The sequence below is a fragment of the Trichechus manatus genome, unplaced genomic scaffold (genome assembly GCF_000243295.1).
Source record: "Trichechus manatus latirostris isolate Lorelei unplaced genomic scaffold, TriManLat1.0 scaffold00113, whole genome shotgun sequence".
NCBI lineage: Eukaryota > Metazoa > Chordata > Mammalia > Sirenia > Trichechidae > Trichechus > Trichechus manatus.
In genome coordinates this window covers 4,612,532-4,681,401 of record NW_004444049.1, presented here as the reverse complement: position 1 = coordinate 4,681,401, position 68,870 = coordinate 4,612,532, and the positions used below count along the sequence as shown (strand labels likewise).

The 68,870-nt window shown below is 47.3% G+C and overlaps 4 protein-coding genes across 16 annotated transcripts in view; 2 read left to right on the top strand and 2 right to left on the bottom strand.

The window, feature by feature from the left end:
- The first annotated feature begins 8,288 nt into the window (after positions 1-8,288).
- Positions 8,289-19,155, top strand: RBM14 (RNA binding motif protein 14). Of its 4 annotated transcripts, none has more exons than XM_004383680.2 (3): positions 8,289-8,752; positions 14,196-15,660; positions 16,436-17,307. In XM_004383680.2, the coding sequence occupies exons 1-3, from the start codon at positions 8,416-8,418 to the stop codon at positions 16,641-16,643; spliced, it is 2,010 nt and encodes a 669-aa protein (XP_004383737.1). In that variant the 5' UTR covers positions 8,289-8,415; the 3' UTR covers positions 16,644-17,307. The 4 variants fall into 4 exon arrangements, with proteins under 4 accessions (XP_004383737.1, XP_023593938.1, XP_023593937.1 ...); XM_023738170.1 differs by lacking the exon at positions 8,289-8,752 and adding an exon at positions 8,759-9,228 and having other exon boundaries at positions 16,436-19,155; XM_023738169.1 differs by lacking the exon at positions 8,289-8,752 and adding an exon at positions 8,759-10,041 and having other exon boundaries at positions 16,436-19,155.
- A 5,140-nt stretch (positions 19,156-24,295) lies between these two features.
- Positions 24,296-46,153, top strand: LOC101349220 (RNA-binding protein 4). 8 transcript variants are annotated; one of them, XM_004383681.1, is made up of 4 exons: positions 24,296-24,432; positions 25,362-25,785; positions 28,928-29,621; positions 31,458-31,896. In XM_004383681.1, the coding sequence occupies exons 2-3, from the start codon at positions 25,374-25,376 to the stop codon at positions 29,611-29,613; spliced, it is 1,098 nt and encodes a 365-aa protein (XP_004383738.1). In that variant the 5' UTR covers positions 24,296-24,432; positions 25,362-25,373; the 3' UTR covers positions 29,614-29,621; positions 31,458-31,896. The 8 variants fall into 8 exon arrangements, 7 of the variants coding, with proteins under 7 accessions (XP_004383738.1, XP_023593941.1, XP_023593942.1 ...); XR_002825212.1 differs by lacking the exons at positions 28,928-29,621; positions 31,458-31,896 and adding exons at positions 35,933-36,022; positions 45,315-46,153 and having other exon boundaries at positions 24,356-24,432; XM_023738173.1 differs by lacking the exon at positions 31,458-31,896 and adding an exon at positions 26,610-26,660 and having other exon boundaries at positions 24,356-24,432; positions 28,928-29,034.
- Positions 45,410-55,821, bottom strand: LOC101348786 (RNA-binding protein 4B). Of its 3 annotated transcripts, none has more exons than XM_004383679.2 (4): positions 55,661-55,821; positions 54,577-55,000; positions 48,534-49,210; positions 45,410-46,020 (listed from the first exon to the last, which is right to left on the bottom strand). In XM_004383679.2, exons 2-3 carry the CDS (start codon positions 54,986-54,988, stop codon positions 48,543-48,545), a joined length of 1,080 nt encoding a protein of 359 aa, XP_004383736.1. In that variant the 5' UTR covers positions 54,989-55,000; positions 55,661-55,821; the 3' UTR covers positions 45,410-46,020; positions 48,534-48,542. The 3 variants fall into 3 exon arrangements, with proteins under 3 accessions (XP_004383736.1, XP_023593945.1, XP_023593946.1); XM_023738177.1 differs by lacking the exon at positions 45,410-46,020 and adding an exon at positions 46,473-46,947 and having other exon boundaries at positions 55,661-55,745; XM_023738178.1 differs by lacking the exons at positions 45,410-46,020; positions 55,661-55,821 and adding exons at positions 46,473-46,947; positions 55,593-55,615.
- Positions 55,822-64,834: 9,013 nt separating this feature from the next.
- Positions 64,835-68,870, bottom strand: part of SPTBN2 (spectrin beta, non-erythrocytic 2) — a 41,396-nt gene continuing 37,360 nt past the window's right edge. Inside the window, exons 26-36 of the mRNA XM_004383677.1 lie at positions 68,658-68,870; positions 68,439-68,577; positions 67,964-68,048; positions 67,490-67,686; positions 67,021-67,163; positions 66,855-66,930; positions 66,728-66,778; positions 66,334-66,554; positions 65,961-66,134; positions 65,385-65,427; positions 64,835-65,068 (exon numbers count right to left, since the gene is read on the bottom strand). The exon at positions 68,658-68,870 is cut by the window's right edge and continues 32 nt beyond it. Coding sequence (XP_004383734.1) covers positions 64,835-65,068; positions 65,385-65,427; positions 65,961-66,134; positions 66,334-66,554; positions 66,728-66,778; positions 66,855-66,930; positions 67,021-67,163; positions 67,490-67,686; positions 67,964-68,048; positions 68,439-68,577; positions 68,658-68,870 — 1,576 coding nt within the window. The remainder of the gene's footprint in view (positions 65,069-65,384; positions 65,428-65,960; positions 66,135-66,333; positions 66,555-66,727; positions 66,779-66,854; positions 66,931-67,020; positions 67,164-67,489; positions 67,687-67,963; positions 68,049-68,438; positions 68,578-68,657) is intronic.

Sequence of the window (68,870 nt, the reverse complement as noted above, 5' to 3'; positions counted from 1 at the left end):
AAAGTTTGGGGGAGCTGGGGGGTGGTCTCAAAGTCTATTCCTACACCAGGAGTGGGAGCAGCAGTGGACCCCCCACTTCTGAGAGGTTGCCAGGCTTTGAGCTAACCACCTTTTGAGACCAGTAGTTCTCAAACTTTAGCATGCTTCAAAATCACTGGGAAAGCCATTTTAAAACAGATTTCTGGGATTCATCTCCAGGATTTCTGATTCTGTAGATCTGGAGTAAAGCCCCAGAATTTGCATTTCAAACAAGCTTCCAGGTGATGCCAGTTAAGGCATTGGTGCTAGCCATGGTAAGCTAGCTATGTCACTGTAACAAACCAGTTGCCACAGAGTCAACTTCAACTCATAGCGACCCCGTGTGAGTAAGAGTAGAACTGTACTCCATAAGGTTTTCAATGACTGAGTTTTCGGAAGTTGATCACCAGGCCTTTCTTCCCAGATGCCTCTGGGTGGACTCAAACCTCCGACTTTTCAGTTAGCAGCTGAGCGTGTTAACTATTTGCACTCCCAGGGACTCCAACCCTACATGATTGCAGATTGGCGAGAGCTCTACCCATTGAAATCATTCTGGGACCCAGGCTGACAGAGACTTTATCTCAGCGGGTGCTTCCATGATTCACACAGCAGAAGGAAGGGATCGTGGCAAACTGTGATGGCGCTTAGAACTTGTGCTTGAAGTGACACACGGTGCTTCTGCTAACTTTTCATTGGCCAAAGCAAGTCATGGCCACTCCAAGCTTCAAAGTGAAATCCTACTGTGTGCTTCAAGAGCAGAGGATCCAGGATATTTGGGAATAGCACTAATGACTAGCATGGCATTATATTTATTTATTTATTTTTGTTTATTGTTGTAATTTAAATGAAGTTTACATTTCCAGTTAGTCTCCCATATGAAAATTTATACATACATTGTTACGTGACCCTAATTGCTCTGCCCATACTGTGACAGCACACTCTTCCTTTCCACCCCGGATTCCCCAAGTCCATTCAACCAGCTCCTAACCCTCTCCGCCTTTCCATCTTATCTCTGGACAGAAGCTGCCCATTTGGTCTCTTGTATCTACTCGAGCTAAGAGGCACACTCCTCATGAGTATCACTTTATGTCCCACAGTCCAGTCTAATCCCTGTATGAAGAGTTGGCCTTGGAAATTGTTTTAGTTCTGGGCTGATAGAGAATCCAGGGGCCGTGCTTTCCAGGGTTCCTCCAGTCTCCTTCAGACCATTAAGTCTGGTCTTCTTACTAGAATTTGAGTTCCGCACTCTACCTTTCTCCTGCTCCATCAGGGACTCTCTGTAGCGTTCCCTGTCGAGGTGGTCATTGGTGGTAGCCGGGTACCATCTAGTTCTTCTGGTCTCAGGCTGATGAAGTCTCTGGTTTATGTGGCCCTCTCTGTCTCTAGGGCTAATACTTTCCTTGTGTCTTTGATGTTCTTCATTCTCCTTTACTCAAGGTGGTTGGGACCAATTGATGCATCTTAGATGGCCGCTTGCAAACTTTTAAGACCCCAGGCACCACTCACCAAAGTAGGATGCAGAACATTTTCTTAATAAGCTTTGGTATGCCAGTTGACCTAGATGTCTCCTGAAAACATGGTCCCCAGATTCCTACCCCTGCTACTCTGTCCCTCAAAGTGTTTGATTGCATTATGTCGATTTTTTAAAAAATGGATGAAGATAGATTACATGATTATTACAGCATATCAAAAGGACATTGTAAAAATATGTGTTACAAAAAGGGGATATTGGGTCCTATAGGGTTGAGAACCATTGTTTAAAATATTTGTGGAGAATCATTAAACATAGTGTAGGAAATACTCCAGTCTAAGAAATCGTGTGTGTGTGTGTGTGTGTGCGCGCGTGTGTGTATGTGAATCTCTTCAGGTGCAACTTACGTTAAAATGGAATTCTGAATTTTATTTTCTATCTAGAGCTAAGCCCAGTGTGATTCTAGTATTTGAAACAACAGCTTGATCCATTGTATCTCCCATGCTGCAGTTTACAATGAACTTGGATTAAACAAATGTTCTGTTTACAGTTTCAAAACCTAAACACAACTCAGAACTTCCCTTTAAGTTTTTGTCTGTCTTAATGTTGGATGATGAGGATGGTATAAACTTGAGTATTTCTCTTTTTGATGAGGCTGCAGGGAAGCTCCAAGATAAATTTAACTTTCAATCACAATAGCTCATTTGTTCTCATTGGGGGTGATATTTCTCCCAACAGGGTGAAAATTGATTCTTGGGAGGCAAAAATAAAATAAAATAACCTTAGATATGTGTTATGGACTTAATTGTGTCCCCAAAAAACTTATGTTGAAGTCCTAACCCCTGTACCTGTAAATATGACCCTGTTTGGGAATAGGGGTTTTCTTTTGTTACATTTATGAGGTCATACCAGAGTAGGGCAGGTCCTAATCCTCATCCCATCTGAGTAGCGTCTAATAAAAAGAGCAGAATAGACAGACGTACACAGGGGGAAGACAGACTCACTTGAAATGCGGCTAGTCCAAATTGAGAGGTGCTGTGAGTGTAAAACACATAGTGGATTTCAAAGACTTAGTACAAGTAAAAGAATGACAAATATCTCATTAACAATTTTTATACTGATTTATGATGAAATAAAAGAAATTTCACATTTTTTTTTTTTTTTAAATGTGACTACTAGAAAAGTTAAAATCACATGCGGGTCTCACTGTATAGTTCCACTGCACAGTGCTGTGGCTCTAAATCCCACCAGCATTTTGAACAACACGGAACTGCCCTCCGTGCTGCCCTGAAAATGGCCTGCTGAGGAGTCCCTGCGTGGCACAAACAGTTAAGTGCTCGGCTACTAACCAAAAAGGTTGGGGGTTCAAATCCACTCAGAGGTGCTTCAGAAGAAAGGCCTGGTGGTCTACTCAAAGATCACAGCCATTGAAAACCCTATTGTGATCATTAAGATTGTGTGTCAACTTGGCTGAGCCATGATTCTCAGTGTTTATATGTGATCACTCCCATGATGGAATCTGCTGTGAGTAGCCAATCAGTTGAAAGGGAGTTTCCTTGGAAGTGTGGCCTGTATCTGAATATAAGCAGACGTTCTGGCTTTTTGCTTGCTCTGGATCCTGCAGCTGCCTTCTGTTCGTCTGACCTCCAGTTGTTGGGACTTGAGCTATCAGCTTATCTGCTGATCTTGGGATTCGTCAATCTTCACAGTCTGGGAGCGGGAGCCCTGCTCTCCGACCTGCCGATCTTGGGTTTGCCAGCCCCTGCAGCTACATGAATCGAAAGAAGCCTCTATCCTGATCCATGGATTTGGGACATTCCAGCCTCTTCAATCGCATGAGCCGTTTCCTTGATATAAATCTCTCTCTATATATATTTATATGCTTTACTGGTTTTGCTTCTCTAGAGAACCCAGCCTAAGACACCCTGTGGAGCACAGTTCTACTCTGAAACACATGGGCTCACAACTGCTTTGTTTTTTTAAGGGCCTACTGATTCCCCGATCGGGAAACACTGCTAGCAATTTGGATTTGGGGAGATTAACTAAAGTGGTGCCCCTCTTTTCTTCCTTAGAAACTGCGTTTAAAAAATTATAATGACATGCTCCTGGTTAAAAGTTAAATGATACAGAAAAGTATAAAAAATATCACCCCCATCTCATCCTGGGGTACAGTGAATTACTTAATATGGCCCTTATAGCCATAGTCTTTTTGACTCCTACACTGTGACTGGGTGGGACGATGCAAATAAGGTGTATGGAACCCTAATGAGGTGTGGTGGTTGATGTTGTATGTCGGCTTGGCTAGGCCATGATTCCCAGTATTATGTGACGGTCTTCCATTTTGTGATCTGATGTAATTATCCTAATTATCCATTTTGTGTTGTAAATCCTAATCTGTATATGTTAATGAGGCAAGATTAGTGTGCGGTGTATCTTGAGTCACAGCCTTGCAGGAGGGCATGACTCAAGTCCTACCCTTACTCAAATCATGCTCTTTCCTGGGGTGTGGGCTGCATCCAGTGTATATATGGTACTCTGGCAAGGTTCTCTCGCTCTCTGCATCTGGATCCTGCGTCCATCTTGTTATTGTCCGACCTCTGGTTCTTGGGACTTGACCCAGCAGCCTGGTGTCTATCCTGCCGATTCCGAGATTTGCCAGCTTCCCAGCCCCATGGGCTGGCAGCCTGTTGTCTGACCTGATTTGCCAGCTTCTGCAGCCTTGTGCGCCAGCAGCCTGTCATCTGGCCTGATGATTTGGGTTCATTGGCCTCTTTGGCCATGTGAGTCAGGAGAAGCCTACGCCTGGCCCACGGATTTGGGACTTGCCAGCCTCCACAACCACGTGAGCCATTTCCTTGATACAGTTCGTGAGTTCTGAGAGATGTTGCAGCGCATTACGGAACCCAAAGATGGGAGGGAGAGTTCTGAGGGGAGGAGGAGTAGTTGATGTTAGAGATGATGGAGTGGTGCAGCAATTTGGAAAAGTTGGTCATTTGGGACATCTTTAACCTCCACCTCATGGGAACCAGCTTTGTGCTGATCCTTATAAATTATTCACTTAAATCTCTATGAGGCAACTGATGTTATTTCTCTATACTGAAAAAATATATGACGTATACAGAGGTATTTTTTTCCCTATAGTTTAGAAAGATGTAATATTATATGCATTACATTGTTTATCCCCCCTCTTAAATTATGGCCATCCTTCCATATCAACAAGTTCTGAACTATGTTTAACAGCAGCATAATATTCCATCAATACCTAATTCCCTTACTTAGGGACATGCAGGTAGCTTCCCTTGTTTCCCGCTACAAGCAATGCTACAATGAATCTCTTGACACCTATATCCTTATTGCTAAGTTTTTTGTAGGCTAGATTTCCAAAGTAGGATTACTATGTTTAAGACTGGGTACATTTAAAGTTTTGACATTGCCAAATACTTTCAAAAAGGATGTAGCAATTTAAACCATCACCAGCAATATGCGAGTGTACCAACAATAGATGATACACATCTTTTAATTTTTGCCAGTCTTAGGGGTGAAAAATGTTCTCTTGTCATTGCATTTTCCCTCCTGTCAGGGAGATTTCATGTTCGTTGGTCATTTGCACTACCTTTCCTATAAATTTTCCTGTTGGCATCTGTTGTGGATTGAATTGTGTCCCCTCCAAAAATGTGTCAACTTGACTAGGCCATTATTCCCAGTATTGTGTGATTGTCCACCATTTTGTCACCTATGTGACTTTCCTATGTGGTGTAAATCCTACCTCTCTGATGTTAATGAGGCAGGACTCAATCTACAAGATTAGGTTGTGTTTTAAGTCAATCTCTTTTGAGATATAAAAGCGAGAAGCAAGCAGACAGACAGGGGGACCTCATACCAGAAGAAAGCAGTGCTGGGAGCAGAGCGCGCCCTTTGGACTCGGGGTTTCTGCGTGGAGAAGCTTCTAGACCAAGGTAAGATTGATGCCAAGGACCTTCCTCCAGAGCCTGGAGACAGCGCCCTGAATTCAGATTTCTAGCCTGCTAGACTAAGAGAATAAACTTCTGTTTGTTAAAGCCATCCACTTGTGGTATTTCTGTTATAGCAGCGCTAGATAAGTAAGACAACATCCTTGGCTAATTTTTCTCATTTTTTTTTCTTATCAATTTGTAGTTCTTTGTACAGTACAGATATTAACTCTTTGTTGTTGTTGTTAGGTGCGGTCAAGTCAATTTTCGACTCATAGCAACCCCACGTGACAGAGTAGAACTTCTCCATAGGGTTTCCTAGGCTATAATTTTTATGGAAGCGTATTGCCAGGTCTTTCTTCTGCGGAGCCACTCAGTGAGTTCAAACCACCATCTTAACTGTTGCACCACGAGGACTCCTTAAGTCTTTAGACTCCCAACTTTATATCTTCAGCCCATTTCTCTCCCTTGAACTCTAGACAGTGGTGTCAGTAGGGGGGTTTACGGGGTGTGGACCACAGTGGGTGACACTATCAGAGGGGGTGACACCAAAATGACTGTCTTTAAAATTTTTGTGCAGTGTTTCAGCAGAAATGTATTATTTTTTATAAAAATATATCTGTAGTTAGTTATAACAATAAAAACATTTTTTGTAAGCCCAGCTTACATGTACCAATATACCTACAAGGCTAAAACTCTATGCTAATTTACTTTTTGAACCTTCTGATGGGCTCCGGTCAGAGCTGTCGTTATTACCCAATTACAACGATGCTTTGAATAACATGGTATCGTCTGCATGTGCTACAAGCTCCGGCTGCTGTTTTCATTGCTGCCAGTGTTTTTATATTCACTGATTTTGTCAAATTTTCTGGTGTTTTGGCTCCAATAAGGAGCCCTGGTGGCGTAGTGGCGAAGCGCTGGGCTGCTAACCGAAATATTGGTGGTTTGAACCCACCAGCTGCTCAGCGGAAGAAGGATGTGGTAGTCTGCTTCCATAAAAATTACAGCCTTGGAAACCCTATGGGGCAGTTCTACTCTGTCCTATAGGGTTGCTATGTGTTGGAACTGACTCGACGGCTACGAGTGGGTCTGGTTTTGGCTACAATATTGTTATAATTAGCGTGGGGGTGTGACACCACGAGTTAGGGCACTAGATGCCACCACCCCTGGTGATGCCACTGACTCTAGATACAAATCTAATTGCCTATTGAGGCATCTCAAACTTATGTCCAGAACTGAATTTCTCATCTTCCACAGAAAATCTGCTTCTCCTGTGATGTTCCCCATCTCAGTCAACAGCAACTCCATCCTTCCAGTTGCTCAGGCTAAAAACTTGGTCGTCATCCTGGACTCTTCTCTTTCTCCCATGACCCACATCTAATTGCAAGCTGTGTTAGCTTTACTGTCAAACTACAGTACATCAAACTATATCCAAATCTGACCACTTCTCACAAAGTCTACTTCGACCACTGTGATCCATGTCACAGTTATCTCCCTCCTGGAATTTTGTAGTAGCAGTAACTGTTATGGGCAGACCATTGTTCTCCCTGCTTCTGAAAAGCAGCCAGAATACTCTTAAAACAATGACACATAAGTCAGGTCAGATCAATCCCTCTGCTCATGCCTGCCTCAGACTTCAGCCTCACTTAAAGGGAAAGCCAAAGTCATTTCAGTGTTTCACAACGTACTACACGCCTCCCTCCTTGGACGCTTCAGATTTTGACCTTCTGCTTTCCTTGTTATTTACTCTGTTCCAGGCTCCAGCCATGCTCTTTTTTAGTCCTTGAACTACCCAGACATGCTTCTGCCCGGGACTTTTTGACTGGAATGCTCTTCTCCTAGACTTCTATCTGCCTGATTTGCTCCCTCCATTACTATATGTTTTACTTATTTGTCTGTTTCTCCCTACTAGAATATAAGCTCCAAGAAGTCAGGAATTTCTGTCATTTTTTTGTTCACTGCTATATTCTCATTGCAGCCCACATGGTAGGTGCTCACTTTGAATTTGTTGAATGAAATATAGGCAAGGATTTCCTGTAGTTAAGCAGCTTTGTTTTTGATGTCTTCTGCCATGCACAAATGTTTATCTACATACTCAAACCTATACTTTTTTAAATTTGCCTTGTTTCATGGTTTTTTAAGGCTCAATTTTGGCCCCCTCGAGGGCTGTTGTTTTCATCTCATTTTCTATTTTATTAAACTTCTTATTTTGGAAAATCTTAAACATACACAAAGGAGAATCATCTCATTATTTCTCGGTTTGAAATTCCGTAAGGGCAGAAACAGGCTCTGATTTTACACTGTCTCTAGCGTCTGCTAGGGCCTAAGCAACCTCAGGAATATGTTTGCAAAGAATGAATTCATGGCATGAGGGCTTCTCTGGGGCATATGCCGCCCAACGCAGTCCCGGGGGCGGCACTTCCGGGAGCCGTTTGCCGACTGAAGGCGTTCGTCCTGCACTCTCCCGCCAGGCCTGGCCTTTCCGGGGACACTCCCGCTGCCACCTTCCGGCGCGGGTATGACCACAGCTGCCAGAATGGGAGGAGCCCTGACTTAAACTGAACAGTTTTTCCTCGCGGCCCACTGGTCGGCCCCACCCGAGCGAGAGGCCGCCTCTCAAACTAGGCCTCTGACCGCCGGCGCAGCCCGCGCGAACTCCCCGTCCCCGTCCCCCACACTTCCCCCCTCCCTCCTCGACAGTGGCGGTTGGTCGCGCACCGTCGTCTCTCTCCCACCCCCTCCGCTAACGAGCGGGCTCCAGGCCCTCTGGGATTGGCTGCGCCAGAGGGCATCTCCCTCTAGCTTCTCTGATTGGCTGACAGCCCAGCGGGATGCGGGTCCCGATTGGCTGGATCAGCGCGCCTGCGCGGCGGGGTTCTCGGTCGCCAGCCATTCCTGGGGAGGACTGCCGGTCGGCCGGACGTCTCGCTTCTCTCTGGAGGAGAGGTCTTGGCTTTCCGGGAAGGCGGCGGTAAAATGAAGATATTCGTGGGCAATGTCGACGGGGCCGATACGACACCGGAGGAGCTGGCAGCCCTGTTCGCGCCCTACGGCACGGTCATGAGCTGCGCCGTCATGAAACAGTTCGCGTTCGTGCACATGCGCGAGAACGCGGGCGCGTTGCGCGCCATCGAGGCCTTGCACGGCCACGAGCTGCGGCCGGGGCGCGCGCTCGTGGTGGAGATGTCGCGCCCACGGCCGCTTAACACTTGGAAGATTTTCGTGGGCAATGTGTCGGCTGCGTGCACGAGCCAGGAACTGCGCAGCCTCTTCGAGCGCCGCGGACGCGTCATCGAGTGTGACGTGGTGAAAGGTAACGCGGGGGCGCGCTCGGGGCGGGCGCGCGCGGGCACTGCTTGTTAGCCACGCCCCTGTCCCGGGGGTCCGCCACTGCGCTGTGGGGGGGGCCCGCGGGAGCGAGGCCGGAGGTGTTGGGGCGCGTTGGGCAGAGCCCCCCTCCTTCCTGCGGCCCAGGCACCATTTACCCCGCGGGAGGAAGCGGCTCTGGGGGGGCGCGGCGGCCGCTGCGAGCCGAGCTGCGGGGCCGGGGACGCGCCTGCGAGACTTGCGAGGGTTCCGGGGCGCGCCTTCCCGTCGTCTCCCGGGCCGGGCACCGAGCGGAAATTGGGAAGTGACGGGCACGAGCCGGATCATGGAGCGGGGAAGATTTCTCCACTTCCCCACTTCCTCTGCAGACGTCGGTCAGAGCAAGGGAAGAGGGAAAAGGTGGGGGCTCACGCCCCAAGGCCGCCCTCGCGTTCCCTCCCGATGAATGCTCCCGAGCCGAAGGTAACGGGGCCCTTGGACGTTTCTCGGGCTGGGATCTGTTAGTATTGTGTGGTCTGGGTCTACCAGAACAGTTACTCGCGGGTATAGGAGGGGCCCCTTCCGAACCACCTTGGCCTTTGACTGTTGTTAGGTGAGTTAGACGTGGCAGGTACGCGCTTTCCAAACCCTCAACCGTGGGTTTTTTCTCTTTGGGCTCGATTCTACAAGTTGGAAACCCCGATCATTCACATGTGGAAGGAGGTTTGTTTTAGGAGGGCCCTTTCTCTGTGCCAAGCCCGTGCCCCAGGGCGGTGCCCCCGGTCTAGTCTTCCGTTTATAAGCTTGGTAACTTTGCAAAGGGCACAGTCTGTGTCTGGGGGGAACCTCGGGGGGGGCGTGCGATAGGGCTTCGTTAAACATTGGCTAAACATGATTTACTTACTAGTGGTCATTGCTTGAGTAACCTAATCCTCCGGTTTAGGTCCCTAGTTTGCCTTTTTTCCTAAAAAAATGTGTCGCCATAATTTAGGCCTGGCTTCTTTTTTGGGACCCAGTTGTCTTTTTTCATAGTCTGGGTTCTTTTACCCTGAGGGCGCCTTTTTTTTTTTTTTTGAATTGCTGGCAAGATTTGGTGGCACAGCCCTTGTGTACGTGGTCAGCCTCCATTCCACTGGGAACAGATCAGAGTTAACTTTGCCCTGCCAGCTTCAAGGACGCAACCTGGGAGTATCTGCTGCCCTGTTCCTGGTGTTGGAGTCGTACCTGCTGACACACTGTGTGAGAAGTTTCGAGGATAGGAGATAAATGTGGGTGCAGGTGCCTCTTCCTACCGAGGTACTTCATTTGCTGTCCTGGAAAGGCACATCTTTTGGGCCATTCCTTGTCCTTTCTGTCAGTGGGGGAAGTGTAAAAAGTTCTTGTCTCTGCTAGGATGGGTTCCTTGTTCTGCATTAATGCTGCATTCTATTTCCCTCAACTCAGGTTATGTGAGTCCATGGCTATCCGGAGTCGGGCTTTCCTGCTGGCTGCTCTGAGGCAGACTGTAGAGTGCTTGGATTTTTGCTTTTGTTAATTTTTTTTTCTTTTGAGTAAGAGTGGGAAGGGCTTCATTTAGATTGGGCACTTGGCTAGGAAATGAATGGTGTCTGTGACTCTTAATTAGTGTTCTCTCTTTAATCGGCCTGCTAAGTTTCTTTTGTGGTTTTCAGGCAGGGTGATTAGTAGATTGGGAGACTAGAATCCAGCATTTGAGGGCAGTCTCCATGGAGTTCATGTGGTGAAGAAGCTTGTTTTCAGGTGGTAGAGAAAGCTGGGCATTTGCCTGAGTTTGCTTAGGGCCGACACCAAGTGATGGGGTGAAGTGCATGCTTGTGCGTGGTTTCTAGGCCTCCTGGCTGACTCCCTGTGGGAACTAGAGGGAAGTTTTGTGCATCTTGCCTCTGAGCGCTTGAGTGTGCAAAATGCACTGACTTCCTCAGGGTGGAGTGATGTTGAACTGTTGTTTGTAGCCATGCTGGAGTGTATTACAGCTCCTGATATACTTTGACGATGGGAAAGATTGGGGCATCCCGTTCTTCACTGACGCCTTTCTGTCTCTTCAGGGTGAAGGAAAGTGAGGTTTTTAAGTTGAGAATGCAGTGAAAAAGGCTGACCATCACTCTTATCAGTTCTTGGGCTGAGAATGGGCATTTGATTTAGTGTTGACTGTTAGGTCTTTGAAAAGCACAGAAGTTTGGCACTGAACAGGACAACCAGTTCTGTTTTATTTCCTAGGAAAAAAACATTGTTGCTTGGTTACCCCAGCAACTTAGATATGATTTGATTTGTAGAGAAAAATCTCCATAGCAACAGCAGGTTGTAACCACTCTCCACAGCTACATTCTGTTGGGTATTCGAAAATGAAGTACGAGAGTCACTGGCAGCTTCAGGAACCATTTCAGATTTCATGGGAGGTCTGAAAAGCAGAGGAGGAAAATGTCTCCTCTGCCTTTTTTTGTGGGTGGCCATTCTTCCCTCCTATACAGAGCTTTGTAGTTTCAAGTTAGAACTTTTTATTCTTTTTGGGATAGGAAAGCTCATTTTACTGGACTCTCTTAACTTTGGTGCTGGGGGAATTGTGATGCCATCAGACCATTAGATCTTTGCAAAATATTGCTTGCTAGTCCCTTTAAATGCATCGGGTTTCTTTCAGAGATTACTTTCTTGAACCTGATCTGTAGGCATGTGGGTCACGGGAGTTCTCTGGATCCCTGGTTTTTCTTCATTCTTCTAGGAGTAGTAAGGTTCCTGAGCATCGTTGATTGCACCTTAAGGGATAGTTGATCATCTACGGCTGAGTTTGGCTATTCCCCATCATGGCACTTAGCCCTGATATCATGGAGTCAGTTGGACAACCTATTCACATTTCCCTCCAAAGTCAGGCTTAGGAACTTCCTGATAGAATTGTATCAGATTACTTTGGTGGGGGGGTGTTATACATACAGTTCATCTGGGTGGTCAGTTGAGTTGTACATGTGAAATCTTAATTTTCAAACTATTTCATCACTTGGTCTCTTAATAAAACTCCGCTCAGTAGGGAATAGATGGCGAGATGTCCTGTTGCTCTTGTAAACTCACTGAAATTTTTTTGGATGTTTTTTCCTAGCTCATTGTAGTCTCAGGAATATAGTATGGTTCCTTAATATTGTTTGAGTGCCTGGAGCTTCCTTGTCCCCTTTTCTTAATCTGCCTACAAGTTTCTGCAAATCTTTCTGTTTTCTGTTTACTTTGAATGGGCCTGCCGCCTTGCCATTGCTGTCCAGGTGGTATTGCTGGTTCCCTGAGTGTCAGCTCAGCCTCTGCTGTTCAGGAGATCTCAGACCACCAGCACTTGTTTTAAGCTCACTCCACCCAAGGTAGAGATGAGAGCTTAGAGGACAGGTCTAGTGCCCTGTGGCTTGGCTGAAGGAACACTTAAGCTTGGCATAGTTGATAGATAAGGAATCAGGTTTTGGCTGTGGGGTGTGAGGACAGAGTTGTGATAGTTCATTTTGTTAGTCTGGCAAGTTCCAGGTTTGCATGTACAGATGGCATTATGTCTCTAGTGTTTTATTAGAGGCAAGAAATAATATTCTGTAGGGAATAAGCCTCTGGTTATTCCTGGAGTTCTGTAGTGTCCCTTACTGTTATATAGCTATTTATATTTTCCAAGGTACTTTTGTCTTTTTATTTGAATCTCCTAACACTGAGGTAGGTAGGACAGATTTTTCAGATAGGGAAATAAATTTTAAGTTCCTCAAAATCTTACAGCAAGTCAGTGATACAAACCTGGACCTAGAACTGAAGCCTGTTAACTCCTAGCCCAGGATCCCTTCTATGTCACACTTCTGACTTAGCCTCGCTGACTGTTTCTGTTCCTGTTAGTGTGAGGGTGTGAGCTGGTGGCATAGCTCTCAGGTCCAGAGAAATGACTTGCTGTGTAGGAGTGGCTAGCGAGTACATCCCAGTATGAAAGTTTCTAGAAAAGAGGACACTTGTTTGGAGGCTATTAAAAGGATTTCTGCTCTTCAAGAATGCAACCTGAATAATTTTATCCAGGTAGTTGTTCATTTTGTAAAGCCGATCTTTAATGAGAGAGACGGGATCCTGGTACTTGGTCTCCATCTTCAGGTAGTCATGGGTCCAGAATGGGGTCAGGTGCATGACCTTATGTCCCATGAGCATGAACCTCCCATTGTTCCTCAGATCTTCTTTGCACCATTGTGGTGTGTGAGTATGGAAGTAAACAATTTCTTCCAGCTCCTCCCTGTCCTAAAGTTTTCTCAGTCTACATGGTAGATGAGTAGGACTTTGAGATCAACACCCTGTCTGAGAGCCTCTCCTTTGGAGCTGGGTTGCTGGAAAAACAAGCATGAGCATCCACAGCTCCTTCAGATCTTGGCTGAGGGCCTGAGGGATAACCTGCTTAGCAGAGCCTGCTAGCTGCAGTAATTGCAGCTTCTCCCCTGTAGCTGTGAAACCAAAGCTTTCCTGTAAACAGTCTGCTCTGTGGACAGAAGCCCAAGGGATAAGGTATACTTCTGTCCCTTGAAGAAGAAATGGTGGAGGATATAATGTGGCCTCAGGGTGGAGGGGGCTTGGGCCTGAACTTTGTCAGGAGGCTTAGTTTCCATTCCTAAACCTCATTGGCTTACATGGGGTCCACCTTCACCCCTTTTAACTTCAAATTTATAGTCTTACTACAGAGTCCTGCCTTATACAGTAATTTCTTAGGAATAGGTTAATATAATGAAGTAGCACTGAAGAGCTGAGATTCTGGTCCTGGCTCTAACTGTTACTAGCGTTATGGTTTGGGGCAAACCATATAAATTCCCCGAGCCTGTTTGCCCATCTATAAAATGGGCATAATGATGCTTATGCTCTGCCTACTTCATAGGATTGTTGTGAGAACTGTGAAGTGCTGTGTACAAAGAGGATGATGATCCTGGAATTCTGTGAGCTGCTCATTGAAGTCTAGCTTTCTTGTCTTAATTGGACACTGGGCTGAGAGATGGGCCATGCCAAGCCATGAGTGGTCATTTCCAGTGTTTGAGAGCTAAGCCTTGGGTGAGCAGTAGGGTTTACGAGTTTGGGTTAGAGAGCACTCAATGATCGAGTGGTCCAGGACCCCTTCCTGCGTATTGTCTGCTGGTTTACACTTATAGGAGGTGTGAGGATTTTTATTCTGTGTTGCAGTTCATCTTTGCTCTTTTTTTTATCACCAGGAGGTTGAGTGAGGTGACGGGGAAAGGAGAGAACTGGGGGAAGGGCATAGGCAAAGGTGACTGCGTGGGGCAGTCAGAAGCTTTGTTATGTGGGAGCTACATTGATGGCATACTCCTCAGGAGAAGGGGTTGGAGGCCTGGTGATAGCTGGCAACAGCTTGGTGCTGTCGTGTGTCCAGTTTGGGAGCCATCAGGTAGCATGCCCTGCCCCCCTAATTGCTAACCCTCTGTCTGCTGCTTTATCAGACTACGCGTTTGTTCACATGGAGAAGGAAGCAGATGCCAAAGCCGCCATCGCGCAGCTCAACGGCAAAGAAGTGAAGGGCAAGCGCATCAACGTGGAACTCTCAACCAAGGGTCAGAAGAAGGGGCCTGTCCTGGCTATCCAGTCTGGGGACAAGACCAAGAAACCAGGGGCTGGGGATACGGCATTCCCTGGAACTGGTGGCTTCTCTGCCACCTTCGACTACCAGCAGGCTTTTGGCAACAGCACTGGTGGCTTTGATGGGCAAGCCCGTCAGCCCACGCCACCCTTCTTTGGTCGCGACCGCAGCCCCCTGCGCCGTTCACCTCCCCGAGCCTCTTACGTGGCTCCTCTGACGGCCCAGCCAGCCACTTACCGGGCCCAGCCCTCAGTGTCGTTGGGAGCTGCCTACAGGGCCCAGCCTTCTGCCTCTTTGGGTGTCGGCTATCGGACTCAGCCCATGACAGCCCAGGCAGCCTCTTACCGTGCTCAGCCCTCTGTCTCCCTCGGGGCCCCATATAGGGGCCAGCTGGCCAGCCCTAGCTCCCAGTCTGCTGCAGCTTCCTCACTTGGCCCTTATGGTGGAGCCCAGGCCTCAGCCTCGGCCCTCTCTTCCTATGGGGGTCAGGCAGCTGCAGCGTCTTCGCTTAACTCCTATGGGGCTCAGGGCTCCTCCCTTGCCTCCTACGGTAACCAGCCATCCTCTTACGGCGCCCAGGCTGCCTCTTCCTATGGGGTTCGTGCGGCTGCCTCTTCCTACAATGCCCAGGGAGCAGCTTCCTCCCTAGGTTCCTATGGGGCCCAGGCAGCCTCCTATGGGGCCCAGTCTGCAGCTTCCTCACTAGCTTATGGGGCCCAGGCGGCATCTTACAGTGCCCAGCCCTCGGCCTCCTACAATGCCCAGTCTGCCCCCTATGCTGCACAACAGGCTGCTTCCTACTCTTCCCAGCCTGCTGCCTATGTGGCACAGCCAGCCACAGCAGCTGCCTATGCCAGCCAGCCCGCCGCCTACGCTGCACAAGCCACTAACCCAATGGCTGGCTCCTATGGGGCCCAGCCAGTTGTCCAGACCCAGCTGAATAGTTATGGGGCTCAAGCGTCATTGGGCCTGTCAGGCTCCTACGGGGCTCAGTCGGCTGCTGCGGCCACTGGCTCCTATGGGGCTGCAGCTGCCTATGGGGCCCAGCCTTCTGCCACCCTGGCAGCTCCGTACCGCACTCAGTCGTCAGCCTCCTTGGCTGCTTCGTATGCTGCCCAGCAGCATCCCCAGGCTGCTGCCTCCTACCGTGGCCAGCCGGGCAATGCCTACGATGGGGCAGGTCAGCCGTCTGCAGCCTACCTGTCCATGTCCCAGGGGGCCGTTGCCAACGCCAACAGCACCCCGCCGCCCTATGAGCGTACCCGCCTCTCCCCACCCCGGGCCAGCTACGACGATCCGTACAAAAAGGCTGTCGCCATGTCGAAAAGGTACTGTATGCCCCCCCGCCTCTGCCCCCAGCTGGGGCTTAGGGCAAGGGGCTGAGGTTGGCAGGGGAGGGAAACTGGAGCCATTGGCCTCTCCTCGGTCTTGTCTTCTCTACTCCTGTGGGATGTCCAGAGGCTGAGGGGGTGGTTTCTGTGAACTGTTTTGGTCACCAGGGTTCAGGTGGAGCATAGCGCTCAGCCTGGGGCGGTGCCAACTAGTTGGCCTGGGAAGAGTCACCTGTCTAGGCTAGCCCAAGTGCCATTGGAGGTACTGCCTGCAGGATGTGACTTTATAGCCTTTCCCACCGTCTCAAGGATTCTTAAGCCTGTCACGTGGTTGTCCCGGCTTTGGCGGGGGTGGGTGTGAAAGAGTAATCCCTTTAGCACTCACTGGCTGAAGGCAGAGTGTATGAGGTGCGTCCACTCGGGGGGAAGCTGGGGACCTTGCTTTCGTCCGCCGTTCTGCTGATAAACAACCAGGGTCTTTCTGCGCAGGGCCCAGGGGTGGGCTAGTTTGCTTGTGGTTTGGGAATGGAGACCAAATCCACCTTGGCCAGTTCAGAAGGGTGGGCTTCTGTGGAGGGCTTGGTTTCCCACTGAGTTGAACCCAGGCTGGATTTCTTGGCCTGGATAGGGTGGTGAGCCTTCTGACAAAATCTTGTTTGTTGGAGACCAATCTGATCACACCCTCCCGATCCCTGTTGGCATCTCCCCCACGCCCACCTGGAGCCCTCCCCTCAATTGTCTCATTCACCAACTGTCTTCTTCTCTTGACTAGGTATGGTTCCGACCGGCGTTTAGCCGAGCTCTCTGATTACCGCCGTTTATCAGAGTCGCAGCTCTCGTTCCGCCGCTCGCCGACAAAGTCCTCGCTGGATTACCGTCGCCTGCCCGATGCCCATTCCGATTACGCACGCTATTCGGGCTCCTATAATGATTACCTGCGGGCAGCTCAGATGCACTCTGGCTACCAGCGCCGCATGTAGGGTCATCCTGGGATGGGCACCACAGGGAGGGGAGGAGAGGTGGGACAGGGCGCATACCCAGGTTATAACCACTTGGCCCATACCTCTCCCATCTGCGGTTTTTCATCCCCTCTGCCTGTGGGCCTTCCCTGGAGATGATCCTTTGGAGTGCTCAGCAGTAACCTACCTTGTTCCTTTGCCTCAGCAGCATATCTTGCCACTGGCTCTAGATCTGCGGTTTCCCCTCTCCCCTGCCTCCCATCTCTCCAGAATGGGAATTTCTTTTGTTTTTATTTTTTCCTGGCTCCATTTTATTTTTAATGCGCGATATTTAAGGTCGTCTGGATGGGGAAGCAACCTGCAGCTGAGGTTGGCGGCGCCTTTTTCTTTTTAGATGTGAGGGAGGCCAGGAAAGGGTTCGCTTAACCATTTCCTCTGCGCCAAGCTGTGCCAGCAGTCCAGGGGCCCTGACTTTGTCCCTTCGTAGACTGTTGAGACTGGATTCCCGTTGGAACAGTCAGTTGGTTTAGATCCACATCCCTACTGACCACTGATGTTCTAGCTGAGGTTGAACGGCACAGTCGCACTTCCCTATCTCCCCAAGTAGGTGGTGTTAGAAAACCTGAATTTCTTTTCCCTTTTGTATGGACTACAATAAAACTTGGGGCAATTTGCAGTTTGGAAACCTGGTTGTCATTGTCTTGATTGCACTCAAGTTTCAGAGGAGCCAGTTATGACATCCAGGAAGATGTGACAGCTGAGGGGAGGCAGCCAGAGAGCTCAGGGTGGGCGAGGAAAGACCTGAATGTGGGAATTAGAGTGATTTCCCTGCTGCCCAGAGGAATTTAACTCATCGTCGTCCCACTAGCCTGCCATCCGTAGGGTTGGAGAGTCCAGGCCAAGTTGCTTAGACTTCTCAGCCCTCAGCTTGACTTAACCACACGAAAATGCAGTAAACGTGTCGCCCATTTTCCTCTACCGATGCTTGACCATGTTTCCTGACTTGTCTCCTGTTGAGAAACAAACTGTGCTTACAGCGGGATGGTTCTGGGGTTTGGTTTCTCAAGTGAGGCAGCCAGCAGTGGGGAATGGGCTGCTCTGGTGCTTACGTGGGCTGGTGGGTCCTGCAGCCAGCGGGCCGAGTGAATGCTGCGGCTGGGGCCTGAACAGGGGCAGGGGTGATGTCAGCGTCTGGTACTGCCCTGTCTGGAGAAGGAAGGGACGGGGCAGTTGGAAGCAGGTACGGGGGATTCTGGCCATAGACCTAGTATTTCGCCTGTTGAACTTCACCATGGAACATCCTTTCTGTGTCCTGCCAACCCCTGCCGTCATCGTCACCTGAGACTCCTTTTCCTATCCCTGTTGGTTGGGCCTTTCAAATATCTTGCTGGGTTTGTATTTGAAATGTCACAGTAGACTCTGAGAAAGGAGTGGGGTGGAAGCATAACCAAGTAGAGGTGCTGGGGTTGGGTGAGGAATTAAGGATTCTTCCTATGCTTTTAGTCCAGAGTTGAGGGTTGAGAGAACCAGGGCAAAAATACATGGCTATTCCAGGTGGGGACAAGATAGAGGCTTGGGCTTAATGCTGGGTAAATGGAAAAAGACGGGTTGGGTGGGGTGGTAATAGGAAAATTTGTGAGTGTTCCTTTGGGTAAAGGGGGTTTAGAGGCTCTGGGAGGCTTTGAGGGCAGGGCAGCTTTTCGGGGGGTAATGTGTGAATCATGGAGTTCTGGTGGGTTCTCTTCTGCCTCCTTCACTGGCTTCCTGTGGTGAACTTGCTTGTGACAGGTAGTTTGCCCAGATGTCCTGTTCCCTCTGCCCAGTGGGCAAATGCATACTGTCTTTATAACTGAGCTCTTGCTTGTAGATGCTACGGGGAGCAACCTCAGGGAGTCCTGCGGCCATAGCTCCTTTGCTTCTCTTTCTGCTCAATGCTTTGCCTCCAGGTGTTTGCTGTTCCTTATCTTTCCTTTTGCAGGACTGGGGAAGAATGGGAGGGGGTGTTTGATAGGTTCCTTGTCATTTTCCTGCAGCGAAGATGGATGATTAGAGGGCCCAGCTAATAAGCCTACCTTTGGTTACTACCCTGGGAAATTGAGGGTTGATTGTAGGGCTGTGATTGTGGCCTGTGTATTTGTAATAGTTGTCAGTGTGGCTTTCTGTCATCTTCCTTTGATGGTTTTGCCACTGTCCCAGTCTCTGCGAGAAACAGCTTAATGTGCTCTCTGGGCCAGTGTTGATGTTTTTTCATTGCCGTCCAGGCTGTTAGTGACCTGGCCTTCACGGTCACTAAGTGCCTGTCATTTCTCGGTCCTGATGTCCCAACTGCCTCAGCCCTCAGGCTTATGCTTCAAGCCAGAAGGAGCTACAAAGTGAAATCTTTTGTAATTTTCTTTTCTCTTGCAGATTGTTTTAAAATCTCCCTTTCCTCTTTTTTAAATTATGCCACCTGTGTTAATTCTGTAGCCCACTCAGCATACTTTGCTTTTTGTGGATTTATGATTTCCAGGGTCCTGTAACTTGGGGGAAGGTTGGGGCGAGTGAATGAGAGGCCAGCTATTTAATGTGTGTTTTGGGGGAAAGGGGTGGGGGATATTGGCGTCAAGCGTACTTTCAGACTATTACAACTTCTACACCTATCATTTGGTCTTCATTGGAGAAGTTTTAAATGGTTTGTTCTTGGAACAAGACTAAGTAGAAGCTTCCAGTCTTCAGCAGCCTGCGTTCTCCTGAGGTTTGGACCTTGTTTCTTCTGGAGGTGATGGGACTGTCACTGAAAGGTCAGCCTCGGTGGGGAGGGTCCCTTTCTAGTCATGACGATTAGTTCAGCTCTTGCAAGTCTGTGCCCAGATGGTTCATTCTCCAGGCATTTTGCCCTAGGAAGCCCTATACAGCCAAGTGAGTGGACTAAAACATGGGATGGGTAAGGTCTTAATGAAAACAGATTTCCTAGATTTATGGACTAGTATGCTGTGCAGTAGGAGTTTGAGTAGTAGAGAAGATGAATAGCGTATGGAAAATTTATCTTCACCTAAACTATACAGGGACCTTTAAGGTTTTGAGAGGTTAGAATCTAGAGTTTTCCAGAAAAAGAAAGTGTTTTAGGTCTAGCTCTAAATCATTTGAAATATTGAGTCTGTAGGTTGTTATGACTCAGAAGCGACTCAATGGCAATGGCTTGGTTGGTTTGGTAGTGCTTGAAATGCAGTGCCCAGGTAGCCGAGTCCTTGGGTCGAGAACCTTGAGGAATTTACAGTCTGGGGAGGCAAGACCTGGCTTAGTGAACTAGTCAATAAGCAATGCGAGAAAGTGGTAGGTAAGAAAGGAGAGGATGGGCCAGTCCCAGTAGTTAGAAAACACTTTCTGGAGATGGGATTTGTTTGATTTCAAGACTGCCTTGGCACAGATAACGTGACTGAGACCCTTGGCTCTAAAATCAGATGTCCTGAGTTTGAATCCTGGCTCTGCCTCTTAGCTGTGCGATTTCAGGCACGTAAGGAACTCTGTCTCAGTATTTTCATTTATAAAACGGGGATAATAGCTAACATTTATTGAATGTACGCTAAAGCACTGTTAAAAGTGCTCTTCATATATTACTTAATCTTCATAGCAACCCAAATGAGTTAGGCATTACTGAACGTGTTTTACAAATGGGGAAATTGAGGCTATAGGTTGCTAACTTTTTTAGGGTCACATGGCTAGAAAGAAAGTGGTGAATCTAGGAACTGAACCAGCCCTTTCAGTCATGCAGGGCTTTGTAATCAGGCCCATGCTGCTGTTGGGAGGATCAAACGAGAACACACATAAGCCTCATGTAGTCACTGCTCATTAAATGCCAGCCATCTCATTATTAGAAACGAGTTAGAACATTCTGGGACAGTGGTTAAGAGCTTGGCTGCTAACAAGAAGGTCACCAGTTTGGATCCACCAGCTGCTTCTTGGAAACCGTATGGGGCAGTTCTGCTCTGCCCTATAGGGTCGCTATGAGTCAATTGACTCAATAGCAACTTTTTTTTTTTTTTTTAAGAGCAGCACCCAGCTGAGCATATGACTTTGGATCTAGGCGTGAGTTCGGCGCATGTGAATAACAATGAAGGTGGTGAATTGTAATGACTGGTACCTAGGAGTGACTACTAGGCCACTGGACCATACCAGTTGGAGCCACCCCCAATTTCAGGCAATTCTTGTAGGTATGGAAAAGAAAGTTTTCCTGTTCAGAGTAGGGACTTGCAGAGGCATTAAGGTTGGCTAAGAGAATGTAAAGGACCCCTAATGGTAGGCACTCGGCTGCTAACCGAAAGGTTGCTGGTTTGAACCCACAAGCTGCTCTGGGGAGAAAAGACCTGGCGATCTGCTCCCATAACGATTACAGCCTAAAAAACTATGAGGCAGTTCTACTCTGTCATACAGGGTCGCTGTGAGTTGGAATTGACTCCACAGCACACAACAAGCAGACGGTGTAGGAGTCCCTGGGTGGTAAATGAAAGGTTGGAGGTTCGGGTCTGCCCAAAGGTGCCTCAGAAGAAAGGCCTGGCAGTGTACTTCCAAAAAATCAGCCATTGAAAACCTTTGGAGCACAGTTCTACTCTGATACACGTGGGATCACCAGGAGTCAGAGTCAACTCAGTAGCCACTGCGGGGGGTTGGGGGAAGGGTGTAGCTGGCAATGTAAGTGGAGGCCTAGGAAGCCTTCTGCTTGGCTGGCCTAGTGGCTTTCTCTGAATGTCCCTGGAGAATACTGGCTTTTCATTTGGGCCTTTATTAGAACAGTAACTCATTTCTGGACCAGAAATCAGAGTTTCTTTTATTTATATAAATTCAAAGGACAACTTCTCGACATGAAATTAATACATAATACTTATGTCTAAGTAGTTTTCACTGACATCAGTGTTTACCCCTAAATTTGGATTTTTCCCTCATTTTTCTGCTTTCAAGAGTCTAGGGGCTCTCTCAATTATACACAACTATATTACCCCCCCTTTGTCCAAAATTTGCAGCCAGAATATAATATAAATTTATGCTGGGCTCTGGCAAAACCTGGTTGACTTTGGAAAGTCACTTTACCTTTCAGAGGCTTGGTAACCTGGTCACCAAATTAATCCCAAAACGGCATCTACAGTGTTCCAGACAAGGTGATTTCTAAACATTCCATTCAGTCACATTCTCTGTACTTGAAGTGGAGACTAAGGTAGAGGATTTGGACCAGATGTCTTTAATTGGCCTTTCCAACTCGTAATTGCAACAGCTTATACTTCTTTAGGTAAAATACAGTTGAGTGGAGACACTACAAATCTGCCTTATGCTTCATTTTGCTGCATTTGTCAGGCTGTAATGCTAGTGAACGCAAGTTGTTAGCATAGGTTACCTCGTGATTTTGGGGCACCTGCATTTTTGTTTGAGGGAGACTGGAAAGTATACTAGGTGATATATAGGTGAAGGTACTTATTTTCAGTACTACTAAGTGTCCAGATTCCTTAAGCTGGTATTGACTGAAAAACCTGTCCTCTCTTGGTTATCAAGAGCGAGCATAATTATTTACAGGGAGGTGAGTGGCAGAAAATGAATGAACAAATAGAATTTCAAGTAGTGGTAAGTACTTCGAAAAAGACAGTGGAGTCGTGGGGATAGAATTCCAAGGTATAGGGCTGAAGTGGGGGATGTCTTTTAGGTGGGGTAGCCAGTCTGAATGAGCTTGGGACAAAAAAAAAAAAAAAAAAGGCCATTTGTCTGGAGCGTATTGGGCGTGGGGATTTTAAAGAGATTGGGAGACTCCAGCAAGAACCTAATTGGGTTCTTAGGGTTCAGGGAGACGAGTTTTGAATTTTTTTCCATTTGCAATGGGTTTTAAAAAGCGGGGATGATGTGTTGCGGTTTACTTAGTTGGATACGCTTGCAAAGTGATAATGAACATAACTCGACCTAGTGATATTTCAGGAGGCAAATCAAGTGATTAGACTTTTTGGGGGGTGGGGAGGTCAGTTGTCTTGATGTCTGCACACTGACTTGATCTGTGATCCTGAGAAGGTTTATATTCCCAGTCTCTCTCCTTCAGACTGAGGGATAACTAGTTTTATAGCATGAGTGGACTTCGTATGCTTTTTTATTTTGGAAGAAACCTTATCTCCAGGGCTGTGGGACATAAAAAATTTGGAAGCTCAAACCGAAAGGAGCGGAGAGGTTTTTACAGAGCTGATACGCTTCCCTGTGCAGGTTGGTTTGTGACCATTTCCTGATGCTGGCCCCCTTAAAAGGGGACAAGGAGCTGATTCTGTAACATGAAATTGCTTTTCTTCATCACTGATCCTGTGCCCTTTACTCCCTGTCAGAGGTGCATTAGCATCCACAATGAAATGGACAACACATCTGTAAATATTTTGACTTTTTTTTAGGTCCTCATCTTTTTCCACTGTAGGAAAAGCTCTTGACCAGTTTTCTTCCATTGGATTCCTGAATCATACCAGGTTTCCAAACCCACTTTTTTCTGGCCTCACCTCTCTCTCTACCACTCCCTGCCAGCCCCTACCCCCTTTGAAGAAGGTAGTATGTTCTGCCAGTAGTGTCTCGACTCCTGATGATGATCCCTTTCCTCATAAACAATTCACTGCTTTTAGCTTGTTTTGTTCGTTTTTTAAGTTTTTCCATCCTGCACCGCTCCCCTTCTAAAGGTTTGCAGAGTCTTCTTGACTCTAAAATTGCTTGTTCAGTGAATATGGGATTGTGCCAAGAAAGTATCGGAAGAGAAAGAAAATGTGATGAGGGAGCCAGAACCTCTGGAGAACGTTGATTGTACTTTGTTCATGGCGGATTGTGACTTGGCTCTTCCCTCTAAGGTCGGTTGTAGAGGTTTAAACCTACAGCTCTGGCTGATGGTGCCCAATAAAATAAAAACAAAACTTTGCTGCTCTAGTTTTTTCTCGGGGCGGGGCAGGGGAGCCGTTTTCAACTTCAGTGTTCACACCGAGTAGCCATCTCTTCATCGTGGACCCCGGGAGGCTGATTCCTAGAGGACTTCTCAGCGCTTCCTGGGTAATGCTGTCTTCCACTGAGCCATTGTCCCCTAATCATCGAGGCTGGGCCCACGAGTCGATCTGAGTTCCTTCCACACTATGAAAGTAGCTTTAATGGCTGGGACTCTCCGGGGGTTGGGGTGGGGGGTATCTCAAGGCTACAGTGTATTCGGCAGAGGAGGCAGCTGGTTTCTTCAGCTGGGGAGTTTCGCAGTTTCCTCACCTGGCGTCTGTGTCTGGCGGAAGCCATTGTTCGCACTGCCTGGCGCGAGGGGGCTAGTGTGTAGGACTTCAGGGGGAGACGTTTGGAGTAGACGGAATCGTAGAAGGCAAAATGGAGCGCTGAATACTGTCAGGATGTGGAAGTGGCTAAATGTGGGATCTTAACAAAGTTGGCGCTACGAAGCTGAAGCTTGCCACACCGGAGCCCCGGCTCTAGCGTCCTAATGGCGGGCCGCACCCCACCGGCGGAGCGCACGTTCGTAGTTCCTCCCCTACGTCGTCCCCTTATCCAATCCGTGACTTCGGTTTCGCAAGCTTGGTACTCATAGGTTTTCATATAAAAGCTCCAGGGTTACTGACGTTTCCACCTCTTCCCGGCCTCTCAGGTAATTGACTCTGGTGTTAGCCAATCAGGAAGTGGGTCTGCGGGAACGGCTGCCTCTTACTTTATTGAGCGGCCAATCCAGTGGTAGGTTCACCTCCCCTCTACCCAGAGTCACTGCTGCGGCCGTCGCCATTTTAGCGTTTTGTCAGTAGCGTCCGCGCCGCGAGGGAGAGCGCTTGCAGGTTTCCGCGTGCGGGTGAGCTATTTCGAGCCCCTCTACCCCTTTTCTTTGGCCCTGTAAACTCTATTTCACGTTCGAGGGTAATGTAGTGGGGTTGTGGCCTCCGCGCCCGTCACCGAGAGCCGACCTCAGTGCGGCATTGCGCGCCAGCCTGGAGCAGCCCTTCCCCCACGGCCTCCCCCGAGAATACTTTGCTTTCCCCCCCAGCCTGCTCTTCACCCAGCTTGGCGCAGCTTCCCGTCTCGAGGTCTCGGCCGAGATAACCGCGCTTCTCGTAGATTTAGGAATTGCATCCTCGTTTGGAAAAAAATTCAGGCCTTCAGACCTCGTTGTCTGAAGCTCCCTTTTCTGGCTACTCATTTCTCCATTCTGCAGGACCTCGTACCCCGAGAGGATTCCCCCACTCCGACACTATCCCCTGCTCTCCACTCCTCCCTCTCAGGCCCGACTCGCGGGTTCGTTCGCTACTTCCAAGGAAAACTAAAACGTAGCTATCAAGGCCCACTTTTCCGGAAATGGTGGCTGCTGTTTCTGATAGTACGAGAGGAAGAAGTCAATTCAAAATTTAAGCGAATTAGACAGCCAGCCTAGTAGTTAGACCTTTATTTTCTGATTGTACTTGTAGCGGTTAGAAAAGTCTAGGAACCCCAGCTCGTTGTTTGTGCTCTCACTTTTCTGAATCCAACTCTTACCAGTCTCTTTGTTTAATAAGGGATCTCTCTGTTACAGATATTTTCTTATTCTTACAGGCTCAATAGTGGGCACCGTACCAGGCCTCCATATACCAGTCTCACATCCGTTTGATGATTGTGTGGAGGTGTGGGTATGTGTGAGGGAGGAAATCGGAGAAGTACGTTAGAGCGAAAGGCATTGGCGGGGTTTTGTTGTTGTTTTAAGTGGGTGCCCTAAGGTCTTTGTTAGAAATCTTGTTTTTTCTCTCCCAGGCTGTTGTCAGGATGGTGAAGCTGTTCATCGGAAACCTGCCCCGGGAGGCCACAGAGCAGGAGATCCGCTCACTCTTTGAGCAGTACGGGAAGGTGCTGGAATGTGACATCATTAAGAACTACGGCTTTGTGCACATAGAGGACAAGACGGCGGCCGAGGATGCCATACGCAACCTGCACCATTACAAGCTGCACGGGGTGAACATCAACGTGGAAGCCAGCAAGAATAAGAGCAAAGCTTCAACCAAGTTACACGTGGGCAACATCAGTCCCACTTGCACCAACCAAGAGCTTCGGGCCAAGTTTGAGGAGTATGGTCCTGTCATCGAATGTGACATCGTGAAGGATTATGCCTTCGTACACATGGAGCGGGCAGAGGATGCGGTTGAGGCCATCAGGGGCCTTGACAACACAGAGTTTCAAGGTGAACCATCCTCTTTGAGTAGAGGACTGTAAGAGGGCTGAACACAAGGCCATGTGCAGAGAATAGGTTGGGTTACTAGAGAAAGGAGTTGGAGTAGACATAACAGCAGTTGGCTAGTGGTGAAAGATCAAGTTTGGGTGATGGCTTTAAAATGGAAAATGCATGGGATTTAGATGCTCCTGTAGGAACACTGCTTGCTTGGCTTTGGTTTGGAGCCCCTAAGGCTTTTCTGTTTATCAGTGCAGAAATCTTTGCTTCTGGAGACTTCCCAAGTTGTTTTCCTTTTTTTTTTCTTTCCCCTAGTAGCGTAAGCTTATTGCCGAGTGCTTTGTTATGAATTTAGTTAGTCTCATTGTGATATCAGCATTATACGTTATTTTTAATGTGAAGAACCCGGCAAAAGCAGCTTACGCAACACATCTTGGAGCAGAATCCCAGTTAAGCTTTCCTCATCCCACCGCAATTCATTATTTCTTTCTAGTAAAGATAACTAGTGGCTTTAAAGGGCTATAGCCCTTGTTGCTAGCCATTGTTGCTTTTTGTATTATGCCTGTACCAAGACGTTCTATTTCAAGGACCAGGCTACTCTAGTATTAAAGCTGATTTTAGGAGTTTCTTGGAAGAAGGTGTTGGGATTTGGGGGGGCAGTAATAGCAGTGCCTTTTAATTGATTTGGGGGGGTGGTCTTTAATATTGTTGGTGAGTAGAGGACTTACGTAGATGGGACTTATCTTGGAGTAAGGCCTGTTATTGTGCCTGGAGGGCAGCATGGATGATGTGGATTGTCACTTTATTTGGAAGATACCATTTTTTCTTGATTTAAGATCTACAATTCCTGTGGCAAGAGTGGCAGTTGTGAAGGGGTGATAACCATGGTGAGTTGCCTGCTAAATTCACCCCCCTTGGGATGTCAGAAAGAGTCGTTTCCCTTTGGTTGTAGTTACTACCAGATTATAGAATAGTGGCACAACTCCTTGCTACATTTTTAACCGAGATTCCAGCCTTACTGAAATGAACAAGGTAGTGGCCGCTTCTGTTCTGAGCACTCCCCTTGTTAAGGGTCACTGCTGCTGTCCTCAGTGTTTATTTTCCTTAAATTGGGCCTTATACCTGGAGGTCTGATCATCATGTCCCCAAGTAATTGGTGTTCTGTGTCATGGGTATTGATGTGTAAAGAAAAGCGTCACAGGTCTTTCAGGCCTAGTTTGTTTTCCTTTTTCAGTTGGCCGGTTGAGAATTATTTTGTCAACAACTTAATTGGGAGCAAAAGCTGTTCTTGTGGAGGGTTTGTGGTATATCTTATTTTTGCATACTCTTCCACACTTTAATATGTCTAAGGGGAGGACAGTGTGGACTGATTCAAGAGAAATTATTCTCGTAGTATAACTGGGCATCTGAACTCTAGGTCTCCGATGCTGCCGATACTTAATTATTTTTGCCCTATTTTCATTTGTATTAGCCATTCTCTTTTCTTAATACTGTTTACTATGTATATGTTGAGCAGTATTAATCAGTGTGGTCTTTCTTTTCTCCTCGTCTTTCAGTTTCGCAGTGCTGGGTATATTCTCCATCATCTCCAGGCCATACTTCTTATTTGTCCATTTAAAGAAAATCTATTTTAGTTCCTAAACATTCAGCTTTTTTTTTTTTTGCATCATTAGGATTGTTAAATTCTTAGGTCGTCTGTTAGTGACCTTTATGTCTTGAATTTACATGGTTGGTTTCTTGCTTGCATTTGTTTTCATAGGTGCCAAAGTGGCCCTGTGGGCAAATGCCAGAGGGACACAGGCTAGTACTGTAAGCCACTGAAGTACTTAGTTGCATATCTTAGCTTTTGATAAGCTGTAACCTAAACAACCAGGACTTTATTATGTTGGTCTCTCCATTCCTTTTCTCTTGTTGTGTTTTCTAGCCTCCCTAACCTAACTTTAATTTTGCAGGTAAAGTTGCGTATTTACTGCTTTTTCTAAGTTAGATGAGTAGATGACCTATCCGTTGACTCTCCCCTGTTCTAACTGTTCAGTTCTTTGACATCAGCATGTTTGGGTGCATCGCTGCCATTTGCATTGGAAAGCTTTTGCTGGCTTTGGATCCCTTCTGAAATTTGCTTACAAGTAAACTGGTAGATTGTGTTAGGTAGAAGGTACCTCTATGAACAAGTTTAAAACTTGTGAATTTCTGCTTTTCTATTGTAAATGGCTGCTCTTTTTGTTAGATTTTTCTGAAGTGATTTTCATTTCCAGAATACAAATTAAAATAGTATTAAATGCATGTTAAGATTTCAGATTCCTAGTATAAGGAGAAAAAACACTTTAATGCTGCTAAAATGGCAGTGTGGTCTGCTGACTAATATTACTGGTTAGTCTCCATTTTTTCTCATTCCTCTTTTTTTTCTGTGTTTTTCATAATAGTCTCCTTTCTAAAAATTCAAGCATCTTGTGAACTGCCCTGTTACCTTTCACCCAACTAGGGATCACTAAAGTTAGCTGTCAGATTATAAAGAATCCTCATTAGAATGGATATCAGAATAAGCAATTTTAAGCATCCAGTTAAGAGGGAAGGCAGTCTTTCAACTTGTATTTGCTGCCTCCTCCCCCCACCCCAAATTCATGAGTGTATTTTTCCAAATATCTACCTTGAAACTGGCTGACCGCACTTCAGCCACTCTGTCAGTGTTAACTTTAGAGTCTCATTCCATTGTCTTGCTTTTTGGGGGAGAAACTGACCTTTTGCATTCTCCGGCTTAATGAAATCAGAACCTTGATAGTGAAGATTGAATTGGAGGTGTCAGAACTTCCTGTGGTTTCTGTTGACATTGGACCACTGTCTGGAGTAGATTTTTGCCTACACTTACTTGGCAAAGGATAAAATGCTTGTTTTTGAATATGAGTAGTTCTTTTCTTAAGCATTGAACTGATGTATAGCTGAAATAGTTCTTCATCGGACTGGTCTTTGCCTGAAATCAGGTCATTATACTGAAGCTGTATGTTGGCATCTTCCCCCCACCCCCAACCTTTCGGCAATTAATTAGTCCTGCATTGGAGTTGTCTAGGTAAATCCATTACTACGATCGGTGTCTGGGGTAGGGGCCGGGGCTGTGACTCAGAGTGATAGCAACCCTTCTTGCGTCTGTTTCTTCAAGGCAAACGAATGCACGTGCAGTTGTCCACCAGCCGGCTTAGAACCGCGCCCGGGATGGGAGACCAGAGCGGCTGCTATCGGTGCGGGAAAGAGGGGCACTGGTCCAAAGAGTGTCCGATAGATCGTTCAGGCCGCGTGGCAGACTTTACCGAGCAGTATAATGAGCAATATGGAGCAGTGCGTACGCCTTACACCATGAGCTATGGGGATTCGTTGTATTACAACAACGCGTACGGAGCGCTCGATGCCTACTACAAGCGCTGCCGCGCCGCCCGGTCCTATGAGGCAGTGGCGGCTGCAGCTGCCTCCGCGTATGATTACGCAGAGCAGACCTTGTCCCAGCTGCCACAAGTCCAGAACACAGCCATGACCAGTCACCTCACCTCCACCTCTCTCAATCCCTACGATAGACATCTGTTGCCGACCTCAGGAGCTGCTGCTGCCTCAGCTGCTGCTGCAGCAGCAGCTGCTGCTGCTGTTACTGCAGCTTCCTCTTCATATTACGGGCGGGATCGGAGCCCCCTGCGTCGCGCTACAGCCCCAGTCCCCACTGTTGGAGAGGGCTACGGTTACGGGCATGAGAGCGCGTTGTCCCAAGCTTCGGCAGCCGCGCGGAATTCCCTGTACGACATGGCTCGGTATGAGCGGGAGCAGTATGCGGATCGGGCGCGGTACTCAGCCTTTTAAAGCTTGAGGTGAGAGCTGTGGGATCTCCCCGTTCTAGTTTGCTATCCCTCCTGCAACCTAAGGGCTCCCGTTAGGCTGCCCTGCTTGCTTGCTTTTGCGGGGTTAGGGTGAGGTTACTAGCTTGGTTCAGAGGCTAAGGAGAAGTCATAACTGCCTAATTTTTTGAGATATATAAAAATTCTTGGCCCTCATGGCCATTTTTCCAGGGCTCCTGGTAGTAGGAGTTGATCTGATTCGATTTGTGCCTGGAAAAACAAAACAAAACCAGGAATGGTGTGCTGTAATTGAACTGAACCTGGGACCCAGGCATTTAGACTCAGGTGTGCTGTTTCTCAGAACCTTTGTTGAGATTCCTAGGTGTGCAGTATTACTGAGGTCTCCGTTTCCTGTTCTACTTCTTGCTATGTGAACGGTCTCGTTTGACCTGTAATGAAAAAATACATACCTGTAGTTAACTGGTCATCACTGCTTAGGTCCCAGTTGCTATGAAGACTCCCAAAATGACATCATCTTATTCTTGGAGAGTACTGACATTTCTGAATAGTTCAGTCTCTGTGAGGTTTGTAGAAAGAACTTATTTGATGGTAAGTTGGGGTAGAGAGGAGTAGAAAAAGTATCTTTTATAAAACTGAGTTCAATAAGACTGTAGAACCCAACTTCTCTGCTCAGCTCAGATTCATTCCCTGAATAGAGTCCTACCCCATTGCTGTATCATCACATCTGTCCCTTAAGAATCTGTTAAGGGTTCAATCTGAGTTCAGCTTTTTTTTTCCCCTTCAAACTTCCCACAGTGCTACTAGATTTGACATCCTCTCTAGTTCTTCAAGGTATATGGTGATTAAAATGAATAATGCACACACACCTGTTAACTTTTATTCTTTTTGATAAGGTTGAAATCAGGGTTGGGAGCTTTGCCTTAAGCAGATCACTCCCTTCATCTTCCCATTAGTCACTAACGGGCGTTTAATACTCTTGAACCACCAGCTCTACCTTGAGTCCTCTGGCTTTTCCTCTGCCATATATTTTGAGCCTCATGGTCCATTTGGCTCTACTTGAATATACTCTCTTCTGTTGCTTGCCAGCTTTGGGCTCTAGGTGTTTGAGATTGCTATTGTACTAAAGGAGGATTCTCAATGCCCTTTGTTTTGAGTAGCCCCCGTTGTGACCCAGACATTGCCATTTATCCTTTATCCTGTAATAACAGGGTGGGTGATAGTCTGTCATCTTTTCAAGTAGGACAGAGTATGGCCATTGGATATAAAATCACTGACTGGGCTAGGAAAAACAAACTTGAATGACTTGTTGTGTAGCTTACACATGCCTTCCAGTACCTTCTTTCAAAAGTTACTATTTTCCTTAGGCAGAGTTAGATGCCCTGTGGTCTTACAACTTGTTCAGTTACAACTTTTGCCCAGAACTTGAATGATTTTTAATTTAGACCTTGGTAGTAACCCCCAGATTAAAACATACTGTTGACTTTTTACACCAGAGAGCTTAACTGGAACTTTTCTCTCTTTTCCTCGGATGACAATTGTGATGTTGAACTACCTTCTGAGAAGTGCTAATGTTAACACCAAGACCAATGGAGGCAAAGAAGTTTCTGAAAGAAGATTTGCTATTTAATTAGAGAAAGGCCCCAGTCTGGGATTGCCTAACCTTCCCAGTTACTCTGGCCTTCAAGCTTTTTTCCATTTTTGGAGGTTATTGTGATACTAGGGATGGGTGTAAGTAAACTTCATAGGAGTGTCAAGTTACCAGATTTTGTAAAGATATTCTCTGAAGTTTTGAGTGAGAAAGCCCTTTTGAGCTCTGCTGTAAAGCCCCTGTATTGTGCTCTCTTTCAGGTGGGATGTGTGGGGGCTGAAATTCCGAGCTGCGGTTGTGCATGAGAATACACCTTTCGTGGTACCCTGTCTCCGGGACGTTCTCGGCTCTGTGCGTTCAGTCCCTCAGGAACCGTGGACCTTAATTTACTTGTTAAGTTCAGACCCTCTCTGCCTTGCCTTTCCTCTCTCCTGCCCATTTACCTGTTCTTCAATACGTAGCTTCCTGTTCGTGTTCTGTTCTCCTGCAGGCCTCACTGTGTACAGAAACTGGTGGGGGTTGTGCTGTCTCCTCCCTGCCTCCTGCTTCCAGTGGGTGTTGGATATGGGAAATAACCTTGGTGAGAGTGTCACTGCTTCTGGGTCTTCTTTCTGGCCCAAAGGCTTGTGGCAGGTAGACGTATAGAGTTGGATCACTTTTTTCTTTCCAATAAAATAAATGGTTTTTCAACTTAGGGTATGTGTGTTTTGAGAGAATTCTTGCTTGGGCTTATTTCTGGGTGTTTATTTGTACCTGGGAGAGAAGGGGAGGGTATAAAGTTTAAGACATTTAGCTTTGGGTGGACACTGGTACAGTTATTTTCTTTATTGGAGATAGGATTTACAGGTGCCAAAGGAAAAGAGGTTAGAACCAGGAACCCAGGCAGGCAGCCTTATTCCAGTAAGACTTCTCCCACTGGTCCACCTTTGTTACAAAACAACTACTTACTAGTAGCGTAGAGAGAAAAGTCTCCCTGCTGGAGAAACAGTCATCACCCACCCCTTGTGACTACCATTTCAGTCACCCACTCAGTTAACACGTCTAGCTTATTTCCAGGGAAGAGGTCTAGGAAAAGGGTATGTGGGAAGAGATTTGCTTCCTCAAGTGGGCAGTGGTTTTTTTCATGTCTTGTGGGAAAATGAAGCCGTGGCTCCAGCAGAGCATTCTGCTGCTTCTCTAGGCCAATAACACCTTTTGATGACTTAAACCATCTATTTGTATAGCTCTGCCAAAATCCAAAGAATATCTGAATGCACCTCAGTACTGACAGTGTTATGGGATGGAAGACCAGTGGTGAGCTTTAGACTAGATTATTGAGTGGTAAGGGTGGGGGCTGAGTGCAAGGAAGAACTACCACACTGTTTGTTTCTAGCAAAATAGATAAGTGCGTGTCTTCCAGATTTTTTTTGTCTATTTCAAAAGCGTTTACTCCTATTTCAACATACAGGGCAGTGTCAATTTAGGACTTTTCCCAGAAACATTCACTCAACAAATACTGAGCACCTACTGTATGCAGGCGTTAAGCTTTTAGAAAAGGGGTGGTGGTGGGAGGTTTTAAAAAAAAGATCTTTAGTTGAGTAATTTCTCAGATCTTTCTGCTTGACTGAGCCTTCCTTAATCCATAGATGGCTGACACTGGAGATGGCTCTGTAACTGATAACAGCATGTAGTTCATTGAACACGTGAGGCGCTTAGCAGGTGTTTTACGTGTTAACTCATTTAATTCTCCCAGCAACAATTTTTCTATTAAAATTTTTTATCCTGCCCCCCTTCCCCCCATATATAAATAATTGCTGGACATGGAAGCTGGTTTTGGTGAAAGATCAAGATTAAGATGAGCATTCCAGGAATTTATAAGGGATTCGGGGTGGGGGTATAGCTGTTAGCTCTTCGAGATAGAAAGTTGTTAGCAACACAAATAATTTACTTCTATAGTAGGTCCTTTCCCTGCATTTGTCTTTTTTTTCTTCCCCCCTTCCTTCCTAGCTGGGCTGGTTTTCTTTACTACTGCTGCTTCTCTTGGAGGGTTGTACCTACTTCGTTCCCTTTTTTCGGACTCACTGTTGAGCTACACTTTTAATCAGTATACCCTTTGGTCTGATGGTGGAGCTGGCAACTTTCAAAGGGTGGAGACTAACTGTTCACTGAGTCAACAAATATTTTGAGTCTGGAGCTTATATCTTTGTAGGGGAGGCGAATAAGTACATAATGTCAAGTGGAGAGTTCTGTTTAGATGGATGGTCAGTGAAGGCTTTTCTGAGGTGCTGAGATGTCTCAGATTGACCAAAAACTCGCCGTTGAGTCAATTCCGACTCTGTGATGCTATAGGACAAAGTAGAACTGCCCCGTAGGGTTTCGAAGGCTGTAATCTTAACGGAATAAGACTGCCACATCTTTCTCCTGCCGAGCAGCTGGTGGATTCAAACCACTGAACGTTCTGGTTTGCAGCCGAACGCCTAACTACTGCACCACCAGGGCTCCTAGTAGATTGAACGGGTAGAATGATGTATTTTTACATTATAAAACTAGCTGGTTAAAATTAACTCCTTGATGCTATTAAAGGGAGTCATTCTTGCTTTCTGCTTTAAGAGCCTGATCTCCCTGTAAGAGACGAGCAGTTTTTCCATGGCTGCCAGATTCTAGGCTGGCTTAATGCTACGTTCATGATGTAGCTCTTTTTAAGTTCACTGATTACTGAAAGGAAAAATATTAAGAAAATGGAAAAATAGTGAATTCTAAAATTTAATTTTTCTTTAAGAGGTGATTTGAAAGGCTTTAAGTCACTGATTGCTCAATATTAAAATTTAGGTCTTGACATTACTACTTTTTAAGTTTCCAGTCAGGTGTTACCTCTTGAGGCCAGACAGTCTGCTCTGTGTAATTGATGAGGTTCTACTGCTATCACCTACCTCAGGTGTGATACAGTAGTTTTTCAAGAGTAATAATAATACCTTTTAATATATTGGTTTTCCATAGTCTTCCAGCATTTGTTATTCTGTTCAGTAAAGTGTGATTAACATTTACATGAGTGCTGGGTTTGCAGTTCGCTCAGAACTTGCTGATTGTCTGCTATGTTTAAGTCAATCTGTGGAGAATACAAAGATGAATAAGGCATGGTGCCTGTATTAGGGTTCTCCAGAGAAACAACTAAGAGGATATATATATAGAGAGAAAGAAGTAAGCAATTCACTCACATGATTGTGGGGGCTGGCAAGTCTGAAATCCTTAGGTCAGGCAGGGTGGAAACTGATAGGATATCTATATTATAGTCTTGAGGTGGAAGCCTCAGTTTATGCTCTTAAGGCCTTCAACTGATTGGATTGGGTCTACCAACCTTATTGAGAGTAATCCTTTTTGCTTAGAATTAACTGATTTTAAATGTTAATCACATTAACAAAATATCTTCACAGCAACATCTAGTGTTTGACCAAATACCTGGGCACTGTAGCCCAGCCGAGTTGGCACAAAACTAACCATCACAGTGCCTGTCCTCACCTTGACTCTACAAGATGGTTTCCGTTGGTCTTGGGTGTGCGGATAACTGATGTATCCCTGGAAGTCTGGAGGGGATGGAAATGGTCACTATTCTGTTGTGATTTCTAGCCCAGCCTGACTCTGGGAGTGTCAGAGGACTTACGAGGGCAAGGTTTTCAGGTTGATCTTGGGGTTTGATTTTGGTATTAGACTGCATAACTTTGACTTAAAGTCTTCCAGGCACCCCCTAAATTGAGGCTGACGTGGGTGAACGCTGAGTTAATCAGGCTCCTTACCCTAGAGCAGCATCAGTACTAAACTGGACCAGGGGGATCGAGTAATGAGAAGTAGACCATTTGAACTGTGGCGGTGAGTGCTGCTTCAAACTACTGGAGTCAGGTTTGCTCAGTACTGAGTTCCTGACACAGTCTCAAGCAGAGGCAAAGGACATCCTAGAATGATGACCGCGAGAAGTCCCAGAACTGCTCTGCTGTTGGCTTGGAGAGCAGTAGTCCAGGAGAAAGCTGAGTTCCAGGAGGGGATGTCTCCAAGACAAATACTGTGTGTGAATATGTGGATGGAATTTTCTGTTCATTTGGAGAGTTTGGGGGCTGAATTACTGACAAAACCAAACCTGTTGCCATTGAGTCAATTCTGACTCATAGCGACCCTGTAGGATAGAGTAGAACTGCCCTGTCCGGAAGCAGACTGCCACATCTTTCTCCTGCAGAGCAGCTGGTGGGTTCGAACCGCAGACCTTTGGTTGGCAGCTGAGCACTTAACCACTGCGCCACCAGGGCTCCTTGAGTTACTGATGCATAGACAATAAGTGAAAAAGTATGGTAAATATTAACTCCAGAGTAAATAAAAATGTGCAGTGAAATGCAACTATGTGGCTCAATTGTGAATGATATTACAGAGGCAGCACTGAAAGGGAAACAATTATGATCTGATTAAATTGGGAGGATGAGGGAGGGGAAGTGCGGATGGGTGGAGCAATGTGTGTAAGAGCAAAACCTCCCTGTTCCATAATAGAAATCAATAGGTAATTCCTGGAAGTGGTAAGTGGAGAACTATGGGCGTTGTTTTCAGACGCGTAAAGGTAAGGAACAGCTGAAAAGAGCTAGCATCACTTGCCTCTGGGAAGGGGGCGGCAGGGGACTTTTTAAAGCCTTGTGTTTGCTTTGTTAAACCATACTCATGTAATATTTTGATAAAAACAACATTTTGTCATGCTAACAGCTCTCTTTTCTGTCTTAAGCCAGATGATGATGGTTTAATAGAGAACCTTCCAACCTCTCACCAGATGCAGAACTTCTGACAGGAGTAGACTGGTATTACTTCATGGCAGGTATATAGCACCCTAAGATGTGAGGCAGGGGTGGTGCGCCCAGCCTGTCAAGGAGATAAGACACAAAAGGAGGCAGGGCTTAGCTAGTGAGAAGAACCATACAAGCTGAATTGAGTGTTTTATCACCGCTGTTTGACTTGGCAAGGCCAACAGAGGGGTGTTGAGTATCTGCTCTGTCCGCCAGGGCTTGGTTCTTCACTAAGGCCCAAACCTACATGTTTCCTTCAGTACCTCCGTGTCCAGCATTGTTTTGCACTCAGTTACGTGACAAAATGAGGCCTCTCTGAATTTCATTATGTAAGGAATATTGACCCTGAGCTTAAGAGTTGAGAGCTTCCTTAGTATAGAACTTCCAGTCTAATCCAGGCTAGCGCAAGGGGAAGGAAAATGCCTTTTACCTAGGGGTTTGAGCTGAACTAGGACATCAGGACATCTAGAATCGAAACAGTTCGAAGGACAAACTTCAGTAGCAAACAATAAAAGCTTTTCTGGAAAGCCAACGCAGCAGCCTGAGAGCTAAGATGCCAAAAGGAGTTTCCTGCAGAGTGCCAGCATGGCACACCTGTGAGAGAGAAGGCCCAGAAGAAGCAGGGAGCGGGGCTTTGAATGTCTGCCTCCATGAAGCACCAAAGATTGATGGCGTGATAGGAGATTTTAGGATAGCAATAAGTACTATATGTCATCAATTCTTAGACTCATGTTTTTCCCACATTTGTAATGTCTGAAATTTGAATGTGTCCCAACAGCCATGCAGCCCATAATTTAATTGGCAGTGTTCTATTTTTAGTGGCATATACAGTAATAATGCACCTTAAAATCAGTGGCATTCTTTATTTATTCATTTATTTAGAACCCAAAGTTTATTAGTGGTTACAGAGGCAGGAGGGATGGGGAAAAGGGAAGTTAACAGTGCTGGAAAATCGCATTAAGGGTAGGGTTGCACAACTGATTATTGTAATTGCTGTCAAAAAATTATACACTGTAAAAAGTTGAATTGGCAAAAGTTGTGTGATAGCTATGCTTACAACAATGGCCAAAAAAAAAGAGTAGAGTAGCTGCTGAGGCTGTTTATGTACAACCAAACACCTCATGGGATTTGGTTCCTTGGAGGTTTAGGGTCATGGTTTCATAGGACATCCCAGTCAAATGGCCTAATAATGTGTTTAGTGCTTCTGTTCTACATCCTAGTTTGTTGTGTAGCACCTGGGGCCTTAAAAGCCTGTAAGCAGCCATCCAGGGCACAGCAATTGGTCCCCATTCACCTGGAGCAAGAGAGGAAGAAGGAGAGTCAGGAATAGGAGGAGGATATGGAATGTGTGGCCAGTTGCCTCCACTGAACAATTGCCTCCTTTGCCACACAATTTGAAGAACTGGATGGTGCCTAGCCTCTGTTACTGAACATTTTGATCAAAGATTCCATAGAAGGATCCTGATCAAGAAGGGGGGGAGGGGGAAATGCAGTACAGAATTCTGAACTCTCATGGACTCTAGACTATTTGGAGCCACGTAGGGTGGCTGAACCCCTGAAACTATTGCCCTGAGGTAATCTTTAAACCTTAAACCAAAAATAGCCCAACATCATCTAAAACAGAATAATAGTTTTTAGCTTAACTAATAAAGTCTGCCTTGAGCATTATGCTCTTTTTTTTTTTATTGTGCTTTTAATTAAAGTTTACAGTTCAAGTTGGTTTCTCATACCAAACTTTATATACACACTGCTCTGTGACCCTAGTTGCACTCCCCATACTGTGACAGCACACCCCTCCTTTCCACCCCAGACTTCCCGTGTCCATTCAGCCAGCTCCTGTCCCTTTCTGGCATCTCATCTCACCTCCAGACAGGAGCTGCCTGTTTAGACTCATGTATCTACTTGAGCTAAGAAGCACACTCTTCATGAGTATCATTTTATGTCTTATAGTCTAGTCTTTTCTTTGAAGAGTTGGCATCAGGAATGGTTTTCGTTTTGGGCTAACGGAGAGTCTGGGGGTCATGTCTTCTGGGGTCCCTCCAGTCTCAGTCAGACCATTAAGTCTAGTCTTTTTACTAGAAATTGAATTCTGCACCCCACCTTTCTCCTGCGCCGTCAGGGACTCTCTGTTGTGTTCCCTGTCAGGGTGGTCATTGGTGGTAGCCAGGCACCATCTAGTTCTTGTGGTCTCAGGCTGATCAAGTCTCTGGTTTATGTGGCCCTTTTGTCTCTTGGGCTCTTATTTTCCTTGTGTCTTTGGTGTTCTTCATTCTCCTTTGCTCCAGGTGGGCTGGGACCAACCGATGCATCTTAGACGGCTGCTTGCTAGCCTCCAAGACCCCAGATGTCTGTGGCATGTTTTAGACAGGATATGTTTGGCTGCGTTCCTAAAGGTGGAATGGCATTTTACATTTTGCTACATGTCAAACTGCTCTCAGAAATCAATCCAGTTTATATTTCCACCAGCAGAGTATTGAAAGTGTTCCCTTATACCCTCACCAATGCACTTGATCTTTTCCAACCTGATAGGTTAAAAATGGTATCTCAGTGTAGTTATAATTAGCATCTATTTTTTTTTTTTAGTAATAAGTGAAGCTGATCGTTATATTTTTAAGAGCCATTTGTATTTCCTTTTTGTCTCTTTATAGTCTTTGCTTTTTAAAAAACTGGGTGTTGGTCTAATTAAGGGAATTAGATAAGTTACATATTGTACCAATGGTCTTGAAGCCTAATTCAAGGAAAAGATCCGTGTCTATTGACAATACAGCAACCGCAGTGATCCTTTAAAATGTACGTTGGATAATGGCACAGCTCAGCCCCTGCTCCTATCCCCTTGCTTACTGCCTCAGCCGCACTGCACTCTGATCTTTGAAGACATGTCAGACTTTGACATTAGCACCAGCCGTTCCCCTCGATAGCCCTGGTAAAGGCATGTTTTCTTTTAACAGCAGATACGAATTTTCCGGGTGAAAAGAAAGCTGACAAAAAGTTTTTAGGACAGTATGAGGGCAGGAAAATGTTACTGGTTGTCAAGCAGAGGAGGTCAGAAAGGAGAAAAATGTAACAAAAGAGGTCCCTGTGGGAGGGTCCTCTCCATGTTGCTGCTGCAGACACTGGCCGGGTTTTTCCATTGCTGGGAAGGAGAGCTCTGCAGTTTCACATGAAACCACCCGACTTCTTCCTTGCATTTCCCCAGGACCAACAGTCTTAGGAAAACTGAACCAGAGAATTTGTTCCTTTTAATTCCCTTTGCACACTGCTCATGGCAGATGCAAAGGCTGGAGTTCCCCAATGCTCCCTTGGGCCGCCTTCCCTCTGCACTCTCCCTATAGGTTGGTAATTCTCTCCCTGGGGTGATTTCCCTCCTACCTCCCACCCTGGACACATCACAGCGTCTGAAGAGATTGTCAGTTGTTACAACTGGGGATGGTCCTGGCATCTAGTGGGTGGAGGCTGCAGATGCTGCTTACCGTGCACAGGGCAACCCCCGTGATAATTGTCCAGTCCCAAATACCAATAGTGCTGAGGTTGACAGACCCTGTTTCAGGTGATTTCATCAATTCCCTTGGCTTTGTATACATCTACAGTGTGCTGTCCGATAGGGAAGCCACAGCCACATCTGGCTGTTGAGCAGTTAAAATGTAGCTGATCTGAATTGAGATGTGCTGTGAGTGTACAACACCCATGGGTTTCAAAAACAGTATGAAAGAGAATGTAAAACATTTCATCCCTTTCTTAATGTTTACATGTTGAAGTATTTTGGAATATATTGGGTTAAGTAAAATACATTATTAAAATTAATTCAGTTAATTTTACCTCTTTTTACTTTTCTTAATGTGGCTATTAGAAAATGTCAGATTACATCCATAGCTTGCATTTGTGGCTCATGTTATAGTTTTATTGGATAATGATCTAGATGCTAAGACTCTCAAATTGGTTATCTCCAGCCCCAAACCGTTCTGTACTCAAGGTTCAGGGTCCAAAGACCTGCTTGACATCTTAATATATCTCAAACTTGATACGTCTGAAATAGAACTCTTGAGTTGCCCCACTCCAAAACCATTTCTTCTCTAGTCTTCCCTTCTTTAAATGGCATTACCATCCACTTGGCTGCTGGAGCCAGATTCCTGGAGGTCATCCTCGAATCTTCCCTTCTTTCTCACTCCCCCTCACCCAGTTCAGCAGCACATTTTATATCAGTTTTGCTGCTTCTCTCCATGTCTCTGCCACAACCACAGTGGAGGCCTTAGCATCATCTCCCACCAGGTCTACTATAGGGGCCTTCTCCTGACCCCTCTGCTGTACTTGTCCTTTGATTCAATCTCCATTCAGTAGCCCGAATGGAGCAACTTCCCATCGTATTTTAATTGAAATGCCTTGAAATGTCTGAATTCTCCCCACCTCTCCAACATCATCTTAAGCCCTGTCTCCCTCACACACCTTTTTCTAACCATGCTGGCTATCCTTTTAGATCCTGTACACACTAAACCCTTTTCCTGCTTCAGGGCCCTCACCCATCCTCTTCTATTTGGAAAGATCTTCCCCCTTGACTCCTTTATGGCTAATATCCTTTGGGTCTTAGCTTCAGGCTCAAGTGTCAGAGGTGCCCTCCCTGACAACCTCTAGCTAAGGAGAGGCCCTCCTCCCATTATTACATACCATTGTACCCAGTTTGTGTATTTTGTGGCACTTTTGGAGCCCTGGTGGCATAGTGGTTAAGAGCTCAGCTACTAACCAAAAGGTTGGCAGTTTGAATCCACCAGCCTCTCCTTGGAAACCCTATTGGGCAGTTCTACTCTGTCCTATAGGGAAACCCTATGGGGGAGTTCTACTTTGTCCTATAGGGAAACCCTATGGGGCAGTTCTACTTTGTCCTGTAGGGTCACTATGAGTCAGAATCGTCTTGACAGCAGCAAGTTTGGTTTTTTTCGGTTATCCCAATCTTAAGGAGCCCTGGTGGTGCAGCAGTTAAAGTGCTCGGCTGCCAACTGAAAGGTTGGTGGTTTGAACCACCAGCTGCTCCATACTCCGTGGGAGAAAGATGTGGCAGTTTGCTTCCGTAAAGATTAACAGCCTTGGAAAACCCTATGGGGCAGATCTACTCTGTCCTGTAGGGTCGCTATTAGTTGGAATCCACTCTGACAACAGTGGGTTTGGTTTGTTTTATCCCAGTTATAAGGAGCCCTGGTGGCACAGTGGTTAAAGTGCTCTACTGCTAACTGAAAGGTCGGTAGTTCGAACCCACCAGCTGTTCTGCAGGAGAAAGATGTGTCATTCTGCTTCAGTAAAGATGACAGCCTTGGGCAGTTCTACTGTATCCTGTAGGGTCACTACGAGTCAGAATCTACTTGACAACAATGGGTTTGGTTTTGGTTTTTTTAAGGGTAGAGTTTGGGCTGGTTTGTCTCTAGCTCCCACAGCTGGGCAAGAAGGGGAAGCTGGACTCCTGGGAGGACTGGGGAGAGAGTGCTGCGAGAGCCCTCGGTGCCCCTGGCCCCCGCTTTAGTCACCCGTGGGCCTGTTTGCCTGGCACATTTGCCCTCTTGATGGGTTTACTGCCATCACAGGTTTATTTGTGTAGTTGAGTGTCCACTAACTCCATTAGTTGGTGAGCTCCCATCCAACAACTCTAAGAGGATGGTAGAGAATTACCCCACTCTGCACGTGAGCAACCGGTTCAGAGAGGCTAAGGAACTTGCCCAAGGACACAAAGGGCCTGGAGTTAAATTCCGCCAGTCCAGTTTCAGAGCCTAGTCACCCAGGATACGGAGTCCAGGGGCACATGCTCTCCCGCCCCATCCGGGTCTCCCTGCAGGCTCCCAGAGGGGAGGAGGCTCTTCCGGGCCATCCATGGAGGGCGCCAGCTCAGGGGGCAAGGTAGGCATGGAGGGGCTCCTCGGGGCTCACGGACTGCCACCCAGTTCCCCGTGCTGCTGAGTGCAGTGCTACTCAAGGAGGGGGCGTGGCGAGGTCCCTGGAGTGTGGCCATGCTCCCAGCTAAATTGATCGCCAGCAAAATTCCTCACTGTGTCCAGATGGAGAGGTGAAGTCCAATTTTCAACCACTGAGGTGGACTGGCCACACCCCAGCCCTAGAGGGAATATGGTGATACCTGATTGGGGAGGGAGTCCCCAGGTGGTGCAGAGGTTAACGCACTTGGCTGCTTATGGAAAGGTTGGCAGTTTGAGTCCACCTAGAGTCACCCCAGAAGAAAGGCCTGGCAATCTACTTCTGAAAAATCAGCCATTGAAAACCCTATGGAGCACAGTTCTACTCTGACACACGTGGGTCGCCATGAGTCAGAGTGGGCTCCACGGCAAACGTTTTTTCCCATGGGGTGCAGGAGGGAAGGCTGTTTCCATAACTAACCACGTCTTCCTAATGTTCATAGTCAAGGACGGGGCAGTCCTCCATCACTGGCAGCCTGGTTAGCCTTGCCAAATGCAGAGGCTGAACTACCTCCTTCTTTAACCTGCCCCCACTCACTGACCCCTCAATGGACAGGGTCAGCCCTTAGGACTGCCGGCCCCTCTGCCATCTGCTGGCTCCATTTCAGTAGCTTCTTACTGCAGCTTTTTGCTGCACTTGATTTGGAATCAGGGGCCTTTTCCTCACCGCTGTGTATTGGCGGCAGGGTGCAAACCATTTCACTTTTCTGAACCTCAGTTGCCTTCATTACTGGAGGAGCCACTGATGGGCCTTATTACTGGAGGAGCCAATGATGGGCCTTCATTACTGGAAGAGCCAATAATGGGCTCTTGTGGATAGGCGGAGAGGAGGGATGAGTTATCTAATCTGTAGGGCCTGTGCGGTGTGAATTTGCCTGGATCCTTAAAGGCCTCGATGACCTGAGGCACTGATTGAACTCATCTCCCAGACCTTTCCCTCTTCCCCTGAGGGCGCCCCCTTGCACCCAGGAAGCCTGACTTCAGACCTGTGTGCTAACCAGTTTACCATCCTGTCTCTCAATTGTCTCCTAAGCTCTCTGAGCCTTGTCTCATCTCTGCCCCAGGCACTCAGCAAATGGGTTGGGAGAAGCAAAGCCCACCCCATTATTTATCGTCTGATCAACCTCGGGATTAAACCCCACCTCCGCCACTTCTGCTTGCCCCTGAATCACAAGTCCTCACGTGTGGTCCTTTCCTATGTAGTGTTTTTTCTTCACTTAAAACATCCCATCTACTGACATAACAGGAGACCTGTGACGTGTCAGACCAAATCTCACATTTATAATGCTTTTATCCCTCTCCGATCAGTGATCTTTTAAGAAAAGTGAATCTGATCCTGTTACCTCCAAAACCCCCCTTTAACAGCTTCCAGTTAATCTTAGGGTACAAATGAGATTCCTTAACAGGGTGCCCCGTTACTTTGTCAGATTTCTACTGCACGGCTTCTCCTGCCAATTCACTTCCTGGTTCCCAGTGGGTGTCCCTGCTCTCCTGACCAGGGGCTTTCACATGTGCTGCTTCCTCTACTTGGAAGAGCACCCCCTGCCCCCGCCCGTCCCTATTATACAGTTTCACAGCACTCTGTACTTGTCCCTCCGCAGTACTTGTCACAATGTAATCAAGGTCTGCCTCTACTAGGAACCACCTCTGTCCCATTCATCATGTCCCCAGATCCTGAACTCAAGGAGCTGAAATGGTCTATCACGAGACACTTGGCGAAAAGGGATTTTTGTACCTGCAAAATGCAATTTCTCATGTAAGAACTGAGGCTTAGAAACGAACGTTTGTTCCTCAACATCCTCTTACAAGGGCTGAAAACTAACCCCTTTGCCAAGGCATCTCTCTTGGAGGAGTGAAAGGATTTGTTGAGGGAAAAATCTTACAACTCTGTAAGGCTCTCTCCCCACCTGAAGAACTGCTTTCACCTTCTAACTGTGCTGTCCAGTACAGCAGCCACTAGCCGTAAGTTCGAATTCCGTTTCTCAGCTGCACTAGCCATATTTCAAGCGCTCAGTAGGCACCGGTGGCTAGTGGCTAGGCTGGACATGCAGATATAGAACACTTCCATCATCACCAAAGGTTTCATTGGACAGTACTGAGGTAAAACGGTTTTGCAGAAGCCAGTTATTTTTCTTGTCAATGAGAGAAATCAAGATGTGCTAAACTGCTCCGTTAGACTGGTCAGAACCTAGCAGAGGAGGACCAGATATTTTGGTGAGACCAGCAAAACCACAACCTGCATATAATTATTGCTTGGCTCTTCCTATGCCTTGCAGATCAATCAGAAGCAAATCCCAGTATCTTTGCCTTATCTTCCCTTTTGTAAAACAGGGACAGTCCTGCCTTCCTGGGGAATGCTGGAGCTACCCTAGGCCTTGGGTACAGCATTAGTTGCGGTGTGTGCATGGACAGGTTAACTTCTCTAGATTGTAGTGTCCTACTACCCAAATCAGGAAAAACTCTTCACCTATCTTAGGATTATTCTGAGTTTAAAATATGTATGTATGTAGGGAAACACTATATAATTGTTGGTAAAATATTACATGGAGTCAGAGTTTACATGCCAGCATTTCTGTATAGGATACAATAAAGCTTAAATAGGGTTAAGTCCATCAGTAAACTCATTTGACAGGGACCTAAGCGATGACAGGAGCTCAGGCTGCTAACCAAAAGGTTGGCAGTTTGAATCCACCAGCCTGCTCCTTGGAAACCCTATGGGGCAGCAGTTCTGCTCTGTCCTATAGGGTTGCCATGAGTTGGAATCTACTTGATGGCAGTGGGTTTTTTTCAAAGTGATGAAAAAGAAATAAAATGTCCACAATAGTCTTTTAAACAGGACAGACACACACTTTATTAGATTGTTGTTATCACTGCTAATCATCAATACTCTCTTTGATTTTTGGCTCAAAACATTATGATGTACACATCCCCCCTTTTGATCAATCACAACTACCCTATTCTTTTTAGCCAAAGCCTAACGCTAGCATATCTGCATGGGAAGAGAGAATTTTTAAAATAGTTCATAATTAAGGTTAAATGTACACTCTTTATTATGAATTAGGCAGTCTTCATTTTAGCATGACATACCAAAGGGAAGTTCTTCTGTTGGACCAGAAAACTATGAGGCAAGCAGAAAGGTCCTTGTAGACACGGTGGGGTAACCTTTCCTGGATGCAGGCTTCTCTCTGTGGGAGCTTACCTACTAAACTGGGTTTGCTAGCCTTTAAATTGGAAGCAGCAGCTCTGGGTATTTAGAGGGAAGCAGTCTCCCTTGCCAGTATATTTCTCAGTGGCCCAAGATGGTGGCTAACCGCTCCCCACCCACTGCTGAAGCCATAGTACTCCCCTCACTAAATTCTCCTACTTTACATTTCAGCTGTCCAGTCATTTGAACTTTGAGGCTGAGCACAACTGGGAAGGAACCAAAAGATACTGGTGGTAAATAACAATCACACAAGCACAAAAAGATACTTAAGTGTTAGAAACGTTTATTTGTCAAAAAATAAAAAAATAAAAAAAAGCGGGAAGAGTGGAGTTCAAAACAAGGCTCAATTTCAGCTAATGCTGCACCACGATCACAGGTCAGACATAAAAAACAAAACAAACAAAACACCACCAACCAAAACCCCACCCAAACACCCAATGGTCCTAGCAATGTCAGAAGATTAGCTTCTGTGTTAGAGTCCAGAGCTAACAGAAGAGTGAGAGGCTGCTTGCCACTACATGGTCATTCTAAAGGGCAAGGAAGTGCTGCAGGTAGGCAGGGAGAAGGGTTCAACTTAAGGAAAGCAAGGTAAGAGGGGATCCACTGTACAGGAAAAAGGGGGTGCCAGCATACTCCTTACCTAGGGCTGCTCAGAGGCTGAGAATATAAGGAGCAGAGTGAAAGGCTACAGAGACTAGTATCAGGAAGGAAGAAAAGTCAACTTAGAAGAATTAAGAAAGAAAACATAGTTGGTCACAAACTCCTTTGTTTACTGAAACATGAAGCAATGGAAACATCCCGGCAAAGGGGACCGCGCGGAGCAAGCTCTCATACATGACCGCAGCCCGAGGGAGGGTTCAGTCCGCAATTATCCTACCTGAAAGAGAGCACAACACAAGAGGCTTACACAGTGCCAGGGGAGCAGCTCGGCTCCGAGTACAGGGGCCCCGGTCCCGTCCTGTATTCCAGGGGGAGAAAAAAAAAAAAAAGAACAAAACAAAACCAAGTCAGTGTGGATCAAACTTCTATCATGTAATTACCTGGGAATCTACTAATCACTCTATATAGGAATCTACTTATAGCTATATACAGGACAAGACGCAATCTATCTGGAGGACTGCTGTGTTGGTGATAAATACATCTTTCTGATTTTCTTACCCATCTTTTAGGCAAGACAACCCCTGTGACAGGGCTACTGTCACTGCAACAAAGGACATACAAATATTCCATTATCAAGAACCATAATTTAATTTTTGAGTTCAAGAACAGCAGAAGACGCCCAGATCTCAAAAATGGCCAACTGCACTATTCTACATTTGTTTCATTTTAATCTTTCATAGTCCACCAGTTTTCAGAAATGACAATCACAAAGGGTAGGGTATCAAGGAGTGGTCATTCACCCGTCTCCAACACACCTACATGTCATACTGTCATAGATTTAGAGCCATAATTCCAGTGGCTTTCCTAATTGGCCAGATCTCTCTTTCCAAATCAAAAGAAATCACTCCTACAATTTTCTACTACTTCCATTGATGATGGGAATTCCAGACACCAATGGTTGGGGGAAAAAAAAGTTAACTCACACCAAGTTCCTCTACTTATTACAGACAAGGGCCAAATCTTGGTCTTGATCTGTGCCAATCGACTTCAAAAGTTGTGACGCTCTTGGATCAGTTCTGCTAGGGTGAGACCCGAATTTGGCTCCCCAACAGTTGTGGAGTATTTCATCCTGGCAGCCTCATTAACATCAGGCTCCTGGGACTGCAACCAACTCAGGGTTATTCAGTCCATTTGAGGTTCACACCTGGAAGGTAAGTTTCTTTAAAAGTCATCACTAAAAAGAGGTTAGTTCAACAACCACTGCCCACAGTCAAAAAATCACTTAGGAATACCCTAACAATACTCTTTTAAAGACCACAATGTCCTAATTTACTGTTTAACTCTGAAACATATTTGAGAGAAACAGATGTTATCTGATAGCTGATACCATCTTATTTCAGAGGCGTATCTTCCTCTGTGGTGGATCCAGATGCGCAAAGTAAAAACTGACGACAAACCATAAAAGTTGTAAGATTGCGCAACATACACGAGCACACCCTGCTGCCAATGGTCTCAGGACATCCCAAGTCTTGTTGTCATGGTCATACAGCATGTAACTATGACAAGTTCACACCATATTTGCTTTTCACTTTACATAAAAGGGCAAACTCCCATGGTTGGTTTTGTTTTACACATAAACCCAAGGGGTAAGCTGGGAATCCTGGGAACTCAGTGATAAACCACCGGGCGTCCAATTCAAGTGATGCTCAGTTTCAAGGTACAAGAAAAATCATGAGAATATAAAGTTGTTTTGAGCCCTTTCCACTCAGATGAAGAGGTTTATTTATCAGTCTCTAATACTCCTAATTATTCTCGCCATTCCAACACCTGTGGTATACATATCCTGAAGCAGGAAAAAGGAAATTCTCAGGGTCACCACGAATGGGATTTTACACACACTGGAAGATTACCAGCTTATCTAATTCCTTAAATGCTCCTCCCTTAAACAGAAAACAAAACAAAAATTGCTAGAAGAAATGGAAAGCATCAGGTTCTAGATGAGAGCATCAAAGGCTACACGGAAGGGCACGTGCAGAACAAGGTACTCTGGATTACTAATATAGAGAAGGGACTCTCATGGGACAGAGGCGTCAAAACAATCAGCTTTCAGGCAAGCTCTTAGAACTGAACCACCTAAACTTTATAGGGCTTTCTTTGGCTTACAGACATATAAGAATAGTTTCCCCTGATAAAGGCTAATGACCCAAGAAGCAATTTTATTAGCAAACTGGAAGTCTAAAGTTAAAATCCTCCCTTCATTACTAACTCCTGAACCACAATGATTTTTATAGTGGAAAGAGAATGGGTTTTGTAATCAGCCAGACCTGAATTTGAATCTTGACTCTACCTCTCGATTACCAAATGACTTTGGGCAAAATACTTAACCTCTACTAGCCTTACTTCTGTCACCTGTAAGAAATAAGACCTCAGAGGCTTACTGTGTAGATTAAATGATACCATGTACACAGAGGGCACTCAGCAAATGGGAGTCCCCTTATCTACCGGTCTGAAACCCAGATCTGCTCACATCTGACTACAGAACAATATTCTCACTAACAAATTGAGTATGTTGTTATTCTCTCAGAAGGAACAAGTTGGTTGAAGTCACACACAAAAACATCAACAGGCCAAATGAATCTCTGGCTTAAACTGAAGAAATGTTTAAGACTATAATTGTGCCTTTTGGATACTGTCCCGACAGCAAAGAGGTGGCTCTAGCCTCCTCTATCAAGCACGGGTCTCTTTCAAGAGAACTAAAGAGAATCTTAACCACACCCACCCCGCTCTCACCTCCAGTCTTTAAAAGGCTGAGTACCGTGCTCGGTCCACATACTGCTCCCGTTCATACCGAGCCACGTCATACAGAGAATTCCGTGCAGCTGCTGACGCCTGAGACAGCTCACTCTCTGGCCCATAACCGTAGCCCTCTCCAACTGTGGGAAGCACAGCTGCAGTGCGGCGCAGGGGGCTCCTGTCCCTTCCGTAATAGGCCGAAGTGGTGGCAGCAGCAGCGGCCATAGCAGCTGAGGTGGCAGCAGTGCCTGAATTTGGCAATAGGTGTCTGTCATAGGGATCAACAGAAGTGGAGTTGAGGTGACTGGTCACAGCTGTGTTCTGGACTTGAGGCAGATGGGACATGGTCTGCTCTGCATAGTTGTATGCGGACGCCGCCGCTGCCGCCGCCACCGCCTCATATGAGCGGACCCGGTAACGCTTATAGTAGTCAAGTGCCCCATATGCATCGTTGTAATACATGGATTCCCCGTAGCCCATGGTGTAAGGCGTGCGAACTGCTCCATACTGTTCATTGTACTGCTCAGTGAAGTCTGCCACGCGACCCGTGCGGTCTACTGGGCACTCTTTGGACCAGTGCCCCTCTTTCCCGCACCGATAGCAGCCGCTCTGGTCTCCCATCCCGGGCGCGGTCCGAAGCCGGCTGGTGGACAACTGCACGTGCATTCGTTTGCCTTGAGGAAACAGATGTAAGAAGATCTGTGATAACTCATTAACCTTCCCGATCCTCCCCCAGATGGAAGGGAACTAGCTGGCATAAGGCACACAGACACGCATACGCTCCTGTGAACCTACTGCAGCAATCCCCGCCAAAAGCAGCTGAAATGAAGTTTTAATACATATAAGAGCTAAAAAACATGAGTCCTCAGAGACCAGTCAACTTTCTACTTATCCCAGCAGTAAACCAGAGTTCCTCCTACTTGTATTTCCAAAACTTTCCTCCCCTCATCCCTACAGAAATGGAAAGTTTCCACTTCTCACTGCTAAGGCTGTTAAATTAGTAACAGTGACTCAAAACCTGCCACTACTTCCAAATCAAATATCCAACACAACCAAAGTTCTGCAGGATTTGGAAAGCATCTTACCAACCTCTACTGATTAATACTTATGGGCACATAAGGCCTGAGCATTTACTGTGGCTTAAAAATCTCAGCAACCTTCTTTCCAGCTTGTTTACTTCAGCCGTTTCTGCAGGTGTCACCAGAGGGCGCTCTACGTCAAGTACACAAATCGTACTTGGCTCATCAGCTGCTTCTCTCCAGCATCAGCGGGGGTTATGAGACCCTCCAGATTTCAACCCCACCCCCACCCCCACCTTTGTCAGCAAGGGTGAATCCATACCTACTATGGAAAACTACTTCATCACCAATAAAAGTTAGAAACATCCTGAAGTAGTGCCAGTTTCTTTGGGGCAATATGCTGCCCCTTCTGGTCCCAGGTAATGGAATGATCAACACTTCATCCTGCCCCAAAGTCTGATATTCTTTCCAGAAGATTAGGAAAATGCAGCCTCTGCCTAAAGGCCTCTGGGCACCATACAAACAGCTGCACTTCAGGATGCCCAGCACTGAGAACAGCTAAGAGAAAAACTGCTCATCGCCCAGGGCATGTGGCACCAAACCCAGGGACCCTCGCTGCTGAAAGTGTCCAAGGCATTCTAAAAGTGGTTTGCAAAAAGGATTATTCTTGGCAGCAACTTCGTCCCAAACTGTATTAAGACGTTGGAGAGCAAGCCAGTGCTTTTCAAACTGTAGCAAAAGGCAGCCAGTACAGAACGTAGAGACCAGTGGGGCTGGGTGTCCCTCTTGGAAGGGCTGTTCAGAACAGACACCCCCGCCCCCCCACGACCAGCAAGTTGCCCTCTCTGTAACAGACCTTGTTCTGGATGCAGCCTCGCGCACCACCATCCTGTTAGAAAGAGCTCGATCCAGGACGGCAGCCAGAACAGAGCCACGCACTGAGCCTGAGAAGGGAGTGGGTCAGTGCAGTCGAATCACCTTAGACTCTTTTCTGCCCAAATGGCTAAGATTTCTACCACCCCAATTTTTAGTACTGGCCTTTTTAAAGCAGAAACAAAGGTGTTTAGGCTTTTTACCTCCAGCTGCTAGTACAGATGCAGCATCCACCATCACCACTGAGAGACTACACAAATACCAAATGGCAGAAACTCTCGGAAAGCAGCATGTAGTCATCACATTTTTTTCTCAGATTGAAATACTCCCGTTCTAACTCTTCGCAGTTATTAAGGGCCACAACGTTAACTCTGCTTAGGACATTTCTGCTTCAGTTTCTCTCTCACGTGTCAAAACCAAACCCAGGGCTGTTGAGTCTTTCCGACTCAGAGTTCCCTAAAATTTAGAATAAAGGATTCCAAGTTGCTTGGCTTTCAAATATGCATGGTGACATTAAGCTGTGACAGACACAATTATACTCGAATTCTGAAGTCAGAGTAACTATGCTAAACTAAAAATCAGCCAATCCAGAGTCCAAGAAGTACATTTTAAGGGGCAAAAAATCCAATCAAACTTGCACTTGTTCGCGTCTACAGATTCTGGGTTCGTTTTTTGGAGAAACAAAGCCCTGTGATTTTTTTCTTGATGTTTCTGTTACTAAATCCAATCTTCACTCCTGTTTTTCTATGTTTAGAGAGTGGGGAAGCATAAGCTTGCGTGACCATCTGTAGCAAAATCTAGCCCCGTCATAGTTATAAAAACATTTTTACCCACAACTAAAAGATCTCTAATAGACATGGTAGGTTCCTCCCCCACTCCATAATCTTTCCAATGGTATTAACTGGGCTTTTCATTTCCTAAAGTTCTTATAACAATTGAAAAATACCCAGATACTCTATTGTCTTAAGGACCAAGCCACAGAAGAGGGCAAGATTAAATCTCACCACCCTACTACACGTGGGGAGGCTAAAAGCCTGAAGATTTTCTGAGACCTCCAAAAGTTACTGATATCTGCTGCCAACACTTTCCAGAAAACCAGCCCAATAAAGTGCTTTCTTTTGAAAGCTGGAACAGAAAACAGTATTAAAATGCTGACAGAGGTGAGAAACTTTGGGCCCCAACTTCTGAGCTCCTGCCCCAGTGCCAGAGCCCAGAGAAGGCCGGGGGGGAAGGGGTGGGCAGTGATACCAACTTGTGCTTGATGTAATGCTTCTTTACACCGAGAAAGAGAACAGGAGCCCCCTGAATGCTTACTGTCATTCCCAACTCTGCTGCCCAAACTGTTACTTGGCAACAGCTTCTTTAGGGTCTTCCAAAGCAAATCATTTCCTAATTCAACAGCAGTTCAATTCACTGCTGTTTGTAGGGAGGAAACAGATCCAGAAAGACCCGGGTAAACCCAGATTCTGCTGCTTCTGTTTACAAGTCACAATGCTAGGATGAAATGGTAATCATAACCTACAGAAATAAAGGCTCAAAAGATACCCAGAGGCACTCTTCAAGGGCCACCTTCATTAGTAGGAGACGACGGAAAAGGCTTTAAACTGAGAAATGTGGCAAACTGGTGTCTAGATTGTATTTTGCGTAAAACTGCAACTTATTACCCGATGATAAACTTGCTCTTGTCATCTGGGAAAACAAGAGTCGGTGATAAAATGCCTCTAACCCAGAGCAGAGTGCTCTCTCCAGAGGGGCCTCGCTAAGGATATGAAAACCAAATGAAGGAGTTTTCTTTTCCAATTCAGTTTACTCTAAAGAAGTAATGACATTTTAAAAAACCTCATGGATCAGTATGTTACTCAGATATACGTTTCTGGAAGTAATTAAACCTTCTGTATTAAAATACACTCTCCTTCCCAAGCCACTCCCCCAAATAACTAATTTCCCTTATACAGACTTTTCTCTTTTCCTTTTATCCAATCGTATATTAAAAAAGTAAGGCCATGCAGAGTTTGCACCTAACTTTAACTGCATTTTGTTTACGCTTTGTCTGTGAAGAGAGAATCCCTCCTTCCTTCTCTCCATTGTCCAATCATGATCTCCCTCTCTGCCCAAATGAAAATAATGAAGGATCGTTTTTAAAGCTACTTGGAATGCAACCCCATTCCAAAACAATAACAGTAATAAAATAAATAAGTAAATACACAAGGAAAGCTTAACGGTCCCATTTTAAATAACTTTCTAACCATAATGGAAGCGCTCCTGTGCACGCCACACTCACCTCTCATCATATAATGCTGTCACTGTCAAAGCACTTTCACATCTATTACCTTATTCTAGCCTCGCGACCAGCCTGTGAGGGAGGTACTGCAAGGACTGCTACCTCTACTTTATAAGCGGGGAAAATGAAGCAGAGAGGTTAAATCACGTGTCCAAAATCATACGACTAGTTAAGTACCAAGTATCTACAACTCTGTCCTTTTCTCCCAAGAGGAGCTCAAAGTCAGGGCACCACAGGCTGGGGCCCAAGGTACTTGATGGTGCTTCTCTCCCAATCTCAACTACCTGCCAACTTTCTAACCCTTTTCTGGCCACCATTTCCTCTTCTCCCGGTACTTCTTTCTCAATCTCTTCTCTAGGTTTAGCAGAGGACCCTTATGTACTTCTTAAGAACCCTCTAGTGGCACTCAAAACAAAAAGGGTGTTGACTTACATACCAGAAAAGTGATGTGAATGTGTGTGGTCCAAAATGATACTGTCAACAAAAAACTTGTAGAGCAGTGCTGTCCAACAGAACTTTCTATAATGACGGAAATGTTCTATCTCTAAGCTAAGATGGTTGCCACTAGCTTTATGTGGCTACTGAGTGCTTGAAATGTGGCCAGTACAACGGAGGAAAAGAATTTTAAACATTTAATTTCAATTAACTTAAACAGTTACATGTGGCTAGTGGCTACCACATTTTTCAGCACAGTTCTAGTGGGTCCACGGATGATCTCAGGTGTTATTAATGACAACACACGCCCTTTATTATTGGTGCATAGAAGATACGCTTTACGCTGCTCTTACTGGCATCTCTACAAAAGCAGCACCCTAATTCCCACTGACTCTAAACTTTTTAGAAATGTCTGTTTTCTCCTTAGGTGTCTCCTTTTCCCCCAGGGTTAATCAACAGCAGGTGGAGAACAGTCTGGGCTTTTTTTTTTCCCTTGTGCTCCGTTTGTATAGTCCCCAGGTGGAGCAAATTTGAGCACCCACAAAATACACCCCCAAATCCAGATTCACCACTGAAATGTATAAAATAAGGCTTTCTCTGGATGTTTTTTTTAATCTCTTTCCACCACTACGTTATCACCCAAGGCAGGAAAGAGTACAAATCTCAAGCACTGAAACCCTCCAACAGAAATCTTCCAGTCCTAACAAAAGAAGCAGGACAACCATAGACCTCCATCCTCCCCAAAACCAAACCACACTCGTTGCTGTCAAGTCGATTTTGACTCACAGAGTAGAACTGCCCCAGAGTCTCCAAGCAGCGCCTGGTGGATTCGAACTGCTGACCTTTTGGTTAGCAGTCGTAGCACTTAACCATTATGCCACCAGCGTTTCCCTCCCTTATTCCAGGAGGGACTTATTTGCTAAGGTAGATTAAATTCCCAAGAGCGCACAATGAAGGATGCCTACAGGATAAAGTAACCCCAGTCTGTGATCCTAAGCAGTTGCTGAGAAGTGTCTTGGCAAACCTGAAAAGTGGAAGCGTTTCCATTCTCCAGAGTAAACTGTGCATAAGAGCAGTAAATGTGTCGTTATTCACTGACATGAAGTCGATTCCAACTTTCAGTGACCCTAAGTGTGCAGAGTAGAACTGCTCCATGGGGTTTCCAAGGCTGTGATCTTTTGGAAGGAGATCACCAGCCCTTACTTCCGAGGTGCCTCCGGGTGGGTCTGAACTGCCAGCTTTTCAGGCAGTAGTCCAGCTTAACCATCTGCGCCACCCAGGGACTCATGTAGTAAACATGACACTGTCTACCATTTCCAGCTAAAACAGAACGAAAGAGATCACCGCACCGGCCCCACAGTCTTGTGTTCTCTCCTCTTGTCTTGAGCCAGACCCCACCCAGCTCTGCCACCCAGTCCCCAGGGCAGTTCACCTTGAAACTCTGTGTTGTCAAGGCCCCTGATGGCCTCAACCGCATCCTCTGCCCGCTCCATGTGTACGAAGGCATAATCCTTCACGATGTCACATTCGATGACAGGACCATACTCCTCAAACTTGGCCCGAAGCTCTTGGTTGGTGCAAGTGGGACTGATGTTGCCCACGTGTAACTTGGTTGAAGCTTTGCTCTTATTCTTGCTGGCTTCCACGTTGATGTTCACCCCGTGCAGCTTGTAATGGTGCAGGTTGCGTATGGCATCCTCGGCCGCCGTCTTGTCCTCTATGTGCACAAAGCCGTAGTTCTTAATGATGTCACATTCCAGCACCTTCCCGTACTGCTCAAAGAGTGAGCGGATCTCCTGCTCTGTGGCCTCCCGGGGCAGGTTTCCGATGAACAGCTTCACCATCCTGACAACAGCCTGGGAGAGAAGACACAAGACTTCAAAAGTCGGGGGTGGGCCCGAAATTTCAGTGCATTGCATTTTAGTTTAATCGTCCAGAGAAGTTCTTGGCACTTTCGAGACCCTCACACAGACGTCCATTATTCTTTCTCAATAGAGGGAGAAAGGTTTGTTCTCAAGCAGTAGGGTAAGCTGAGTTTGACAGATGCAAACAAGAGGTCGGAGATCGTCTCCGTAAAATGAGGCATATTTAAATAACAGGTTTAGCTGTTTCACGTCTTAAAGGAATCTTTTTTAGGGGTGGGAGAAGAGGAAAGAGGCAAAGCAGAAGGTGAGAGGCACATATCTAAGTGTCCCGGGTAATAAGATTTTGGAGGGAAATCTGTGTACCGCTCCTCTGCGCGGTATCACCTTTCAAGGTATTCTAATAATGAAAAGCTCCCCTTTGGGTCCAATCTGGGACCCCCCACCCGTCCAACCTCCAGCTCCTTCGCCCCAACAAAGACATGAGCCAACCCCTGCCCCGCCTCCGGAGACCCGGACCCGCCTCCTCCAGTTGTCTCCCCGGACCTCCCGCAGCAAGAAGTGAACCCCAAACCCTGGGCCGTACCGGTCCGCGAGAAGCCCGGCCCGACCCGCCCCCGGGCTCTCCACACACCCGCAAGACCCGTCTCGTACCTCCGGGTGGCGGCGGCGGTGGCGGCGGCTCCCGCGTCAGAGAGAACCCTACAAAATGGCGACGGCCGCTCGAGCCTCGGCGCGACCGGGCCCTTTCTCGCGCGCCGGCTCACGCACGCGCGAGTGCGCGCTGCCGCCCTCCCCTTCCCCTCGCGGGAGCCGACCGACCAATCCCGCTGCCGTATACAAACGACTGCCTAAGTCTTGGGGCGGGGCTAGCTGGTGACGGCACTGCAGAGCGGAGGCCAGCCCGCCCCCAACCCCTGGCCAGCCAATCACCGCCCTGAAAGGGAGGTCCTCGCTCCGCGTCAGCAGGGCTCCGGGCGCAACCCCGATCTTGGTGAAATCATAAGCCCGGGGGTTCACTAACCATCACAATGGGTCGTGCTATTGCCCCGTCCTGAGTCGGGTGTGTGTGTGGGGGTGGGTGGGTGTGGGGAGGGGTGATGACAAAGGGCTACTGGTCCCTTAAAGGGGGCTTTCTTAGGGGCCTGGCCAGCCTCTCTATAGGAACTTGGGGCAACAATTCAGAGATGTAGGCGCGCCACTTTGTAAGCAAACCTGGTTATTTTTTTTTAGAGCTTTAAAAATAATTTAAAAAATTTCACTCCAAACGTTTTATTCATTGTGAGAAAACTGAGAACCAAGAAGCAGAAAGCTGGTCTTTGGCAGAGCTCAGACACGTTAGAGGCATCTCTACCCAGGCTGCGCTGAGTCGGGTTTTGTTGGCTCGTGTGTACGGGGGTTGGTTTTCTCTCTCTAGTTAGAGTGCAAGCTCTGATTGCGTGTCCCTCACAGTTCCTGGTTCGTTGGGAGCGCAGCAAAGGCGTGCTTGGTGCAGAGGCCCAGAGAGAGGTATTGTTTCGGGGCGGGACGGGATCTCCTCTTCCACACAAGCTGCTGGAAGTCTCGGCAACTGCGAGTCCCCGGGCACTTTCTAGCATTCAAAATCCAAGGGCACCTCCTGGTGGCGAAAGGGAAGCTATTCGATGAATCACTCACTGTCACGCTCGAACAAGGCCTAGACGTTTATGGAGATGGATGGATTGACTTTATCTGAGTAGTGTGCCCAGGTTATTTGTTAATCGGGTTCTGGGGGGTCACCATTCCTCCTTATGGTGGCTTTGTGACAGTTGTTCTTATATTCCGTGGAGTCGGTTCCGCCTAATAGCTACAGAACGAAACGCTGCCTGGTCCAGTGCCATCCTCACAATAGTTGCTATGCTTGAGCCCATCATTGCAGCCTTTGTCAATCCATCTCTTTGAGGGTCTTCCTCTCTTTCGCTAACACTCTACCAAGCATGATGTCCTTCTCCAGGGACTGGTCCCTCCTGATAACTGGTACTTCCAAAGTATGTGACAGAAGTCTCACCATCCTTGCTTCTAAGGAGCATTCTGGCTGTACTTCTTCCAAGACAGATTTGTTCATTCTTCTGGAAATCCATGGTATATTCAACATTGTTCACCAACACCGTAATTCAAAGGCATCAATTCTTCTTCAGTATTCCTTATTCATTGTCCAGCTTTTGCATATATATGAGGCGTATGAAAATACCAAAATACCATTGGGTTAGGCACACCTTAGTCCTCAAAGCGACATCTTTGCTTTTTAACACTTGAAAGAGGTCTTTTGCAGCAGATTTGCCCAATGCAATACGTTGCTGGATTTCTGAACTGTGCTTCCATGAGCATTTATTGTGGATCCAAGTAAAATGAAATCCTTGACAGCTTCAGTATTTTCTCTGCTTAATATGATGTCGTGAGGATTTTTGTTTTGTTTATGTTGAGGTGTAATTCATACTGAAGGCTGTAGTCATTGATCTTCATCAGTAAATGCTTCAAGTCCTCTTCACTTTCAGCAAGCAAGCTTGTGTCATCCACATATTGCAGGTTGTTAATGAGTCTTCCTCCAATCCTGATGCTGCAATCTTCATGTAGTCCAGCTTCTCGGATTATTTGCTCAGCATATAGATTGAATAAGTATGATGAAAGGATACAACCCTGACGCACACCTTTCCTGATTTTAAACCACGCAGTATCCCCTTGTTCTGTTCGAATGACTGCCCCTTGGTCCATGTACAGGTTCCTCATGAGCACAATTAAGTGTTCCGGAATTCCCATTATTTGCAATGTTATCTATAATTTGTTATGATCCACAGAGTCGAATGCCTTTGCATAGTCAATAAAACACGAGTAAACCTGTTTCTGCTATTCTCTGCTTTCTGCCAAGTCTCTGATACTCTCAGGCACAAATTGCCCAGGCTGCCCCTCCTTTGCCCAGCTCCTTTGGCATATTTCTTTCACTGAATTCTTCTTCTTTCTGGCTATTTCAGAAGAGGCGTTGTCTTTCCTCTTTTTAATAGACGACTGTCACACTCATCTCCTCCTACCTAATTCTACCTCCCCGCTTCCGTTCTCCTTCGGGCATGTCCAGTTTCTCTCTACACTCAAGCTTTTAAAACAGGTAGAGGGACCTCCTCCCCATTTCTACAATAGCTTTCATTCATCATCACTATTTTTTCTCCCGAACTTGAATTTCTTCTCTTGTGTTCCAGGATGGACTTCTCAAATGGAGAGTCTGAATCTGCCCTCATCCACCTTTACACTGCATTTTGGGTTCTGTCCTCTCTAATTCCTGAAAATTTCAGAGGGCGCCCAAACTAACGGCCTCTTAAGTTTTCATTCTTCTAAATCTCTCGTTTCATCCACTGTCCTTTCCTCCTCTCTTTTTCACTCTTTATTCTCATAGCTCTGACTGCATCATTCCGTCTCTTCTTCCCCCATGTATTTCTTCATCTGATTTATTCCCTTTTGCCTTCCTCCTCCTTCCCCCATAGGAAACCATTCTAATGAGTTTAATATGTAGTGTTTTATCTGTGTTATTGAAAAATATGTCTTTTTTAAAATGTGTATTTGTTTTTTTCCATTAAAAATTGTTCTGTTATGGAAAATTTCAAGCAGGCACAAATATAGAGAGAATATTCTGATGAATTCCTATGGACCCTTTGCCTACCTTCCACAAATTATCAATGTTTTGCTGATCTTGTTTCATCTAGTCCCTCAACTTTTTTCTTATATTGGACTGGAGTATTTTAAAGCAAATCCCAGTCCTCATGTCATTTTGTCGGTAAGTACTTCACTATCTGCCTCTAATTAGAACAGCCCAATGCCATTATCACATCTAAAATTTACTTAAAAGCCAAAAACCCATTGGTGTCAAGTTGCTTCCGATTCATAGCCACCCTATAGGATAGAGTAGGGTTTCCAGGGAGTGGCTGGTAGATTTGAACTGCTGACCTTTTGGTTAGCAGTGAAGCTCTTAACCACTGCGCCACCAGGGCTCTTGGGTGGTGCAAACACTTAACGCGCTTGGCTGGTAACCAAAAGATTGGAGGGTCAAGTTGACCCAAAAGTTCCTTGGAAGAAAGTCCTGGCTATCTACTTCTGAAAAATCAGCCATTGAAAACCCTATGGAGCACAGTTCTACTCTGACACACAAGGAGTCACCACAAGTTGGAATCAACTTGACGGCAACTGGTAATATCATCTAATACTCATATTCAAAATTTCCCTAGATTGTCTCAGATATGTCTTTTTACAGTTAATTTGTTCTAATCTGGATCTAAACAAGCTCTACCCATTGTGCATTTGTGTAAATTAATTTATGTAAGTGGAATTGTGCTCTACAGCCCATTGCTTCTTACTTTTCTCATTAAGTGCTATGTTCCTGTGCGTTATCTACCTCCATGGTGTGCAACCACTGCCTCTGGGTATAGGACTCAGGTTACCTTCAACACCCCACAGTTATAAACAATGCTGCAGTTAGCCTCCTTGTTCATGTGCCCTAATAGAGCTGTGTAAAAATGTTGGGTGGGGGTTGTTATGGATTGAATTGTGTCCCTCAAAAATGTGTGTCAACTTGGCTAGGCCATGATTCCCAGTATTGTGTGATTGTCCACCATTTTGTCATCTGATGTGATTTTCCTATGCGCTGTAAATCCTACCTCTATGATGTTAATGAGGCAGGATTAGAGGTAGTTATGTGAATGAGGCAGGACTCAATCTACAGGATTAGGTTGTATCTTGAGTCAATCTCTTTTGAGATATAAAGAGAGAATTGAGCGGAGAGAGAGAGACCTCCTACCATCAAGAGAACAGAGCCAGGAGCAGAGCATGTCATTTGGACCCGGGGTCCCTGTGCTGTGACGCTTCTCAGGGGAAGAATGATGACAAGGCCCTTCCCCCAGAGCTGACAGAGAGAGAAAGCCTTTCCCTGAATTCTGACTTCCAGCCTCCTGAACTGTGACAGAATAAATTTCTGTTTGTTAAAGCCATCCACTTGGTGACCAAGACAGGGGGCTTTAAAGCCAGGAAGAGCCCTGGTGGCACAGCAGTTAAGCGCTTGGCTGCTAACCAAAAGGTCGGCGGTCTGAGCCCACCAGCCACTGGTAATGTGCTTCCATAGAGATCACAGCCTTGGAAACCCCATGGGGATGTTCTACTCTGTCCTATAGGGTCGCTACGCATTGGAATTGACTCGATGACAACTGTTTTTTTTGTTTTTTTTTTTAATAAAGCCAGGAGTGGAATAGCTTGGTTGCTCATAAGGTATACCTAGAAAAGCAAAGATGTCATTTCGAGGACTAACCTGACCCAAGCCATGGTATTTTCCATTGCCTTATATGCATGCAAAAGCTGGACAATGAATAAGGAAGCCTAAAAAAGAATTGATGCATTTGAATATGGACTTTGGACGTTGAATGTATGTACTTTGGACATGTTATCAGGTGGAACTGGTCCCTGGAGAAAGACATCATGCTTGGTAAGGTAGAGGGTCAGCGAAAGAGAGGAAGACCCTCAATGAAATGGATTGACACAGTGGCTGCAACAATGGGCTCAAACAGCAACGATTGTGAGGACGGCGCGGGAACGGGCAGTGTTTCCTTCTGTTGTACACAGAGTTGCTATGACTCAGAACTGGCACCTAAAAACAGCAACAGAACTAATTAGCCTAAGTAGTGCCAAGTTGTTCTTTGCAAAAGCTGTCCAGTCTACCATCCCACCTGTGCTGTGCGAGGAACCCTGTATCTCCAAGTCTGTGCCGCTGTTTGACGGTATCCAGTTTTCTAATTTTTGCCAATTTAACAGGCAGGTGGAAACCCTAGTGGCATAGTGGTTGAATGCTACGGCTGCTAACCAAAAGGTCGGCAGTTCAAATCCACCAGGTGCTCTTGGAAATTCTATGGGGCAGTTCTCCTCTGTCCTCTAGGGTCGCTCTGAGTCGGAATCGACACGACGGCAACCGGTTGGTTTGTTTTTGAATAGGTAGGTATAAACGATTTCGCTATCACTGTAATTTGCATTTCTGATTACTAATGATTTTAAGCAACTCTTCTTGTCCAGTTTTTTGAGTTTACTCTTCTGTAAAAATCCTGTTCCTATCTTTTGCCCATTTTCTTTTCAGGTGGCGGTCTTCTATTTGTGGTTGATTTGCAGGACTTTCTTGTATAGTCTAGATATTAATTTCTTAGTGGTTTCCACTATCTTCTCTCATTCCACCAGTGATTAACTTTGTCCATGGTGTCCTTCATTGAACAGAGATTTGATGTAATCAAATTTATCAATTTCTTGCCTTAATATCTCTGCTTCTGGAATATTGTATAAGATATCCCTCTCTAACGCCCTGAGTCGCAGCAAAATTTTCTGACATTTTCCTCCATTCACGTAGTTTCTACTTTCATATTTAGCCTTTTCATCCATTTTGAGCAGCGCTGTTCCATAAAAATATAATGTGAGCCATATGTGAATCTATAGCATCAAAATTTCTAGAAACAAAATGTCTAGTAAACAAAATAAACAAATAAAAAACAGTTGAAATTAGTTTTAATAACATACTCAAGACCTAATGAATCTAAAATATTATGTCTACGCGTTGTTGTTGTTGTTAGGTGCCACAGAGTTGGCTGTGACTCACGGTGACCTCAGGTATAGCAGAAGAAAACGTTGCTGGGTCCTCTGCCATCGCTACCACTGTTGGTATGTGTGAGTCCATTGTTTTGGTTATTGTGCCAAGCTGTCTCATGAAGGGTTCTCTGGTTTTTGCTAACCCGCTACTTTATCAACCATGAGGTTCTTTTCTAGTGACTGGTCTTTCCTGATGAAGTGTTTAAAGTAAGTGAGCCAATGTCTCCCCATCCTCAATATAAAAATTATTGAGATATTTAAAATTTTTTTTCCTATTATGTCTTCAAAATCCAGTGTGTATTTTACACTTACAGGGCATCTCAATTTGGACTAGCCACATTACAAGTGCTCAATAGCCACACGTGGCTCATGGCTACCATATTGGACAGCACAGATCTAGCGTCCACCCTTGTGGGTGGTGTTAGGTAAGAATTCTAACATTTTTTCTAAAGAATTCATTTTTATATGCCCATCTTTCCTCCTTGATGTGTTTTGTGCTCTCATGCTTCTCATATCCCTCACCGGTCCATTGCATCTGTCATCTCTCCTGAAACACTTTCCTTCTTCTGTCCATATCTGAGACCATCTCCCAAGACTTACTTCCTAACCCTATGCTTGTCCTCTTCTATATACTGTCCTTAGGGATTCATGCACTCAGGTAGGTTAAACTGTCACTTGTCTGTAGATGATGTCCAGCCACACTGTCAGCCCTTACCTCGCCATTCACGAATGCATTCAATGGGGGCTGTTTCATTTGGCTGCCCAACTGACATTTTACGTGTCAAAATAATAATTTTTCCATGATTTCTCTCCTCCATATACATTGCCTTCCAAAATTTCCAAATACTGATTTTCTCCCTAACCCCCAAGCTTGCCACCTTGGAGTGCAAATACCTGGATTCCCTGAGCAGCCCACAATGTAAGACTTTCTCTTCCCTTCAGACAGTGGGGATTTTATAGCTGTTCCTGAAGAACAAGAGAAGGTGTCCGTGTAAAGCTGATATATTATTCCATTTAGTTCAATGACAGATTGTTCCAGTTACATTGATGCACATGCTTACTGCGGAATACTTCTTAATCTGCCCTCCTCAAGATAAAGAGATGACTATCCTGTGGGGGGGAACCGTGGTGGCACAGTGTTTAAGAGTTTGGCTGCTAATCAAAAGGTCAGCAGTTCGCATCTACCAGGCGCTCCTTGGAGACCCTATGGGGCAGTTCTACTCTGTCCTATAGGGTCACTAAGAGTTGGAATTGACTTGACAGCAACGGGTTTGATTTTTTTTTTTTTTTTTTGGAACCTGTCGGGGAGCCCTGGTGGCACAGTTGTTAAGAGCTTGGCTGCTGACCGAAAGTTCGGTGGTTCGAATCCACCAGCCACTCCTTGGAAACGCTATGGGGCAGTTCAACTCTGTCCTGTGGGGTCACTATGAGTCAGAATCAACTCTACAGCAATGAGCTTTATCTTGTGGGCTATCTGGTCTACTGGATCACATGTTCAAAGACCATTCTGGGGCCGTGTTGTGCTACCTCTGTGTCTGCACACACCTATTTCTGTCAAGACTGGTGGTTGTCAGTCAGGAATCTGCTCAGCCAGGGCCCTTGGTTGGTTTCACTAAAAATGGGGCTACTTTCCAGGAAAGATCTTCTCTGAGCCCTGAAGCAAAATACAGAAGAGAAATTTTGGTGGTGGTGGGAGTGTATGTATGTGAAACAATGAAAGAACAAGGCTCTTTCTGTAGGAGGCTACCAAGGAGTGGTCACCTCCATGAACATCTTGACTGCTGTGCTTGAGTCAAATACCATTGCCCTGAAACTTGTCATTGCCAAGCTGGAGGCAAGGGAGATGCTACATGCTCCTTTTTTGTATACTTCATCAGATCTGGAACATGTTCTCCTCTGTGTGTGTGTGTGTGTGTGTGTGTGTGTGTGTTTACACACTTAGGATGTACCTCACGGCTGCCCAGGGTGACTTCATTCTATCGGTCAGTGGATTGGGAACCTACCACTTATCTGATCTTTGTCTGAGCTCCCTTGGTCCTCTCTGTTGGGGAGAAGATAGAAGGTGGGGGTTCAGCAGTCACCCTCTATGTGCTCCATTCTCCACTGTTGAGCGGAGCAATGGCGGAGACCAGGTTGTGGCCATGCTCTGCACTCACTGCCACGTATCCAGGAGGGTGTAAGCACTCAATATCAAAATAGAGGAGTGGAGTTTTCTATTGTTTTTTCTATTTTTGAAAACAACTGAGAGACTCTAGAGTGAAGAAGGTTGTACATCAGGGAAGCAGTCAGTCATTGCCTTTTAGCATTAACACTGTCCGTTGAGGCATCCTGACCCGTGATGAACTTCTTTAGTCTAAGAAGATGCTTGGCATTGGTCGGCCCAGAAAACTAGAGGTCATTGCCATGGGGAAATGAGATGGAAGTAGGGAGGCTCTCAGAATAAGGTGGTTCTTTGAGGGCTTGGAGGCTGGGGGCAGAGTGGAAACCCCTGACACAGGAAACCAGAGCCAAAGGAAAGAACACGGGCTTTGGCAGAGAGGGTTGTGGTCAAGAAATCAAGGATACCCATAGGCAGTAAGAGAAGCTGAGCTGTTTAATCACCTCCTTGGCCAAACTCAAGGCTGTGTTTGCCCCTGAACAACTCACACCTGGAAGCCGTTGAGAGTTACTGGAGATGAAGTGGCCACTTGGGGCAGAGAACGAGGACAGGACGGGGAGGGGGAGCTTCGGCGTCTCTGACTGGCATCTGGCACTCTTGCCCCCAGGTCCTGCTTCGGCTCTGAGAGGTTCCTGGCTGGCCCCCAGGAGCAAGGAACTGGAAGGGGTGCCCTAGCTCTGCTGGGAGAATGACCCTGAGGCAGGGGCAGCCATTCCCCACATGGCCTGTGTTGAGGGTGCTGTCCGCACTGTGGTGGGGCAGGGGGTGGGGGGCAGAGGCATAAGGCTAGGGGACGAGGGAAAAAGTAAGGGTGAGGAGTGGAACTGGGGGTTGCCAGGGTCCCACCACCAGTCTGGAATTAAATAGCAGAAGAGAAGGGGTGCCTTCGGAAACACTGACATGTCCCCAGTGACAGTTCCTGGTGATGGGTTGGCCTTGGCAACAGACCCTAGCAGCAGGCAGTTGTCCTGACAAGAGGGTGGTCCCTGTCGACAGTCCCTGGCAGTTTCCCCAACAGAGGGAGGGAGCTGTCCTGGGAGTCTTGCTCCCAACTACTTGCTCTTCTTGAAGAAGCTGAAGCGTTTTTCTCGCTCTCGTTCTCTGCCATCCTTGCTGCGAAGTACGACAGGTCCCTCAGCCCCGACCACTGATACTGGGGGCATGGTCATGGCTCGGGTCATGCCCCGGCTGGCACTGGGCACCGCTGGCTCTTCAGGCTCTCCAGAGGCAGAGGACGCACTGGCAATGGCCGCATTCACCACCCTCAGCCATGAGCTCATCTCTGCCTGCAGGGTGGATGGAAAGGGAACCCGTCAGCCCGCAGGAACCTGTGCTGGGCAGCTGACAGGCGGACCGTGGGCAGGAAGAGTGAAAGGACAAGGCAGAGAAACAACTGGACTCTTATCTCATTAGGAGAAAAAGCCCCTGTAAGCTCAGGAGCGTGTTCTCTGTGGCCTCCACAAGCACCCCGTTGGCACATTCAGGGTTGTCTTATCACAGAGAATGAGACACGTGAGGAAGAAGAGAGGAGCGAGGAGAAGGGAGGGGAACCTGCGTGCAGGGTTCTCCGAGGGGCACGGGGAGGAGGAGGGGGCTGCTCACCTCATCCTTGGCCTGGAATAAATATTCTTTGCCATCCTGTAAGCTGCGGGAGAGAGAGAAGCCTCAGGACAGAGCCGACAGTCTGGGTTTGCCAGATCGGGGCTGGCCAGAGTGCCACTGTAACCTGGGGTCGGGCTGGGAGGACAGGCCAGTGGCAGCCCCGGAGCCCGATCAGACAGGTCTGGCACATTCTTCAGATTCCCCGGACTGCACAAAAGCCAGGCCTTTCTGGTGGGCTGCAGAGGGCCAAGGCAAGCTCACTTCTACCTCAGGCCTTGCCTCCCGCTCTGGGCGGCTGGCTGGCAGGCAGAGGCAGGCGCCTGGAGGCCCTGGAGGCTGGGGCATGCCAGCACCCATCCTTCCGACTGCCCCCAGAATAACGTTTCAGCCGGACGTTGCCAAACCTCAGCCGGGGGCTTGGTGCTCTTTCTCCCCATCTTTGCATGGAATTTGGCCAGAATCTCCCCCTGCCCCGTCTCTAGGACCCCACTCCCTCTGGACTTGGCTCCCGGCAACTCTTCACCGTGTGTCACTCTGATTCCCCTCCCGCCCCGTGAGATGGTGCCCTGTTCCTACCCCAGCTTGAAGACATGTTTGCGCTTCCGGTAATCAAAGGCGACGCCGCCCTGGGCCCTGGCCAGGCTGACGGGCACTTCTCCGTGGTAGGGCACCCCCGTGCTGGCCGCCTTCGCGTCCTTGTAGAAGCCAAGGCTCCCACGGCGCAGGACGCAGTACACGTTCTGCCATGACCTGGGAGGACAAGGGGCAGGACAGGGGTGAGACAGGCTAAGGGCTCGGCTTCTGTGGCCCTCACCTGAGGCCCCCCTCTCTGGTCCTGAGCCACATCCCTTTACTGGAGGGCATTTGTCCCATCTAGGCAGGCGCTGGGGAGGCTGCTTCACAGGCAGGGACACAGGAGAGGCGGCAGCTCTGCTGGCCAGACCCGTACCTGTTGGCCGCCTTCTTGCCGAAGGCCTCCATCTCTTGTTTGCGGCACAGCATCCCTTCCATCTGTTCCTGGGCAGAGGGCTCCGGGGCTCGAGGGGGCAAGGTGGACACGTGGGCTGACTCAGACGACCTGCTCTGCGGCATTACAGGAGGGGCCGGGCCCCTAGGCCGGCTCTGCCTCTCTCCCTGGGGCCCGTTGGCCTCGTCCCCTGCGCCAGACGCCTGTGGGGAAAGCAACCTCAGTGACGAGGGAGGACGTGGGAGATACCTGCCCTGGATGTCCGTGAGATGCTCCTCCTGCCCTGCCCGCCGCCCTCTGCCCTCTGCCCTCCCTGACTCCCCCCCACCCAGCTCACCACCCATTTCCCCTCCACCTCCCAGTTATCAACACTCACCGGCCCCTCCGGGAAGCTGCCCTGCTCCAGTCTCTGTTGATCCAACAGGGGCTGCAAGGACAAGAGGACGTGAGATGGTCTGCGCGGAGGCCAAGGCTCTGATGGGCACCTGGAATCATGTGGTTACCTGGGAGGACTCGGCGTCCGAGCAGACCCCGTTAACGGCGGGCGGCTGCGTGGATGACGGCGGGCGAGGGTGGGTTCTGGAATGGCAGAAGGGGCTCAGAACAATGAATCCTTGGGTGGTTCGGGATCAGCCCTCAGCCCCCTACCTCAAGTGTCCCAGCTCTCACCCATCCCAGGCAGCATCAGGAGCCGTCTGGCCGTCCACCAGGTCCCCTTCGGGCTGACGGGCTGTGGGCTTTGGAGCAGGAGGGTGTTTCCTCCGCTCCTCCTCCTCCATCTTTCTTTTCCTCTCCTGCTCCTGCTCCTCCAGCTGTCAAGAAATTCTGAGGTCAGAGCACAGAAGGTCACATTTAAGAGGACTGGGGGCCTGGGGCAGGTGGACATGCTCTAGTCTGATGAGATGGGCAGGATGGAAAATCTAATTCCAAAAGAAGGGGGACCAGAGCCAGCGGGGGAGCTGGACCTCTTAGCACCACCGGGGGGAATGGATGGCTCTCAAGTTGTGGCGACAAGGCACCTGCAGTGTGCACCCGGGGGATGCCAGTGCGGTGGGAGGAGAACTGTCTTCTCCAGACAGGAGGGCGCAGGAGTGCGGGGCAGGGCTGGGCTGAGCATCCCAGGCCCGGCAGCCCTCACCGTGGTGAGCTTCTCCAGCGCACTGAAACGCTCCTCCCAGGCCACCGCGGACTTCTGGAAGGCCTCATGCCGCTTGATGAGGCTCTCAACCTCATCGACCGTGCAGCCCAGCTCGGCACTCCGCACCAGCGGCTCCTGGCTGCATAGCCAGGCCTCCGCCATGCCCGCGTCTCTCCCGAACACCAACACCTCCAGAACTGCAGGGAAGGCCACACGGAGATGGCAGGTCAGGGTGGGCACTGGCTGGGCACTGCCACCCCGGGGACTTCAAGGAGAGGGACCTAGAGAAGGCCATTGCCCAGAGCAGGAGCAGCGGGGGGGGGGGGTGGTCAGTGCCACGGGCAGGCGCGTTGAGGGCCTCACCCAGGACTCCTGGTCTCACCGACTCTGGACACTGCTGGGTACAGTACCCCCATCCCTCCCTGGCCCTGGTGGCTGCAACTGATCCCCTGGACACAGGACACAGCAGCTCACCAAGCTGGAGCCAGTCCATCTTCTCTTGCCACTTGTCTGCCGTCTCCTGGCGCCGGGCCTGCAGCTGAGACAGCTTCTCTGAGATCTGGGGGCAGAGGTGGGAGTCAGCAACCGGGGCGGGGGGCTCCCAGGGTCCCCAGGGGCTCACACAGGGGATCTACTGATTTCGGATTTCAAGAGGCAGACAATTTGGGGGGAAAGATGGAATGTGGGAAATCCCTGAACAGCGCTGAGGTGGAGCGAGTGACAGATTTCGGCCAAGAAAGAATAAGAGAAGACAGACTCAGGGAGATTCAGTGAAGCCCTCCATGCCAGGCCGGCCCGGCCACGCCTCACCCACCTCCCCGCCCTCCACACCAGGCCGGCTTGGCCACGCCTCACCCACCTCCCCGCCCTCCACACCAGGCTGGCCCGGCCACGCCTCACCCACCTCCCCGCCCTCCACACCAGGCCGGCCTGGCCATGCCTCACCCACCTCCTCTGCCGCGTAGTGGCTCCTGGTGAGCAGCTCCTGCCCCATGCTGATGCAAGCGGAGAAACGGTCTGCCCGCGCCTCGATCTCGGCCTTGATGCCCTGATGGTTCTTGATGACCAGGTCTGCCGAGGACACGTCCCTGGGGGGACACAGACATGGCATCACGTGCTGTCCACAGCCCTGGCACAACCCTGGGTGTGGCCGGCCCCGCGGGCTCACCGAGGCCGCTCCTGGGCATCCATCCGAAGGTTGACCCCGTCCATCCACAACATCAGCTCCAGGACGGCCTTGAAGAAGCGGAACTTGTCCGTGGTGTCCAGCAGCAGCTGGCGGCGAGTGGCAGAGCTTCCCTGAAGCTGGGCCCAGGCCTCAGCCACGGCCTGCATGTGGCGGCCAATCTCCTCAGCTTTGTCACCGGCGTAGGCCTTCTGG

Coding starts and splice junctions, on each gene's coding strand:
- RBM14 (XM_004383680.2), top strand. CDS start 8,416: ATGAAGATATTCGTGGGCAATGTCGACGGGGCCGATACGACACCGGAG. Junction 8,753..14,195: donor CGAGTGTGACGTGGTGAAAG/GTAACGCGGGGG, acceptor CTGCTTTATCAG/ACTACGCGTTTGTTCACATG. Junction 15,661..16,435: donor GCTGTCGCCATGTCGAAAAG/GTACTGTATGCC, acceptor TCTCTTGACTAG/GTATGGTTCCGACCGGCGTT.
- LOC101349220 (XM_004383681.1), top strand. CDS start 25,374: ATGGTGAAGCTGTTCATCGGAAACCTGCCCCGGGAGGCCACAGAGCAG. Junction 25,786..28,927: donor TGACAACACAGAGTTTCAAG/GTGAACCATCCT, acceptor TGTTTCTTCAAG/GCAAACGAATGCACGTGCAG.
- LOC101348786 (XM_004383679.2), bottom strand. CDS start 54,988: ATGGTGAAGCTGTTCATCGGAAACCTGCCCCGGGAGGCCACAGAGCAG. Junction 49,211..54,576: donor TGACAACACAGAGTTTCAAG/GTGAACTGCCCT, acceptor TGTTTCCTCAAG/GCAAACGAATGCACGTGCAG.